Source organism: Lactuca sativa, chromosome 1 (assembly GCF_002870075.4).
Source record: "Lactuca sativa cultivar Salinas chromosome 1, Lsat_Salinas_v11, whole genome shotgun sequence".
In the NCBI taxonomy this organism is placed as follows: Eukaryota; Viridiplantae; Streptophyta; class Magnoliopsida; order Asterales; family Asteraceae; genus Lactuca; species Lactuca sativa.
The window spans coordinates 235,920,449-235,992,537 of record NC_056623.2 but is presented as its reverse complement, the minus strand read 5'-3'; the positions used below and the strand labels follow the sequence as shown (position 1 = coordinate 235,992,537).

General features: G+C 39.0%; 2 protein-coding genes across 2 annotated transcripts; one reads left to right on the top strand and one right to left on the bottom strand.

Moving 5' to 3' along the window:
- Nucleotides 1-34,076: 34,076 nt before the first annotated feature.
- Nucleotides 34,077-37,610, top strand: LOC111896256 (uncharacterized). The gene is made up of 8 exons (XM_052764841.1): nucleotides 34,077-34,116; nucleotides 34,754-34,830; nucleotides 35,127-35,169; nucleotides 35,276-35,303; nucleotides 35,539-35,606; nucleotides 35,690-35,745; nucleotides 36,888-36,968; nucleotides 37,278-37,610. Exons 2-8 carry the CDS (start codon nucleotides 34,768-34,770, stop codon nucleotides 37,473-37,475), a joined length of 537 nt encoding a protein of 178 aa, XP_052620801.1. The 5' UTR covers nucleotides 34,077-34,116; nucleotides 34,754-34,767; the 3' UTR covers nucleotides 37,476-37,610.
- Nucleotides 37,611-38,470: 860 nt separating this feature from the next.
- On the bottom strand, nucleotides 38,471-43,644 carry LOC111896257 (arogenate dehydratase/prephenate dehydratase 1, chloroplastic). Its single transcript, XM_052764839.1, has 11 exons — nucleotides 43,127-43,644; nucleotides 42,405-42,472; nucleotides 42,112-42,204; nucleotides 41,480-41,680; nucleotides 41,122-41,202; nucleotides 40,611-40,706; nucleotides 40,378-40,455; nucleotides 40,176-40,265; nucleotides 40,008-40,075; nucleotides 39,284-39,365; nucleotides 38,471-38,860 (listed from the first exon to the last, which is right to left on the bottom strand). The coding sequence occupies exons 1-11, from the start codon at nucleotides 43,422-43,424 to the stop codon at nucleotides 38,804-38,806; spliced, it is 1,212 nt and encodes a 403-aa protein (XP_052620799.1). The 5' UTR covers nucleotides 43,425-43,644; the 3' UTR covers nucleotides 38,471-38,803.
- Between the last annotated feature and the right edge of the window lie 28,445 nt (nucleotides 43,645-72,089).

Below are 72,089 nucleotides of genomic sequence, written 5' to 3'. Positions count from 1 at the left end.
ATGAAAAAGTGAAGTTTCAATGCAACATCAAAGCTCTAAGGATGATAAGGTTCGCGCTGCAATCGGATACGTTTCGTTTGGTAAGTTCCTGTGCTACAGCTAAGGAGATCTGGGATAGATTGAAGGAATTATATTCCACGGATGAAGATCTGGAACACTCTATTCAAACCCTCATGTTATCAAAGTTTGGCGATTTTAAGCAAAAGCCTGAAGAAAAACTTATCCAAACTTTCGATCGTTTCAATCATCTTTTGAGTAAGATGATAAAGCATGGGATTGAAAGAAAGGTGATTGAACAAAAGTTCACTTTCATGAATGGTCTCAGACCTGAATGGATGGCCGGTGTGTCAACTGTAAAAAACTTGTGGCAAAACTTGTGGTTATTTTAAAATCCCATGAGAATGCCTTATCAAAGGAAACGAATGTTTTTTCGGGTCTGGGTTCCTTAGCTCTTGTCTCCAAAGGAAAGAGATCGATTGAAGAAGAAGAGGAATTAGATCTTGCAGATTTTGATCTAATCGGCGAAGAATATGCAATGATGGTGTCAAACCCCAAAAAATTCATCAAGAAGAAATTCCCAGCCAACAAGAACCGAAACTGGCAGGGAAGTTATAGCGCCGAATGGATCAAGGAAGAACCGAAGATGGGATCAAAATCCGAAGAGTCAAAGAAGGAAGCTAAAATTGGAGGCGACTCAGGATTTGACTGTCATTACTGTGGAGGCAAAAATCATTTTGCTAAAGACTGCATGTTGAGAAAGAAAGAAGAGAAGACAAGCGAAGATGAGGAGGAAACGAGCCTCCTGAGAAGATTGGAGGAGATAAAGAAAAGAAAGTCTGCTGTTAATAACTCTACTATGAATGCTTTAGTTGTGCAGGGTTCAAAAAACAGTGATGAGTTTGGAGGTGTGGAGGTCTGGTCCACAGATTCGGAGGATGATGAAGTTAGGAAGCCTACTCACGGAAAAGCTATGATGGCAAAAGAAGAGCAGTCAATGGGAAGATGCTTTGCAGTGACCGAGGGTGTGTCCCAAATGAGAGGATACACAACTGATGGGGGGGGGGTTGAAGAAGAAAGAGAACGAGAAGACGGATGCTTTGCTGCCAAGCCTGTTAGTGCACAGATCAACGAATGTGATGAGTTGATTAAAAAGGTACAAGACATTCTTGATTCTCTAAAAATACCTGCTAATAATTATGAAAAGGAACTAAATAATTTAAAGTTAAAATTCTCTAGCATAAGTAGCAATCTCACCCAAACCCGTGTCACAAATTCTAACCTAACTGATCAAATCAGTAGGATTTCTTCAAAGAGTGAGGAACGAAGAATGTGGATCGAGCAGAAGGAAAAGGAGTTAATTAGATCTAAGGATGATACTATTTATTTGCAGAGAGACAATCTTAAACTTCTTAAACAGAGAAATGTTTTTTGTTTAATTGCTAAGAGACTTTACTTTAACATCACTCAGTTGCATCTTGATTGTGAAATAGGGAAGAAAATTCATCGTATGATTTTACCTTTCCTTGAATTAAAGGAGGATGAAATCAATGCAGAAGCATGCAACTGTGAAAACGTTGTATCTTCTGACGAAGTGTCTCCAGCATATAAGATAGTTCTGGACAAAATTGAATCATACATAAAGTCCAAGGACCACAAGGACATGCTCAAAAATCTACTAGATGAAAATGATAGATTGAAACTGAGAGCCGAAACTATACAAAAATTTGACTAATTGAATGCCAACTTAAGTTCAGAAAACAAAATTGATGTTGAAAATACATCTGAACTTAATGAGGATGATGATATAAGTGAAATTTTTGTAGAAGATTTGGTAGACTGTTCTGAGTTAGCAAAAAATGAACCTAAGTCCAATAAGAACCTTATCTCTGAAAACTCTATTGAGTTTGCTCGTTCCTCTACTAACAAGTCCAAAGCTCTCAAAGCTAAAGTTGTTGTGTACCAAAAGGTACAAACCACTCCAAACCAAGTCTACACAGTGCAGGGTATCACTCCACAATAAACTACAGAACTAACTGCTATGGTAAAAGAAGATAATGTTGGTGGATGTGATGAATTCTTCTGGTCGGCCCCAATAGACAACGCAGACGAGACGAAGGGTCTTTCTCAGAAAACCTCATGGAGAGTAAAAGGTAGATACATACCTGAACCGCTAAATGAGCCTACAAAGTATGATGTGCCGAGCACAAGTGGAACTAAAACTCCTTTAGATGAACCTATGCAAACCACTAGTGATACTTCTTCAGCAAAAAGTGCATAATGTGCCCATGCTTCAAAACGAAAGGCCAACATTCACAGAAATCCAAAACAGGTGGCTGATCGTAAGCATCAAAGAAATCTGAGATACAAGAAGAATCTCTCAGAGAGAAAACGGTTTTGGAATTCTCAAAATCCTGATTTTGTAAGGATTGAAAAGAAGCAAAAATCACAAGAAGACACAATGAACTGAAAGGGAGGTTTCGGTCCTTCGACCAACTGGAACCTAAAGGATGATTTCGGTCCTTCAACAAATAAGAACCGAAAGGGAGGTTTCGGTCCTTCGACCAACTGGAATCGAAAGGATGATTTCGGTCCTTCAATAAATAGGAACCGAAAGGGTGGTTTCGGTCCAACGACTGAACACAACCAAAAGGGTAGTTTCGGTCCCTCGACTGAAAACAACCGAAAGGCCAGTTTCGGTCCCACATCCTACAACAACCGAAAGGAGAGCTTCGGTCCCTCATCCAATGGCAAACGGAATAGCAATTTCCGTCCTCCTGCCTGCAAGTCTGATCAACAAAACCGGGAACCTAATGTCTCTTCTAATTCCAAATCTCTAAATTCCAATCCTTCTGTCAAAAACCCTAGTCCTCCTAAGTCAACAAAAATTAAAGTTTTCACCATTAAAAGAAAAGATGAAATAACTTTGATTAAACGCACCTATATGGTTGATATTTCTCTTACAATTACCTGTCCTGTAAAAGGCTCACAAGGACCCAAGAAACTTTGGGTTCCTAAATCTGCTTAATTTTTGCAGGTTATTCGTGACGAGCAGTTTGACGAAGAATGGTACATCGATAATGGCTGCTCGCGTCACATGACAGGAAGAAAGGAGGAACTAAGGGAGTTTCGCTCTCTCAAAGATGGCGGTATTGTAAAGTATGGCAACAACTCTTTTGGAACTATTAATGGCTACGGAATGATCACTAATGGCGAATTCTCTATAAGAAAGGTTGCATACGTTGAAGGGCTCCAACACAATCTCATCAGTGTATCACAGCTGGTGGTTGGTACCGGGTTAAAAGTATTATTCGACGATGAAGGCTCAGAAATTGCCGAGAAGAAGTCAAGCAACGTTCTATTAAAATCCAAGCGAAAAGGAGAAATGTATCCACTGAACCTCAATCCAATAAGAGGTAAACCAGCAGTCTGTTTACTCACAAAAGCTCCCTCTGGTGAAAGCTGGTTATGGCACAGAAGACTCTCTCACCTGAACTTCAAGGACATCAACAAATTAGTTTTAGGTGATCATGTTCGAGGGCTGCCAGTTCTGAAATTCGATAAAGAACATCTTTATGCAGCGTGTGAAATGGGAAAGCAGAATCGGCAGAGCCATCCTTCAATAATCAACACTAAGGTAATAGAACCATTGGAGTTACTGCATATTGATCTATGCGATCCACCGTCCATCAAAAGCATTGGAGGAAACAAATATATTCTGGTTATAGTAGACGATTTCTCAAGGTTCACATGGACCTTCTTTCTCAAGCAAAAGTCTGAAGATGCACCAAAGCTCAAGCTCTTCATTAAACAGATAGAAACGCAACTCAGAAAGGTTGTTCGTAATATAAGGAGCGATAATGGCCTGGAATTCAAAAACAAAGATTTTGAATGTTTTCTTGCTGAAAAGGGGACGACTCACAATTTCTCAGCTCCCTATACTCCACAACAAAACGACATTGTTGAAAGGAGAAATCGATCCCTGTGTGACGCTGCTCGCACCATGTTATGCTTCGCATCCTTGCCATTATACTTCTGGGCTGATGCAATTGCGGCTGCATGTTATACTCAAAATCGATCTTACTTGAATAAACGATTCTCCATTACTCCTTATGAGATCTTGGACAATCAAAAACCAAACATGAAATTCTTTCATGTGTTCGGTTCTAGATGCTTCATTTTCAACTCCAAAGAGAATCGAAACAAGTTCGATGCTAAGGCGGACGAAGGAATTTTCTTAGGCTACTCCCTGAACTCCAAGGCATATAGAGTTCTCAATAAACGCTCGAAGAAAATTGAAGAAACATACTATGTCACTTTTGACGATAGTTATATTAAGAAATTAAGAACAACCGGAGATGCATCACAAGACATATTTCCAAAGAATGGCCAGGTTACTATCTCCATCTCGAATCTTTTCGACCAATTCATGCTCTTGTTTGATGAGCCTCAGAAAGCAATTGACTCAGAATCAACTGCAAAATATAACAAAGTTGACAATATGAAACAAGTTACAGATGATGCTGCTAGAAAAATGGCTGATGATCAATCCAAAGGAACCGAAAGTGCAGACGGAAGCGAACCTTCTGGTGACCATCCTACTGTCAAGGGGGAGGGTTCTTCTCCTCATCATGATCGAGGTTCTTCTTTCCAGGGGGAAAACTCATCGCCAAATAAAACAGCCTCCACTGAAATTCCAACCAATGAAGGAGGTACAAATGTTGGTCCTGGACAGGAATCATTCTTCAAGGGGGAGAAAATAGTTAGTGAAGATGACAATTTGTTTGAACTCGAAGAAGAAATCAATGCTGAATTGGATCCCATCTATGATCCAAAGATTCCTCCACTTGTGAAATGGACCAAATATCATCCCCAGACTCAAATCATTGGGGAATCCTCTGAAAAGGTGTTGACTCGCTCTCAAATCAAAGCGAAACAGGCTGTTCTATTTTCAAAAGTCGAGTTTTGTATGTTCAATTCATTCGTGTTCAAAATTGAGCCAAAGACTGTTAATTCAGCTCTTGATCATTCATACTGGGTTCAAGCCATGCAGGATTAGCTAAATGAGTTTGAACGAAACAAGGTATGGCGTCTTATTCCAACACCAAAGGATGCTTCGGTTGTCGGTCTCAAATGGGTGTTTAGAAACAAGATGGATAAAGAAGGAAATGTCATTCGTAATAAAGCAAGTCTGGTGGTCAAAGGGTATTGTCAGGTAGAGGGAATTGATTATGAAGAAACCTTCGCTCCAGTGGCTAGATTGGAATCTGTTCGTATCTTTCTTGCATATGCTGCTCACAAAAACTTTGAAGTCTATCAGATGGACGCCAAATGTGCCTTCCTAAACGGTGAACTTGAAGAAACCGTATATGTTGAGCATCCACCAGGATTCGTAAACGAGAAGTATGCAGATCATTGCTATATCCTTGACAAAGCTGTCTATGGCCTGAAACAAGCTCCCAGAGCATGACAGGGACCCGAAGGCATTTTTATTAATCAGGAAGCATATACCAAGACTTTGCTAACCATGTTTGGAATGATGGGAGACTCCAAAGTGAAAGTGCCAATGGCTTTTGGAACGAAACTCACACCATCATTGGAGAAACCAGCCGCGAATACAACGCTTTATCGACAGATGATTGGGTCTTTGATGTATCTTACAGCCAGTAGACCTGATATCATGTTCTCTATCTGTTATTGTGCTCGATTTCAGGCCAACGCACGAGAACCTCATCTTCAAGCAGTGAAGAACATCTTTCGCTATCTAAAGCAAACTTCCTCTCTCGGCCTATGGTATCCAGCCAACTCAGGATTCTTCGTTCAAGCATTTTCAGATGCAGATCTGGGTGGTTGTGGATTGGATCGTAAAAGCACCACAGGAGGATGTCAATTTCTGGATGGAAAATTAGTCAGTTGGCAATCAAAGAAACAAACTTGTGTTTCGTTATCCACTGCAGAAGCTGAATACATTGCTGCAGCATCCTGTACATCTCAAGTCGTGTGGATACAGAGTCAACTCCGGGATTATGGCTTAAGTATGAAGAAAATTCCATTATATTGTGACTCTGAAAGCGCAATCAGAATTTGTCACAACCCAATGCAACACTCGAAGACTAAGCATATCGCACTGAGGTACCATTTCATCAAGGATCATGTCGAAGATGGCAACGTCGAAATTCACTTCGTCAGAACGACTGATCAACTGGCAGACATATTCACAAAGGCCTTACCTAAAGCAAGCTTCAATAAAATTTTACAAGGCCTAGGAATGATGCAAGCCGAGTCAGTACCGAAATCGCCTTCGCTCCCATAAAGGTAACAAGCGAAGTAGAGCGAACCTATATGAACCGAAATGAACCGAACGTTCAGTCTATTTCGGGTTCGGGCCATTTCGGGTTCAGTCTATTTCGGGTGAAGTTGGTCCATGAACCGGAATGAACCGAGCGTTCGGTCTATTTCGGGTTCGGTCCTTCTGAACTTGCTTATTTTTTTAAAGGCGTTTCAAATGTATTCTTTTGTATATATATATATATATATTTTTCCTTTACTTCTTTTTCCTTATAAAAATTCCAAAAATATTTTTTTAAAACTCTTAAGAAATCCAAAAATATTTTTCTCTTTCGTTAAATTGGTCAACTCTCACAAAAATTCAAAAATTTTATTTTTTTTATGTTTTTTATTTTTGGCTCTCAATGGCATTGCTAAGACAAGTAAATAGTTTTCCTAGTTAAGAGTCCCTAGAAGCATGTTGTTGTATGTTGACTAAAGCCTCGGCAGATTTTGAGTGAAGCCTTTATAACATGATATATACCAATCTTGTTTTCCCAATCCAGGCTATGTGATTCACTCTAATCATGAGCTACCTTACTCTACTCACATTGAGTTTAGAGTTTTCTGCTTGGTCCTTCTTTTCTTTAATGCAGAGGTACTTTCGCTTCTTATACAATCTCTATCATCTTTCTCCATTATAATTCGTTTCATCAATATAACCCCTGAGACTCTCAGTCTTAGCCACTGAAGTTTATGGTTATACAGCATCTGTGTTCATGATCTTAGTCTCATGCTACTATGTACTAAGTGAAACCCAAAGTTCAACACCACTAATGAATTGACGGTGAATCTAACGATTCAAGATCTTACTTGTTACCCTATGCAATCTCTTTTTCTTTTGAGTGATCTTTATAAGTTTGTCTTTCACCAAGGATTCTTTAACCCTAAAAGATCCAGTTTTTTTTTTTTGAGATTTCCTTTTTCCCTCACCACTATAAAGTTTATCATACCTACTTTTTCAACAGATCACAATGATCTCACAAGTACTTCATTCAGTTTCGGTCTTAAGTTAAGTATCGAAATTATGAATTGAAGCGATAGCCACCCTCTTTAACCTTTAAAAAGAAGCCTTTCAAAACTTCTCAACAAGTTATTGATCGTTATTTCATGGGAAACCAAGCAAGCACTTCAATGTCTCTCTTGACTTTGAAGGAAGTGATTTTTGCCCATAATCAATTGTTTTATGTCTAAATACGACATCACAGATAATCCCAAAATACTCGTTTTATTTCTTTATCTTTTACACACTTTGCACGAAAATTTTTATTTTTCCAAAATTCTGAGTTTCACACAGATTCATGTTTCACATGATCAAGGCACAAACACTCAAGCGTCATCAAGTGAAGCGATTGGGATAAAAAGGTCGCTGACTCAGCAGAAATCCAAACGGTTTGGCGATTTGAAAAAGGTGATTTTTATAAAAAGCCGTGAAAAAGGGGAAACGTTTTTCTCTCTCCTGCGTCATCTTCGGCACGCCAACTGTTCACACATCAACTCAGGCGCTATTTTTGAAATAATCCAAGATTTCAGCCGGATTCTTCTCTCTCTTCCTTGTACGTATAAAAGGAATTGGAACGGTACTCTCTCCCCTTTATCACTTCCAAAAATCTCTCAAAGAAACCCGACTATTTTCTGCAACTGTTCATCGTCATTCTCAAGCTCTTACAATGGCAGAATCTTCATCTATTCATGATACCTCAGTTCGTCAACCCCTACTCACTATAAAACCCCAACAAAACCTAATCATTGATCTTACTCCCTTTGTTTATGAGCCGTATATGATGTATGTGGTTGAGTGTCTTAAATACTCACCACTCGTCGATGCACTGACAAAGGTTGAAGTTGTTCCTATGTCGTTCTTGTCACTTGTCTACTCTATGGCGTTCTACGACAAGGCTAATGAACGTATCCACTTTGAGCTTCACGATGAGAAGGTCTCTATCACCAAGAGTCGATTTTGTGCCCTAATTGGTCTTTCTCAAGATCCGTCTCTGGTAAACCCTGATTCCATTACAACTGGCCAACTGTTTACAATGTTTTATCAGATGGGGTATTCTGAAACCCTAACAACCGTCACCAAGTTCAAGAAGTCCTGCCTTCCTCCTCAATGGAATGGCCTTTTCACACTCTTATTCAAGGGATTGTCTGAGCGGAGTGCTGGTTCTGACGGTGCTAGCAAGGCTTTCATGACGGTGTTGTATGGGTTGTATAGTGGGCTTAACCTTGACTATGGGTCCATTATTTGGCAGCAGTTGGTTCAAAGCCTAGTCTCTTCGTCTAGGCACTTGGAGATTTCATGTGGGCGTTTCTGGACTATCATCACCAAATGGGCAAATCGTAAACGTGTCCCAATTATGGCGGATTCCTTGCTTTCTTCCATCGCCACCTTTCATACGACGAAGATCATCGTCACCGATCCCACAAAATTCTCATACATCGGCTCTATTCCTGAAACCATGCTCGGTTGTATCTCAGCATCAAGCAATCTTCTTCAACACTACAGGAAACGTAAATTCGTTGGTCCGCGTGATCTTACTCCCACAATGCTTCGCTCCATTGAAGAGGCTGACAAACCAGCCAAAAGGGGCAAGAAGCCTGAATCGCAGAAGGAGGGACCGGTAACAAAACCATCCAAGGGGCAGACCCCCAAGAAGAGGAAAACTGATAAAGCTGCTCCTTCTCAACCTCAACCGAAAAAGCAGAAGAAGCCTGCTAAGAGACTTATTCTTCAATCCTCAAGCGATTTGGATTTAGAATATGTTCCTCCTAAGCAGAAGAATGCTCCATCTTTAGATTCTGAGAATGAAAGTTCTGATGAAGAGGCTTCGGGCCGAGGGGATACTCCACCTCGCTCCCCTACTCTAGAAATTCCGGTTCGTTCTTTGCCTCCTTCACCTCCACCTATTACAATTCCTACTTCTATCCCTTCTATCTCTCAAACAAACACCTCTCAACCTTTCACTTCAATACCTATTCCCACTCCTATTTTCACAAATACAACCTCTACCACCACTACAAAACCTACATTCACTATTCCCAAACCACCTGTAACCGAACCTCCTCTAACAACCGAACCTCCTCTAACAACCGAACCTCCAACTTCTTCAAAACCCTTATCTCCAACACCTTCTACAGAAACAACCCCGATTTTGGGCGGTGAGGACTTGGAGTTCGACTCCACATATTTCAGTCCTTATCAAGTACAAAGTGAGGATGATGATGATGAGCCTATCATCAAACGTCATCTCAAAGCAGTAAACGACAAGCTTGATCAACTGCTTTCATCCTCTTCCTCAGGAGCTTATTTAGATGCTGCATTAAAGGCCTTGTTCTATTCGGTTGTTGCTGAACATTCAGCCTCATTATCTGCTGCAGCCAAGGCTATTGAAGCCTCCACTTCCCAATGTCAACAGGCCTCTCGTGCTATTGATGCCTCTACTAAGGAGTGCAAGGAAGCGACCGCAAAAGTCGATAAACTAGTTTCCCAAGCTCACCTGTTTTTAGATTCTTTGCAGGCTGCTGCTGCCAAGAATGCTGACACTGTCAATTCTTCTGTACAGACTCTTCAGTCTGAGTGCTCGAAGGTTGAAGCGGCACGCCTTGCTATTAAACAAGCCAATGACACGTTCCATGCTAATGTCAACGAACGCTTGACTCAACTGCAAGCAGACTTAGCTATGGAAAATCGGATTATGGATGAGCTTGACAGACATACAGCTCAGCTTAAATTGCAAACACACAAGCTGCGAACTGCTAATGCTGAGATTGATGACCTCAAGTTAGAAAGGGAGGTTATACGGAGTTCTGCTACAGATGTTCACTCTATCCTTCTTCATTTTATTAAAGGTCATGATCCACTTATCACTATCACCATCCGAAGGCATTTGGCAGACAAGCTCAGACCGGCACTGGACTTTCTCAGCCGTATCGAGGGTGTTCTGGTGACTGGAGTCCAACCGCAACAAGCGGGAGAGAAAGAGTTGAAGCAAGAGTCGAAGCAACCTCCTCCATCTAGCTCCAAGCCAGCTGCTGAACTGAAGGGTAATGAAGCTTTGGTCAGTAATAAGGATAAGAAAAAGAAGAAGATTGGTGAAGACGATACAGACAACGAAGATGATGTCTATGCTGAAATTCCCAAGAAGCCTGTCCCAAAGGTTAACACTTCTGAAAAACAGACTGAAGAAATTTCCATGAAGCAGCGAGCTGAGCTAGAACAGAAGCGAAAGGAGGCGGAGCTCCTAGAGAAGAAAAATGCCATGTTCCCTAAGTGGACAAAACATTCGCTTCAGAGGTGTGCAATTGACAAGCCAACTGTTCTATGGCTCGAGCCAATAATGTCATTTAGCCTTGACAACTCCAAGGATGCGCAGTTCGATATGCCAATCACTCGAAAGGCATTTATCTTCCACTGTTTCAACTAGACTGCTGCCATTCCATCTCCAAACCCGAAGGTAGATAGGGATCTGTTAGAGTTTTACTTGGAGTTTGCTCAACCTCAATACCAGACTTAGAGCTCAAAGAAGATAACCACCGTCAAGGTGATGAAGCCCTATTCAGCAGGGAAATTTATCAATGTCAAATTCAGGGTGACTAGAGGAAACAAAGGCTCAGTTCACCATTTTTCCCTTGCTGATCTACCGAACCTCAACCCCCATGACTGGATACTCCTCAACAACATTCTTTTGTCAAATCCTCAGGAGTATCAGCCAATAATCGATCATGTCAAGCGTATGCTTGTTTGCTACATACATGAGGTATCGAAGATGGACCAGGAAATTGCCTCTGCCATACACAAGCGACCAATGATCAAACCCATGGGCAGAGCTGGCAATGTCAATTCCATGATCAAGAGGAAGATAGATTCCAAGTATCACACGGTAATGTTTCTCAGGGGCGAATGTCAAAAATGTATGTTCACTCTTGTTGACAAACACCTCTTCTCGACGTCTTGTCTTGAGCATATCTTGGAGATCATACAGAGGTGCGACCAGAACAGTGCTGCTGATAAAAAGTTGTTCGTCGACATGTTGAGGTGGTACATTCTATTCCAATAGACTCTTCTTGCCATTATTCCTAAACTGTTCAAGGTTATAAAGATGGTGAGGCCTTCTCAGAAGAAATAATCTCTCGCCTCATTTGACGCAAAGGGGGAGATTGTTGAGTCTAGTGGATTGCGTCATGGGCTCGGTCCATAGCCTAGTTTGAATGCCAGTATTGGACCTGTCTAGCCGTGCATTATTTTGTATTAGGGTTTAGTATATAAGCTGCATGCATGCAGACTTAGAAGATATTGCTTTTATTATTTTCGATTTCATTGCTTGTAAACCCTAGCTCGCCTCTACAGCGGAAGTTCTTCATCGAGCTCTGCTGAGGCGTGACTCAGTTTTGAATCATAAGCTCATATTTGATTTTGTTCTGTGTTCTTTCTTATTTTGTTCTTAAACTGTTAGATTTCTTTTTTCGTACTTGTGAAAGATCTAAACGATCAAAGAGTTTTGAACTCATCAATATGTTATGTGTATAGTAGAGATTAGTCTCCTTGACAGCGGTCCTTAGGACCGAAGGGTAGGTCAGTACCCGGATATGCCTGACTGTATGTTTATATCTTAATGTTGCATGATAATGGTAAGGGGTGGAATAGTCCCCAGTTACCGATTGAAAGATATCGATGATAGTTACTGGTTTAAAGATACCGGTGATGATTACAGGTTTAAAGATACCGATGATGATTATCGGTTGAAAGATACCGATGACGATTATCGGTTGAAAGATAACGATGGAAGTTACCAGTTGAAAGATACCGACGATATTTTATGGTTTGTGGTATGATGGGAGAACTCACTAAGTTTTGTGCTTACGATTTTTGTTTTGGTTTCAGGTACCTCTTCGTCTAAGGGGAAGGAGCCAGCGGTGTAGCATCGCATCACACACACACATGATTCCGCATCGGATTTTCTGGGATTGCACTCTGATTTTCATTATTTTGATGTCGTGGTTTGGAACACAATATTATGATTTTGTAATGTGTTGATTTATTGACAATGTTATGGTAAAATGTTTTAAAATTTATTAATTCAAAAATGAAATTTTCGGGCTCGAATTTTGGGATGTTACAATGTGTCGAAGAAGTCCGGTTGTCGATATATGCTTATTAATTCAAACCCTCATTCAGACCTCCATTAAATATTTACTTACCCTTCTCTGAAAAGTCAAAGACTTCCCCCTCCCCGACTATTTCCGTCCTGAAGAAGAATGTCTTCGAGCTCATCGAGGTCAAGGAATCAGCTACAAGTCACTCATGTTCAGTCGCAAGAAGGGGTAAAGCTTTGTGATTATGTCGTTCCAGCCAAAGAACGAACGTGTTGGAAGATAACAAACCCTGGGAGGCGATTCTGGAATTGTCAAAACAGTATGGTAGGTCCAAATTCTCCTAGTTTTGATAAGTTAGTATTTTATGGTTTGATGTGTTGTTTCTTTCTGTAAAGACGATAATGATGTATTTGTATTTTGTTTCATCTGTTAAAAACCCTAATTTTATTTGCTTCTTGGCGATCACTGTGAATAAAACCCATTTCGTTGGTACATTAAAGGTAGTTGGTTTGTGATTGTGAATCAAACCCTAATTTTATTGGCTTTTTATAGACTAGGTTGAGGAAATGTAGCTTCTTTGAATGGAAAGATGAAGAACAGGCAGACGGGTACTACAAAAACTTGCTATATTCTCTGAAGCAGAAACTGGATGCCAAAGAGGAACTGTCTGAGATGAACAATTTGAGGAGAATGATTGCTGAAGTGGAGTTTCTGCTGTCAAAGGAGTAGTATAAGGTGGTAAAGAGTGAGAAAGAAGTTCATGATGCAAGGAAGGCAATAGGCAGGTACAGGATGATCGTTGCCGTGTTGTTTGCTTGCTTGGCCATATGTGTTTTGAAGTTAGGGGTGATTGTAGTTAGTTAGGTTGGTTAGTGTAAGCTTTTGTTTTTTGGGATCCCTTATACTTTTTGTAAAGGCAGAATAGAAATCAATAATGATGGGCATTTTATATGTATTGAAGCTGCTTTTAGTTATAAGTTGGGGTTATCAACCTTGATGTGTTGATGTTGTAAGGTGGTAAGTCCCTAATGAAAGGGCATATGATAAGTAATGTAAAAAAATATTCAAAGTCTCAATTATATGGCATTTTGTATAATCAGATGTTGATGTTAATCAAACATATGCATGGTCTGTATTCCCAACAAATATATTTAATTAGATTAGTTGTTGTGCTTGTTTTAAATTTGGGAACAAATGAGGAAGTGGTCCACGTGAAAGTACACTATGTGTATGGGGACCATTTGTAGTTACTAGTCAGTGGGTGTTTTAATAATGAAAAAATGGGACCTGTGAAGCCATTATAAAACCATATCCGGGACCATATAAAACATTCCCATGCATGCACATTATTCAAATTTTTTCCATGAATATTCAAAGCTAAATGTCATGATTTTACTTAAAAGGCAACATACTTTCATACTTCATGTCATACATAAATAAATGACCAACATACCCTTTTCTGTCATATATAAATAAATGACCAACATACCCTTTTCTGTCAAACGTAAACAAATGACCAAAATACCCTTTTCTGTCATACATAAATAAATGATCAAATTACCCTTTTCTGTGATACATACTTAAATAACCAACATACCCTTTTCTGTCATACATAAATAATTGACCAACATACCCTTTTCTGTCATACATAAATAAATGACCAAAATACCCTTTTATGTCATACATATTTAAATGACCAAAATACCCTTTTCTTTCATACATACTTAAATGACCAAAATATCCATTACTGACCGAAATTCAAATTACCTTCATCCTATTACATAAACTTTAAATATAAATTACCATCATCCTATTACATAAAATTTAAATCCAAATTACCAGCATCCTATTACATAAACTTTAAATCCAAATTACAATAAACACTAATCAATTACAAGAGCTTTTCCCTTCGAATATCCTGGATCATCAACACCACCAATTGTTTTGCCTAATTTCAGCTTCAATATTCTCTCTAACTTTCTTCTACATATCCTCTTCAAAATCTCTGAAATTGGCCTAACCCTTACCTGCTGAACCTGGATAATAGGAGCAACCTCTTGAACATTAACATTATCGACTTGGGCATTAGGATTAACCTCATCAACCTCTTGAACATTAACATTATCAACTTGGATAACAGGATCAACCCCCTCAGCCTCCTCATCTTGAACAACTTCCTCAACCACAGCAGCTTCCTCAACCACATCAGCTTCCTCACCCACAACACCCTCATCACCTTCATAACTTCTAGGTGTAGTAAATTGCATAGAATGATTAAAACCCCTACACTATTGGATTCAACATCAGTAGGAGTAACTTGCATATCATTTTGAGTAGTATCCATCTCAATTGGAGTCATTTCAACCTCTTCATGTTGTTGTTGTTCACTTGTACTACCCTATATGGCATGATGTAATTATGTTAGTAACAAATCATATGTAAATAAATTTAAATTTTAAATGGTTTTACCTGTTCTACATTTTGCTTCACACAAACTTTTTGTTTCTTCTGTTTCTTCACATTTAACTTTTGGGGCCTTCTCTGTGGACAAGTGGCCTTGTTATGACATATCTCCTTGCAAATACTACATCTGATTTTCTTTCCAGCCTTAGAAACCCTGTGTGTTCCTGTATTCTCTGTAGTGGATTTCTTCCTCTTAGTAGCTGGCCTACCAGGCATCCTTCTACTAATAGGAGGCAATGGTGGAGTATAGTTTGTCTCTGGCCACATGTCACTGCTATTCATGGGAGCAATTATGTAATTGTATGCCTTCCTAAATGTGGTTATGCTAAACATGTTGTCTACATAGGCTTCTACATCCCTATTAAGAAAGGATATGCTAGCTACAGAATAAACACATCCATATCCATTCAATTGCCACAACCTACATGAACATGTTTTCCTTTCTAAGTCCACCTCATATGCATTTGTTTCTCCCCTTACCTCAAACTGGTTTGATCCACTTGGTAGTACCTGATAATGCCTTTGAGCTTTTTTAAGCAAATTCTGATGGGTTTTAGCCATAAGAACATCCTATGTGCTCATGCAACCCTAATGCTTGGATCTAGGTTTCTCTATTGTACATGCAATTCATCCAAGACTTTAAACCCTAAATCTAGCATACGATAATCCATATTAACATAATAATGGGTTTAAGATATTACCTTGATTGTTATGTAGCAATAACAATCACAAATCCTCCTTTTAGAAAGCTTAGAGTCACAAACGTCACTCCTCTAATGGCTCACAAACACCAAGAGAAAGAGGATGAAGAATACGGAGAGAGGAGGCTGCCCAAAACATGTGGAAACCCTAAGGAACCAGTCCACCACGTTTTTAGGGCTTAAGGGTCCTTTAAATAGTGAGGCTATTAGGGTTATCTGACAAGGAAACCCTAATTTGGATGCTTAGGCCCTAAGCAACCCATGGACTCCTTCCTTAGAGGCCTTGGACGATTTCTAATGGGTTTCCCCATAGAATTCGTCCACTCCATCCTCTATGGAGTCCATTAGCCTAATATTCAACTATCACACAATTGGCAGTTCTAGTACCTTAAGTTTAATTAATGTCTTTTAGCCACAAACTTAATTCTTATTAATTCTTGACTAATATTAATTAAACAATATGATTTCTCCTTTAATATATTATTCTCATAATATATTAATAAATCATATTTAATCCTTTCTCTCCATAATTCATCCTATCAAGTTGCTTTAGTGAAGGCAACCCAAAAGGACCATGCACCATCGGGTCAAATACATACCAAAATAGTTATGGACTTAGACAGTAATCCAACAGTCTCTCACTTGGATAAGTCTAATAACTATTCTGCGTATGACTTCAGATCCTGATCTGCAATCGTAGCTTTCCAAAGCCGCTGTCAACTCTGATCTTATCAGATACGTGTGTCCTTTAGATAAGGGATCATATATTCCTCAATTCTAGATATCGTATAGATATGAGACATGAACTTTATCATTCCCTCTATACTATTTCCCGACTTCCAATTTATGACGACTGACAACAGACTACAATTGAACACATCAATTTAGTCCCGGCTTGGCCAATCGCTTAGGTGCCATCACTAAATCATCGAGGGGCCCAAAGATATCGCTTTTATCCTACTTTGGATAAAAGGAACGGATAAACTTTGACTCAATGCTCGCTTGCACTCACTTACTGAATTACACACAATAATATGTTTTATAACACCAAGTTACTGGTGTGTTTACATATTATCAATGTGCAACCGACTCGCAAGATACAACTCACACATCTCGGTTTCAAGAATATAAGATGTTATCGTCTCACCAATCACTCGTCATGAAGTGATCCAAGTGAGCGTGGGTTTAATCCAATGCTCAAATCATAAGCACTCATGAACGTTGCAGCAAACAATTGCTTATGTCTAATACACTTTAGACAATCCACACACCAATTCACGATAGTCTTCATTCATACCTACTTCCAAGATATGAACGATTGTGGTCCGTTCGAATAATTTGACTGTTCTGAACCAATTAAATTATTCAGGAAGTCAAAACATGCAAAGTGAAACGCAATAATAATATTATTAATCCCATATGGCCTCAAACCTTTGAGTATAAATAAAACACCTTTTATTTATCACCATATCGATTACTCATTATTTGTTGTTTCGGGTAATCAACTTCTTACTTGAATTATAACTATACTTGTCCCATGCTCTTAGCATGCACACAATGTTTACTTGTGGTCCTTACTTTGTGAAATAGGTCAAATGAATACATTTCCAATCACACTCATTTCACAACTCCCAATTCCTATCACAAGTGTAAGAATATCAAATTCTTGCCACTTATAAAATATGTTAGATTCTAACATTTTATGCAATGATCCTTTTGTAGTGTCACTGCACTAATGTCACAATTGATGGGTTTTGAGCATTCTAACACTTCCTAAGTGTACATGCAACCCTAATAAACCTTCGATCTATGTTTGTCTAAGATACATGCAAATAATTATTTTTCCAAGGTTCATATCCTAACTAGCATGGCATGGGGAACATTAATCAAATAAAGCTAGTAGAAATACTTACCTTGGAGTAGTAGTTGATTGCTTGGAGTTTTAGAGCCTAGCACTAAAAGTGTGGATGCCTCAAATGGAAATCACAAATCACCACAAACTTGGAACTTTGAGAGAATAGTCACTACTATCTTGAAATCGGCCCTCTTGCTTTACTCACCTCAACTAGTGTGATTTCAAGAACCAAAGCCTCCTTTATATAGTGTGGTGGATTAGGGTTACATTCATGTAAACCCTAATCCCCATGTCTCTTCATTTCCATGAGATCCATGGGTTAAAGCTCCATGGAGTATCCATGGACTTTCTATGCAAACCTAGCCTATTCCAAATAAGCATTAGCCCACACTATATAAATATAGAAGTCCATATTTAATTAGTAATATCTTTGATCTCAAAATTAATCCTAGATTAATTATAGATCAATACTAATTAAATAATATGATCTTATATTAATATATTAAAACTTATAATATATTAATAAATCATAACTGTACTATTATCAAAAGATTATCCATAAATTGTTCGGGTGAAGTGCAACCCAAATGGACCATGTCGGGTCGGGTCAAGTACATACCAAATATAGTTATGGACTTAGACACTATATCCAACAGTCTCCCACTTGGATAAGTCTAATAACTATAGTTGCAAGTATGACTTCAGGAACCGATTAGCAATCGTAGCTCTTTAAACTCTGTTGAACTAGAACGCGCCATTTTAGATAAGTGATCATATAATCCTCTGTTCAAGATATCAGCCGGACAAATACATGGAACATGGTCTTACTTATTGTCCAGTATTTGTTTCCCGATTTTCGATTTGTTTGACATAGAACTTAACTGAACACATCAATTTAGTTCTGACCGGGCCCGGTACATAGGTCAAAACAAAATCATCGAGGGGTCCAGATATCAGCTTCTAATCCAAGAAGGAACAGATAAACTTTGACTCATATGCTTGTTCTACCACTCATTGAATTACACACAAAAGCACGTTATATAACATTGAGTTACCAATGCGTTTTTCGTACAATCAATGCATAACCAACTTGTAAGTAACAAATCATATCTCTAGGTTTGAAGACTTATATGATATTACCGTCTCACGATCACTTGAGATAAAATTCCATGAAGTGATTCCAGTGAGCGTGGTTTGATTCTAATAGTCAGAACTTATGAGCACTCATGATTGTTGTAGCCATGTCCAACACCTTAGACCTCTGCAACCAATCATGATAGTCTTGATTCATACCTACTTCCGACATATGACCGACTGTGGAGGTTCGAATAATATCATATACCAAACATAATTCTTCTGGAAGTCAAAACATGCAAAAGAAATATAGTAAACGATTGACAAAAGATAGTAACACTTTACTCATAAATAAACACAACTTTTATTCATCATCAAATGTCAATTACACTTTACAAATTTCATAATTTATCTAACTACTAAAACTTATATCATCCTTCAGCCCTATGCTCCGAGCATGCTGGAGATGCTTAACCATACTCAGTCCCTTCGTGAGGGGATCTGTTGGGTTCTCATTCGATGATACCCTCTTTGCCACGAGGATTCCTTCTTCTATGTGATGTCTGATAAAATGATATTTTTTTCGATGTGTCTGGATCTTCCGTGATCCCTTGGTTCCTTGGCTAAGGCAACAACACTTTCACTATCACAGAAAATTTCCATGGGCTCCTTTATAGCCGGTACAACTCCAAGGTCTCCAATGAAGTTCTTTAGCCATATTGCCTCCTTTTCTGCCTCGCTTGCTGCTATATACTCTGATTCATAAGTGGAATCAGCCACTGTCTCCTGCTTGGAACTCTTCCAAGTGATTGCTCCTCCGTTTAAGGTAAAGACCCAGCCCGACTGAGAGCGGAAATTATCCCTGTCAGTCTGGCAGCTAGCATCACTATACCCTACAACTCTCAAGCTATCACTCCCACCAAGGGTAAGGACCCAGTCCTTAGTCTTTCGTAGGTACTTGAGGATATTCTTTACCGCAGTCCAGTGTGCCTTGCCATGGTTCCCCTAATATCTGCTCACCATGCTCAAAGCAAAAGCTACATCAGGTCGAGTACACGGCATAGCATACATGATCGATCCTACAGCTGAAGCATAAGGTAGTCGACTCATTTCTGCTATCTCAACCTCAGTACTAGGGCTTTGTGTCTTACTCAATCTGGCGTTACTCTGAATGGGTAACTCACCTTTCTTGGAGTAATGCATGTTGAATCTTTTCAACACTTTGTCCACATAGGTGCTTTGACTAAGTCCAATTAGTCTTTTACTCCTGTTTCTCAAAATCCTTATCCCTAGGATATAGGCAGCTTCACCAAGGTCCTTCATAGTGAAACACTTCCCAAGCCAGGACTTTACTTCCTGCAGAGTTGGGATGTAATTTCCTATGAGTAGTATGTCATCCACATACAGTACGAAAAAAGCTGACGATGCTCCCACTAGCCTTGATATAGACACAAGATTCATCTTCACTCCTTGAAAAGCCAAATTCCTTGACTTTCTCATCAAAGCAAAGATTCCATCTGCGAGATGCCTGTTTCAATCCATAAATGGATTTCTCGAGTTTACACACTCTATTGGGGTACTCTATACTGACAAAACCCTCCGGCTGAACCATGTAAACATCTTCAGCCAACTTTCCATTAAGGAAAGCAGTTTTGACATCCATTTGCCATATTTCATAGTCATGAAATGCAGCAATGGCTAACAGAACCCTAATAGACTTTATCTTGGCCACTGGTGAAAAGGTTTCATCTAATCAACTCCCGGAGTTTGAGAATAACCCTTTGCAACCAGTCGTGCCTTATAAGTGTGTACATTACCATCCATGTCGGTCTTCTTCTTGAAGATCCATTTGCACCCAACTATCTTACGATCAGGTACATGGTCAACCAAGTTCCAAACTTGATTGTCATACATGGACTGTATCTCGCTATCCATAGCCTCTTTCCATTTAGCAGCCTCAGGGCCTGCCATGGCTTCCGTGTAGCTGTTAGGCTTATCCAGACCTACTAGTGTCTCATCACTAATAAGTGTCTCACCTTCTGCAGTAATATGTAAACCATAGTAATGCTCAGGTGCATTCTTAACTCTCGTGGAACGCCTCAGAGGTACAGATTCGTCAATTGGCTCAACAGGAGTTTCCTCCTCAAGTTGAGGGCTAGTGTTTGAAGTTCCTTCACCACTTGACTCTTGAATTTCTTCAAGATCAATTTGCCTCCCACTGTCTCCTTGGCTTATAAACTCTCTCTCAAAAGACTCCTCTTCTTGCTACAAAAACCACATTATCACTAGGTCTGTAGAAGAGGTAACCAAAGGATCTTTGTGGGTAGCCGATGAAAATACACCTCTCGCTTCGGGGTTCTAGCTTGTCATGAGTCTCGCACCTCACAAAAGCCTCGCAACCCCAAATCTCTGATGTGCTCTAGGTTGGGTACTTTACCAGTCCACATCTTGTGAGGAGTTTTGGCAACTTTCTTTGTAGGGACTAGATTAAGAATATGGGCGGCAGTCTCTAAGGCATACCCCCAAAATGAGATTGGTAGCGAAGCTCGACTCATCATGGAACGAACCATATCCAACAAGGTCCGATTACGCCTCTCAGCCACACCATTCAACTGCGGTGTCCTAGGAGGTGTCAATTGTGAGACAATCCCACATTCCTTAAGATAGTCGAGGAACTCTGAACTAAGATACTCACCACCTCGATCGGATCGAAGCATCTTAATGTTCCTGCCCAATTGATTCTCAACTTCCTGTTTAAATTCCTTAAACCTTTCGAAAGTCTCTGACTTATGCTTGATTAAGTAGACATATCCATATCTACTGTAAAAAGTCAAATAATAACGATTAGCATCCCTTGTGGCATATTTGAATGGTCCATACACATCCGTGTGTACAAGGTCCAACAAACCTTCACCCCTCTCACAAGAGCCTGTGAAGGGTGACTTTGTCATTTTTCCAAGTAAGCATGATTCGCAACTATCATCTGACTTTAGGTCAAACGACTCCAAGACTTCATCCTTTTGGAGTTGGCCTATGCGTTTCTTGCTTATATGTCCAAGACGACAATGCCATAATGATGCTTTATCCAAGTTATTATTATTAATAGAATCAATACACATCACATTATTTCCTAAGTTATCTACAACAGACATAACTTCATACACACCATCACAAGGTAATGCTTTAAAATAAAGAACATTATTAAAGAAAGCATCAATAGAACCAACTTCATAATTAAATGAAAAGGTAAACCCTTGTTTATACAATGCATGAAAGGAAATAATATTTCTTGCCATTTCTGGCGAGTAACAATATTTATTCAAATCTAAATTTAACCCACTACTTAGCGACAAAGTATAAACTCCAATCTTGGTGACAGGTGTAACTTTCCTATTCCCCATGATTAAGTTTATCCTTTCTTGCTCCACATTCTCACTTCTTCTTAGTCCCTGCAAGTCACAACAAATATGAATACCACAACCGGTATCAAGGACCCAAGAGTTAGAATTGGGTGAGTTATTAGAAATGATAGTGTAAATACCTGCATGGTTGGGTTTAACTTTCCCATCCTTCACATCTTGCTGGTACTTTGGGCAGTTCCGCTTCCAATGTGCCTTTTCATGGCAAAAGAAGCATTCAGCCTCTTTTGGGTCAGAAGAAGGAGTGATGAAACCTTTCTTGGTTCCACTTGAAGAAGAGCCATCAAGGGTCCTAACCTTGGTACCCTTCGAAGAACTCTTTCTCTTTTTCCCTCGTCCTTTCCCGATTGCCAAGACAGGGGCGGTGTTGGTAGGAGTAGGAGTAACAATCGCCTTACCCTTAAGACCATTTTTCGCGGTCTTTAAGAGTCCTTGAAGTTTGCTGAGTGTGACCTCTTCCTTGTTCATGTGGTATGTCATGCGGAATTGATCATAACATGAAGGTAAGGAGTGCAAAATGATATCTATTGCAAGCTCCTCGGGGAAGTTCACATTTAGCTTCAGCAAACGGTCCACAAATCTTTGCATTTTCTGCATGTGGCCCGTGATGGGTTCACCATCCTTCATGCAAGTTGTTATCATGGAGGAGATGATTTCATACCTCTCTTGACGAGCACTTTGATGGTATCTTTCCATCAAGTCTTGGTGAATCTCAGAGGGGTAGAAATCTTCATAGGATTTTTGGAGATCCACGGTCATAGTGGCCATCATGATGCATGCCACTTTGGTGGCATCCCTTTCATGTGCCCTAAACTCAGCGATCTCTTGAGGAGTAGCAACTGTCTCATCAATCTCTTTAAGCTCCTTATCGAGGACATATTCCTTGTCCTCGTAGCGAGTAATCATTCTGATGTTTTTGATCCATTCATTAAAGTTGGATCCATCAAAAGTGACTTTCCCACACAAGTTCATAAGAGAAAAGGAGCCACTAGGATTAGATCCAGAAGCAGCGTTGTTTGCAGACATCTGATAAGAGAAGATAGAAGGATTAGTTTAGATATAGAGATAGTCCTTAATAAAACACCCAAATGTAGTATTAAGGCTAAGACCCAATCACAATATATTATACTTAGAAGAGGTATGTCGTAATCTAAGTAATAACATATTTGAAAGGTAGGTGAAGGACGATTCACCAATTTCCACCAAAGCCGAAATATTAAAAAATATTTAATTTAGTTCTTAGAAACTCCTAGATTCTTTTGAGATTCAATGAACTTTTCAAAGGCATGTTTCAATCTTGAGTGTGCCCTCCAAGTTTTGTGACTGGGATGCCGAGGATCACAAAACGAGGTGTGAAGTAACCATGCAAATTACTTGGTACCCTTAATAAATTACCCCTCAATCGATGTGCCGGTTAACCACACACGCTCCATCGATACTATGATAAATATTAAGTCACCCTTTACCTACCTTGTTAAGTCCAAGTTAGTGTGCCAGTTAACCACACACGCTCCACTAACGACTTAGACAAAGTGTAAAGTGTAATTTCATGGATTAGCACCTTATTCACATTTTTCCTAAAGTAACTAAGCTTGGGAATTTAATAAAACATTTAGTTACTTTATAATATTCATCATACTTTTAATGAGAATTTATAAGTCCTTGTCTTACCCGTTCGGCTAACGACCCTCCACCAGTCAAGTAAGCGGTGGGTGAGAGTGGACACCCATTAAGTTGCCATTTTATAGGCAACAACCTTATACCCACCTTATAGACTAGCTTCGCGAATGAGGTGTACTAGCGGTAAGACGACTTTGATCTTATACATATATATTATTATTAAATTATAATATTATAAGTATAAGGGTTGAATTTTAACTTTTAAAATTCTAAGGGTTGGAACTAAAGTTGTTAATATGACTTTACTTGTTCCAAAACTTGAGGGCAAGTTTTGTAAACTTTCAAAACTTTTCATTTCTTGTAACTTATGAGTTAAATAGAGTAATGAAGACTCTTCATTTTTCTAACTCTTGTGTTCTTTTAATGGTTTTAATTCAAGTGTGACTCTTGGTTTTCCATAACTTGAGGACAAGTTATGGACTCCATTAAAACACATTATGATCAAGAATTAAACTACCAAGTAGGTTACAAGTAATTCCTATGATCATCTAACTTCATAAGATCAAGAACATGAATATCCATATCAAAGTTTCAAGACCATATGAACACATATAATCATGAAAATTTGATATTAGCCATTGTAAATGGATTAGAACAAACATTACATCATCTAAAACAAGTTTTATAACACCAAAACAGTTTAGGATAATGTTTCTAGTCCATTTCCAGCAGCAAAAGTCGAAAATCTGCACTTTGTGGCTCCTACTTGCCGAGTGCATGAACCTACTCGGCGAGTAGGTTGAAGATACACATGAACTCGGCGAGTCCCCCCATGGACTCGGTGAGTTCATCAGGCAGACAGCAAGTTTTCCGACTTTTTCCAATATTTTGCATCAAGTATCAAACAAACAAGCCTAGGCTCTGATACCACTGATGGGTTTTGAGCATTCTAAGACTTCCTAAGTGTACATGCAACCCTAATAAACCTTGGATCTATGTTTGTCTAAGATACATGCAAATAATTATTTTTCGAAGGTTCATATCCTAACTAGCATGGCATGGGGAACATGAATCAAATAAAGCTAGTAGAAATACTTACCTTGTAGTAGTAGTTGATTGCTTGGAGTTTTAGAGCCTAGCACCAATAGTGTGGATGCCTCAAATGGAAATCACAAATCACCACAAACTTGGAACTTTGAGAGAATAGTCACTACTATCTTGAAATCGACCCTCTTGCTTTACTCACCTCAACTAGTGTGATTTCAAGAACCAAAGTCTCCTTTATATAGTGTGGTGGATTAGGGTTACATTCATGTAAACCCTAATACCCATGTCTCTTCATTTCCATGAGATCCATGGGTTAAAGCTCCATGGAGTATCCATGGACTTTCCATGCAAACCTAGCCCATTCCAAATAAGCATTAGCCCACACTATATAAATATAGAAGTCCATATTTAATTAGTAATATCTTTGATCTCAAAATTAATCCTAGATTAATTATAGATCAATACTAATTAAATAATATGATCTTATATTAATATATTAGAACTTATAATATATTAATAAATCATAACTTGTACTATTCTAAAAAGATTATCCATAAATTGTTTGAGTGAAGTGCAACCCAAATGGACCATGCCGAGTCGGGTCAAGTACATACCAAATATAGTTATGGACTCAGACACTATATCCAACAACAATGACTATTGTCAATGAATTACAAAGCTCTCTATCGGAAATTGTTACAAGACAATTCCATAGATGTGATGTCTCTCACTCAAAGTACATTCCTTTGAACATCCTTTTGCATAAAAGTTTCTAATCTAGACATAGATTCTCAATATCCAACTCCCAATATGGAAATCTTTCCATACTTACCATATGACAACTCATTCTTAATAGAATCTTATCTATTCATAATAATGTCGATATGCTCCATCCAATATCATACTTCCAGCTACTCGCAAGCGACTAATCCTTAGCAAGCTTTGGATCGTCCTTTGATAGTTGTTTAATTATCTTAGTCAAAACCGATTCTAGTCCTTTTTCCCTCTAAATGCGCTAGACATTTGGAAAATTTTAGAATGGTCAAATATTATAGCATTTGCAATCGATCCTATACCCGAAGCGTATGGGATACGATGCATAATGTCTTACATAAAGATATGATACTTTGCCATAATATTTTATGTGTCTCGTTCTTACAATTCGAACTATGAAGAGGAATACCGTAATCATAATCGAAATTTAAGAACACACTATGTATCCTTTGACTAAATTTATTAACATTCCATAACCTAAGCCTTTATATTTGAAATGAAGCATAATATTCTCTCCCTTAATTATAGCAAAACAACTATTCAACCCTTACGACTTTGCAAAGTATAACTCTTGTTTTCTATAATTAATATTGCTAACTTGCAATACTTGTTTTAATAATCATACATGCACAACATTTATGCTCCCACTATCATGATGATTATTATCAAATAAGCACAACACTTATGCTCCCACTAGCTTTGACATGTATCTCGAAAACAGCTTAACTTACAGAAAAACAATACGTATTGAATTTCTTAAGTTCATATTTCTAATACTTGATGCTTTGATAATCTTTTATCTAAGCTTCTTAATCTCATACACCTTTGTCTGAGATAGCTCATATGTGTGTCTAAACAATTCAGACTAATTGTCAAATCTCATAATTCGAATTATGGAAAGGGATACCGTAACCATAATCAAATTTGAGAATATAATTTTTCAATTGTTATCTTATTAAAATCTCTCTTAGTGAAAGCATTTCCTCACAATCATTTTCATGAAGGAGGGAATCTTATGACACTTAGATTTTAATGGTGTATGTGTTCCTATCCATGCGAATTTGTCAAAACCAAAGTTTGCGACAAATCCAAACTCTTATGGAACGAACTTTCTTAATCTTGAACTTTTGCCTTATGGTAACACGGCTGCCCACCATGTCTTCCAAGTAGTCAAGCAGATCACCCTTTCTTATCAATGTACTTTTCATTGATCAAGGTCCTTGCCTTTTATGTATTCAAATGAGAATTCATAGAACTCCCATGCATAATTAACTCAATTGGAATTGCACAGAAAACAAGATAGTGTCAACATGATAGGTTGTAAACCTCAAGTCGTGTGCTAGTGATGATCGATAAGGTTTATTCTTGATTAGTTCTTGAAACTTTTCGAGATCATTAAGACTCCCATTGACTCCTTGACATATAAGATTCTCTTGTCAATAAACATTTCTTGACAAACAAATATTCAAGAGTTAGTGTAGCTTTTATCAAGACAAAACACTTCATAAAATTGGTCCTAGTTGGTCTTTGTCTTATCAAAGACATCACAACTTTCCATATTTGATGAATGTTATAAACCTTCTTAAGAATTGTCACTCAATGTCACAATCTTAACTCTAAGATTTGGTTTTGGAACGAAGTATGATTGACTTCTTGATTTAACCATTTCTTCAATTCTCGATTCCTCTTCTTAGACATACAATGGCACAAAGACTCACTTAGAGGATCAATTGAGATATGGTTCTTAATCATTAAGACCTATCATAAAACATAATAAAAGGAACTCTCCCTTCTTCTTAGAATAGATAAACTTTTATCCTTCTGCCTACTTGATTCTTCTTATTCGTTCTGCTATTGATTTAAACTTTTTCAATCAACTAAGAATTACACTTAATCTCATAAGTGTAATCATATTTACTTAACCTCAGTAAATCATGACGAATATCTTTGTTACTCTTGTGGTGGACTTGATCAACACATAACCTTGTGTACTCGATCTCCTAGTCCTTCACTTGACACTTTGTCAACGAATTAGTCTAATTTCCAAATACGAAACTTCTCATTCATCATGCAATAATTGTTGTATGATTCCATGTCTCTATCCAATTGAAACTTGGGCGATGAGAAACTTTCCCTATTTGGTAAATTTTTTACCTTTCCACAAATAACATAATTAAGAATCACATCCATTCATTGTAGAAATATGCAAACATCAATTTTTCATAACGATTTCATTGCAAGGAAATAAATAAATAAATAAATGAGTCAAACCAAAATTTATTTTATTCATAAAAGCAGCGGAAAAACATTTGTCCTTACAATGCAAAATCAACTGAACGACTATGTAATCAAATATTCCTAACAACTCTATCATAACTTTCTAAGCTCAAAATCTAATCTTCGAATCCATGCGATCGAGATCCATTTCTTCGTGATTAGACTCATTTTGCTCTTTCATCTAGCTTCCTCTCTTTCACTGATCCTGCAAAACATTCAAATGCAATCTTATCACATTATGTATTAAGAATCAATGAATAGGAACTTAATGGAGTTAGATAGTGGATTTTACCTGAAGCACATCCATACTCTTTGACTCTCCCATCTTCTGGATTCTTCAGGCTCTTAGGGTAGACTTGTATCCAACGCCCTTTCACTTGGCAGCAAATGCAAGTCGGTTCTCCTAGAACGTCCTCGGAAGCATGGTTGGTTGACTTTCCCAACAAATATGCTCCATTGCTTTGCCAAATCATTTCTGATTCAGCAGTAATGAGCATGTAAGTTAGGTCAATGAGGTTTGCGTCATGATCCATCATATAATACTTTCTTTTGAACTCATTATATGATTCAGGGAGTGACTGCAGAACCCAGTCCACAACCAACTTATCAGGGAATGACGCACCCAACATAATCAACCTATCGATGTGTGATTTCATTCCTAGAACGTGGGCACACACGGGCTTACCATCTTCATGTTTCATTGGCAATAGGGCTTTAGTGACATTGTACCTTTCAATTCTTCGATCTCGTGGGTTAGGGAGAACAACGAGAGGAGGAGGAGGAAGTGGAATCAACCTAATCCACTTTGATTCTTCACTTGAATAGCAGAACAACTTAATTTTAGTAGGAACACCTTTTCCTTGAAATTTGGGAAGACCATGATTGTCATATTTTGACATCTACAAAACGGGAGAAAACGAATTCAAGTTAGTTGATTTATTGAGTCCTTAGTAAATCACCCAAATGATATACTAAGGCTAGGACCCAACAGAATATTCCACAACTCGGGAGAGGGATGCCGTAACCCAAATTGCAGAACATTTGAAGGTAAGTGAATGACGATTCACTAATTTTCCACCATGAAAAACGAAAAACAGATTAAGTTTTAAATGTATTGAAAACTCCTAGATCCTTTGAGATTCATTGAACTTTTCAATGGCATGTTTAAATCTCGATATGCCCCTCTAGTTTGTGACTGGGATGCCGAGGATCACAAAGCGGGTGTGAATAACCATGCAAATCTACATGGTGCCCCCACATGTTACAGTCACCTATTCGATGTGTCGGTTAACCACACACGCTCCACCGAACTATGACAAACATTGAGTCACCTTTTGCTACCTTTGCTTAGAACCATTTAGTGTGCCGGTTAACCACACACGCTCCACTAAACGTCTTTGCAAGGGTACAAAGTGTAATTTCATGGAATTGCATCAATTCACTTTTGCTTAAAGTAACTAAGATTGGGAATTTTATGAAAGCATTTAGTTACTTTTGTACTTCATTATACTTATAATGGAAGGTTTCTGTCCTTTCCTACCCGTTCGGCTAACGACCCTCCATTAGTCAAGAGTGCGGTGGGTAAGAGTGGATACCCATTCAATCGCCATTTTATAGGCAATTTCCTTAAACACCCCTTATAGACCAGCTTCGTGAATGAGGCCTACTAACGGTAAGACTCACTTTTACTCATACATATATATAATGTTAGACTTTTGATGTTATATATAATATGGGGTGTATTTTACACTTTTAAAATACTAGGTTTTCTAATTTAACAAATTATACTTTTGATTTAATTAAATGTAAACCAAAACTTTATGGATTTATTAAATCTCCTTTAATTATACACCTTAATTAATTAATAAACCCATAAGGGTGTGATTTGAACTTTTCAAAACAATACTAGGGTTTTAGAATTTAACATTTCTAAATTAAACTTTTAATCAACTTTTAATTCCAAAACTTGAGGGCAAGTTTTAAAACATTTCAAATCATTAGGGTTTAGAATTTAAATATTTCAAAATCAAACCTTTTAATCAAAAAATTCAAATTCCAAAACTTGAGGGCAAGTTTGAAACTTTTCAAAACACAAAGGATCAAATAGCAAATTATTTAAATTAACAATTAATTTAATGATTATCTAAATTTGACCTAAAATCAATTTCTTGCAAGATAAGTTACCCAATTAATACAAATAATCAAATTTTAATCATATAAGGAAGTTATTATCTAATCAATTGGTAATTATCTATTATTTAATCAAGGATATACATAAAGATATGTTAAAAATCGGATTTTAATGACCCAAAACAGTTGATGCAAGTATCCATGAGCAAAAAAGCAAGAAATCCCGAAATCCCCTCTTTCTGACGCTTGAACTCGCCGAGTTCCTCTATGGACTCGCCGAGTTGAGGGCTACTCGCCGAGTCCACAATGGGACTCGCCGAGTTCATCAGGTAGGGGACCAAAAAACGATTTTTTAAGGCTTGAACAAATAACCAAGGCATTAATACAATAGAAACCAATCATGGCTCTGATACCACTGATGGGTTTTAGCCATAAGAACATCCTATGTGCTTATGCAACCCTAAGGTTTGGATCTAGGTTTCTCTATTGTACATGCAATTCATCCAAGACTTTAAACCCTAAATCTAGCATACGATAATCCATATTAACATAATAATGGGTTTAAGATATTACATTGATTGTTATGTAGCAATAACAATCACAAATCCTCCTTGTAATGACTTTAGAAAGCTTAGAGTCACAAATGTCACTCCTCTAATGGCTCACAAACACCAAGAGCAAGAGGATGAAGAATAAGGAGAGAGGAGGCTGCCCAAAACGTGTGGAAACCCTAAGGAACCAGTCCACCACGTTTTTGGGGCTTAAGGGTCCTTTAAATAGTGAGGCTATTAGGGTTATCTAACAAGGAAACCCCTAATTTGGATTCTTAGGCCCTAAGTAACCCATGGACTCCTTCCTTAGAGGCCTTGGACGATTTCTAATGGGTTTCCCCATAGAATTCGTCCACTCCATCCTCTATGGAGTCCATTAGCCTAATATTCAACTATCACATAATTGACAGTTCTAGTCCCTTAAGTTTAATTAATGTCTTTTAGCCACAAACTTAATTCTTATTAATTCTTGACTAATATTAATTAAACAATATGATTTCTCCTTTAATATATTATTCTCATAATATATTAATAAATCATATTTAATCCTTTCTCTCCATAATTCATCCTATCAAGTTGCTTTGGTGAAGGCAACCCAAAAGGACCATGCACCATCGGGCAAATACATACCAAAATAGTTATGGACTTAGACACTAATCCAACAAATTCACCTTATCCCTTATATCTGGACAAATATGATTTCCCCATTGTTGTCCCTTTAATTTCATGTTGTAGATTATGTCCATCATGTATAATCTTAACTCATCTAACATGGTTATTATGGGCTTCTTCCTAGCATCTACTATTAGAGCATTAAAAATTTCTGAGAACCCATTTTCAACTGCATCACAACACCTTCCAGTTTGAAAGAAAGCTCTTGACCATGTTTTAGGATCTTTCTCCATTAGATATTGATGGGCATCTGGGTTCAATGTCTCAATTTATTTCATCATAACTTTAAAAGCACACTCAGTTGTGGATTTAGATGCTCTCCAAAACAAGGTATGATATATGGCACCAGTGAATCTCTTCTGTAAATTCTGGAAAATATGTCTAGCACACTGCCTGTGCTCTACGTATGGCAGCAACTCTTTAACAGCCTCTATCAAACCCTGTAGTAGTATAAAGGTTTAATTCAAATAGTGTAAAATAAATATAAATGCATTATTATGTAAAATACTAACCTTATGTTGGTCTGACATTAAACTGAAACCATTGCCTAAATTCAAGTTTAGATCATCAATGAGAAGCTCTAAAAACCACTTCCAATTCTGCTTGTTCTCCACATTAACCACTTCCCAAGCAATAAGATATATCTTGTCATTTGCATCCCTCCTAATAGCACAAACCAATTCCCCCTTACAAACACCTTTAAGAAAACATCCATCAAGACCAATTATCCTTCTACACCCTTCAATCCAACCTTGTTTAACTCCTTGAAAACAACAATAGAACTTGCTAAAATATTTCTTTCCATCTGGACCATCCTCCATATCTAGTTTCACAGTTGACCCAGAATTTGTCCTTAAAATCTCATGACCATATGACCATAGCTTACCATAATGTTCAACAAGGCTACCTTCAACAAGTTTCAGTGCAGATTTCTTTGCTCTTCTACATTGCCCCATACTAACTTGGATACCAAACTTGGCTATTACCTTCAGCCTAAGCTTCTTTACACTTATTTTTTGACTTTGTACAATCTCTTTGGTATAGTGACTTCCAATCCATGCATATGTCACCAATGATCCAAAACTTGAAGTTGCTAGCACAATTATGATCAACTTTTAGTGGCTTGATTTGGAAACTCTCTTCATCACCCATCCAAGAAGCCCATAATCTAAATGTGCAAGCACCCTTGCTACACCTCACCAAAAGTCTTGTCCTATCATTTTTTTTCAAAACACGATTGATATCCATTAGTTACAACATAGTTACACAACATTGATATTACTTGCCCTGGACCCTTAAATCTCATCCCTAGAATTGGTTTTTGTTTTTTCCAGTGTAATAGCTCATTAAATATGGAATGAGTTTGAATGTTAAGTTCAAATTCTCTCCCATTGTCATTATTTACAATGTAGTTATCCTCCTCATCATCAACACATAACTTACTCAAGAAAGGATCATTTGATGTCCTATTCATATGCACTACATCCTCATTAATTTCAAAGGCAACCTTCCTAAGTTCATCTATGTTATCTTCATTTTCACCATCAATACAATGCTCATGTTCATCATCATCATTATCTTCATCATCAAGCCACCTATCAACACCAACCCCAATATGATCCACATAAACCGAAATTACACCATCTGTTCCATAAGCATCAAAAATAAAAGCAGCATATTCCACATCATTTGAAATGGGATTAAGCCCTTCCATCAGGGAATTTCCTGGTTCACAGTAGTAAAACTTTTTACACTCTTCATGCATGAAACGTTCGCAGAAGGTCACAAACTCATAATAAGTCATAGAAGAAAAGTCAACATCAGTGAACATGGTTTTCACACCACCAGTGTAAGAGAAAAGATTTCGATTAAACACCCCTTGGTAGTTGAGTTCCACCATCGCAAACAATCCATTAGGTTCCGATTGTGCCATTCCTACGACTTCTTTGTTTCTTCAGATCGATCACATGAATGCTTCACAAACCCTAACTCGATTTCTTTTACAGCTCAATAATGAAGACGACTGAAGTTCGATAGTTGAAGACGATAGGATTTAAGCTTCTTATATCATTAATTGACGTGACATTGGATTAGACAAAAAAATATATATTAATTCACATATATAAAAGTTCAACCGGGAAACCTTCTAAAACTTGATAAAATGGTGTAATTAAAAGGTCACTTACAAGTTTACTGGCCTAATGTACCAAAAAAACCTTTAAGGACTAGATTAGCCAATTGAAGAAAGTTCCATGTGCTACAGTGACATTATCCCTTAATCTTTTGTAATGGGTTGAGCCTGTCCACCCGATATTAATGTGCTAGGGTTAAATTATTTATAATGCATGCATGCACCGTGCTTTGAATTAATGATCTTGTAACTCTACACTGCCTTTACAGTAGAAGTTCTTCATCGAGCTCTTTTAAGGCAGTGCTTTTTAATCATTCAACACAACTTTGCTCTCCATTTTTTGTGTTTGATTCTTTTACCTGTTTTGAAGTTGTTATGACGATGAAAGCCGACATAAAAAAACATTATGTTAAGTAGGTTTAAGATTGTATTTTTTTTTTTTAAGTTTGTAGGTTTAAAGTTTCTAGTTTGTTTTGAGTGTTTAAGATTTTTTTTTAATGTCATTTTATGTTTTTTTTTTTAATTTAATGCAACGTTATGTTATTTTTTTTATTTTGAAGTAATGAAATTTTATACTTTTTTATTTATTTAAAATAGAGTTCAATTATTAAAAAAAAGTGTGGTACTCCTTCTATTTTATGGTAATGTGTGGCAATGTGGTAAAAATAGAGGAAATGCTGCAAGAATGACATTTATGTTTGGTAAAGAGGTAAAAATCTCTGAACCATTTATTACCCTCTGTCCGAATCAGCGATTTGAGCAACTCTGAACAGGCTATTTTTTTCTTCTAATTCTCACTTCTTCGACACCCAAGCAGATCAGCACCCACATTCGTCGGCTTCAACCATCGCAATCGATTGCAAGCAAATCGTCACCCGCCTTCCTTCTGCGACACCAAGCTAATCGGTACGCTATTTTTCTTTGCGTTTCTCCTCGCTAATCCTTTTTCTTTCTCGGTATTCCTTCTTCGACTACAAGCAAATCGGTATGTTTTTTTTTTTCTTTGCTGTTCAGATTAGACGAACATTCTTGATTTCTCTTTTTCTGTAGTCTTAATTTCTCTATTTTCGGTAGTTCACTGTGAATCGGATATCGAATCTAGGTCTTGATACATATTGTCCTAAAGATCATTCTAGGGTAACTATATTTTGTCAAAAAAAAAAAAAATCCTCATTTCGTATTTGTTGTTTCTACAGCTCCGTAGCTCTTTTTGATTGCATAAATCATACTAAAAAGTTCATTTGATCATCAATCGTAACTAATACCCGATTAGGATAATCTAGACTGCTGATGTTTCAAACCCCAAATCGGTACATTCAAAATACAAAATTGATCTGATATAATTGCTTCGTATTGTTTTAAAACACTTTTCTGAAAGATTTGTTATAAGTTTTAGTTTGATTTTCATCTTTTGTAACAAAAAGCTTGGAATCACCTAAGTTTTAAAGTCCAAAAACAAATCATTGATTGTTCCAAGTTGAATTCCTGTTTTTCTAGGCAGCCATAACTTCTATTTGGTTTTGATTCTCTTTTCTTCTGTTTGGGAGGGGAGTTAATTTTGAGAACTTATACCCACATAACATTTTGGCTTATATTGATGCTGCATGCTTCATATTATGTAGGGAAGATTATAAGGATGATGAGTGGAGCTATCAGGCGGAAGGCTTTGTCTCTGTGCTCATCTGCAGTTGCAAATAATGTATGTATACTTACATAATATTTTAGCTTACATATGCTTTATACCCTTTTTAGTCTTTGATTTGGTTAAAGGGAGACATGATTATTAAAAGTAATGATGAAGAACTATATATTTAAATCTAAGGGACTATACTATGTCACTAAATTTCACAAGAATGGAACAAAAGAGCATTGCTATTTCTTGTATTCATCCATCTTGTTAGAGCTAAATTTAGTTTTAGTTTTAGAGTTTGTATGCATTAAAATCTTTCCTATGAGATTACTTGTTGCTATATATATATTTTGCAATTGTGGTAGGCATTTGGAAGAGGATCAAAACTAGTACCTGAAATTCATCAAGGTATGCATGCGTTCTCCTACATAAGAGTGTCTTTGTTTTCCTACTGAAAAAATCACAAATTTTTTTAATTTAATCACTAAATGATGTATGTCTTACACTATTACAGGTGCTCCTGTTTATTCAAAAGCCTTAAGGTAAAATAAACACTCTTTTTTCTCTAGGCTGCTAAATGCAAGAAATAGCAATTGCACTTTTGAATTTTTTTTTTTTTACATCATTGGCTAAAAGCAAGAAATGTTAATGCCTTTTTCATTATGTTAAATATGCAAGTTCATTGCTATTTCTTGCATTTAGGTCTTCATTGTTCATTAATCTTGTTGAATTAACACTAAAACCTAACATTTCTTTACAACAATTTGTGTGGAACAGGGATGTATCATCGTTTAAAACCGAATTTTTAACCCCAAAATGGGTTAGATCTTTTTCTTCACACAGTGGTATGCTTCTTTGATTGTGTCAACAATTTTGATTATAATGCTCCATGCAATTCTTTATATATTTTCATTCATATTGCAAACAGGGCCCACAGTTTGTGGTGATATCAGCGAACCAATTGCCCAAACTCAAACAGATAAGGTATCTAACATTGCTATATGAAAAAGAATAGCAAATGTACTTCCATTTGATGTGTTTATTTTAGCATGTTACTTTCATTACTTCATATAATAGGCTAATAGTATTGTAGTTAGAAAATATACCTTGTTATAGCAATATTATTCTCTAAATACTAAAGCTTTTTTCACTGCTACAATTGAGTAGATTTTTTGTTAAGTATAAGGCTATAATGGGCTGATGTTTCAAAGCACAATGCCTTAATTAGGAAAAAAATGCTATAATAGGAAGAATTAGAAGTAGGATGCATAACCACACACCTAAATGAAATCAAACTGATCAATAAAGACAAAAATGTTATTTTCTCAAGAGTAAATTACACGAATGGTCCCTATGGTTTAGGGTAGTTTGTGCGTTTGGTCCCTAACTTATTTTTTTAACTTAGAAGGTCCCTACTGTTTCTTTTTGTTACGCGTTTGGTCCCTATCTTACCTAAAAAGACTACTTTGCCCTTGATTTTTTAATTTATTTAAATAAGCACACATCCCAACCCTACCCCCTTACCTTACCTTACCTTACCTAATCTACCATTTTTCCCATATTTAAATAATAGTTTTTTTTAGGTAAGATAGGGATCAAGCGCGTAACAAAAACAAACAGTAGGGACCTTCCGAGTTAAAAGAATAAGCTAGGGACCAAATGTGCAAATTACCCCAAACCATAGGGACCATTTATGTAATTTACTCTTTTCTCAAAATAAACTTTAATCAATGCAAGATATACCACTAAAAAAGTATATATATATATATATATATATATATATATATATATATATATATATATATATATATATATATATATATATATATATATATATATATATACTTTTTTCTTGAAATATATTGTATATATTCAAGAATTAGTAAAGAAATTATATTTTACTTGAAAAAATTGCTTACAAAAACAAAAAATAAAATTGATCAACGTACTATGAAATTTAACAATAGAAATCGTAAATAAAAAAAAATATATTTTTAGTTACGTTTTGAACTAATAATAAAACAATTAGTTTAATTAAAGTTGGAAATTAAAAGAAAAAAAAAGAACTTTATTGTTATTTAACACTATAAATAAAAAGTAAATTTATAATTGTAAATCCTACACAGGTAATGGCACACAAGGGCGCTGGTTATTTTACTGCATCTGGTGCTGTGGTTGGAAGTGCTTCCATTGTAAATGCTCCACAGGTAAACCACTTAAATCCTTTTGTTACCATTTAAAATATCATCTCATCAAATTACTGTAATTTGAAATTATATCAATAAAAGTAAATTTCTTACTCCTTCCATTGAATTCCAATGATTTGATGTGTACATGGTTTTAGGAAGCGTTTTATAGAGAAAAGGACAAACATACTTTCACCATTTTATTGATTTTACCCGTTTAACTATTTTCTGTAGTGGTTGATGTCAAGCCTAAAGTAAAATGACTATTTTGCCCCCCGTATCTTCATCTTTCATTTTATTTTAGAGTTTTTTGTTTTTTGTTTTTTTTAGGCGGCTAAACTAGGGTTGGGTTCAACAGCGACTTCAACTTTCCTACCAAATCTTGCTCTGTTTTGGCATATAAACAATGGAATTGAAGAGATTTTGGCAGATTATGTTCACCATGAGATGACTCGCAGCTTAGTCTTGGTCTTAATGAGGCTCTTCCTTATAGTTGCAGCCAAAGATGTTTTCGTCGCCACAAATTGATACATTTCATATGGCTGTCGCTTTGTTTTTGGAAAAAAAAAAACCCGAATAAAGATTGGTCCTAGAAGTTAGGGAATCTTGGGCTACTATCATCTATTTAGTTCATGGAATGTTTTTGATTGCTTTTGTTCTTCATTTCAAGCTTTGCTTTTAGTTTTTCTAATGCTTTCTTTCTCTTTGGCTGTGTTTGTTACATGAATAAGGACTAGGAGAGAGTATTTATGTCTTTTGCACAAATGGGTGAGAGATTGTGAGTATGTTTTTTTTGTCTCTTCTTTTTGGCTAGACAAAAGAAAAAGTTGCAATTTTGAACACGACACAGATTCTAGTTTCAGTTTCCTACACTTTTTGCATTGTGTCATTTGTCACGTGTGTTGTGCCGTGTCATTGATTCAGACCCCGAATACATTTGCTTTTGTTGTTTATAGGGCCTTAGGCGTTTTTAAGTAAAATACAAGAATTTTATTTTCAATCTTAAGCTAATCAAAGACCCCAACTTCTCGAATTGAGTCAACATTTTTTATTTATTTAATGGACATGATAGAGATTTGATATAATCACATAAGCTATATAGTATATACACATGAATTAGACTTAATATAGAGAAAACCAAGTCATGGAATTCAAATTGTTCTCATTAGCTCCAACACATATACGAAATTGTGTTCATTTATTATTTTCACTTTTAAATTGTACGTTCATTTCCTTGGATATTAATATCGAATCTATAAGTGTAAAAATATTAAAACCTTGAAATCTGAGGACCAAAATGGATGTAGTGTTCCTTGGCTTTTTAGGATTTTTTTTTGTGGGTAGATGTTTTACTCTGCATTAGACTAAGGTTAACATTATGATTAATAAGATAAAAATTGCAATTACTTGTTGCACTCAAGAGTGTTGGTTCCATGGGGAAAAAACTTAATCTTGATCTCTTCTGTCCACAAAAGACGTAAATGCCCTCCTCATCCATGTGCATCTAATACTGCAAATAATAATAATAATAATAATAAATCAAAGATGTGGAACCAAATTTATTGTTTTACAAAGAATCCAAAGTCACAAAACTTTGCATGAGATCTTTATCACAACCACTATCCAACCATTCCCTCCACAAAATACACGAAACAAAACAAAAAAAAATGGTTTCCAAATTTACTTTGCTGTGCAATGACCAACTAAAATGCATACAACACGAGAAAAAAAAAAAAAAAACGAATAAAAGAAAGGATTTATGTGATGGTCTTCTCTTCAAATATAGTTGATAACGTACAGCTGTCAAACTGATGTAGTACAAGGCGTACAAAAAGGTTTAGGGTTTAAGCCATGATCTATAGAGCTGTATCCATTGGGTAGCACCCAAGAACACGAATAAACCTTGCAAATTCCTGCAATAATCATCATTCAAAAAGATGTAAAACAAAATTCAATATTAAATGCAAAAAATAGCAAATATACTTTCATTTGTTTGTGTATTATAAGATCTTACTTTCGATTGTTTCTAGTACAACATTGTATTTTAGAAATCCAACCAACTATAGCATCGTGATTTAATTTTTTTCTTTCTAAGAACATCCTAGTACGAAAAATCAACCCAATTATAGCACTGAAAATTATTTTGCAATGGAGGACATTGCTAATAATTCGGTTGGTTTTTCAAGGGGATAATGATTAATTTTCACATATATGTTGTAACGATTACTAATCAGCACATATGCAAACTTGATTAGAATCTTTCCCAAAAAGGAAAGTCACAATTTTTAATGATAATCTAAAATAGAAAGCATATGTTATGAAATACAAGATTGTACCTGTAGATGTCCAAGAGCATATTGGGCACGAGGCTCAGCCATTGAAGCTTCAAAGTCAATATAAAATAGATAATCAAAGTACCTATAAAAATCAAATGTCACATTTAATATCATATCCATATATAATATAATATATCATATGGAACAATTTTGTATATTCTAATCTCTTGGGCCACTGATATTGCCATATTCGTGTGTCACTCAATTTGCTTAGAATTAATGTTTCTGGATAAATGATGTTTATAAAAAATAGTCAATAAAACAACGACCTACTTGTGGAAATGAGAGGACATAAATAAACGAGGGCATATTTGTAAAAAAGTTGGAAGTTAATGTGAAAACCTCTTTCCCTAACTTTCATTGTTAATTTGCTTTTTTCTGCATTAAGTAAATAAACATCCATATATAGTTGGAAATTATGGTTTTTTAGATGACATGGGTTTCTTATGATTAGAATATTAGATATTATGTTGAATTTAAGTTATTAGTTCTGGTATGATTAAAAAATATTGTATTTGTATCAGCATTGAGCCTTCACATCAAACACTTTTTATATAACTATTTCATATAACCACTCATTTTTTATTCAACATCATTTGCATAAAAAAAAAGGTGATATGGTCAATTCTTCCCCATGTCATATGTGAACTCTGATGAATTTGCAAAATTTAGGATGTTCATTTTCAATCCTAGTAAATATAAATATAAATATAATTGCACTCACGTTGCACTCCCTTTGTTGCTATCATCAACAATCCTAAGTGGACGCTTCCTTTGAGGCCTGCTTTCAATCTTGAAACAAATTTCGAGGCAAAAAAAATATTAATAAAATATGCTTTTTTATAATCAACAAAAATATTAAATAAAAGGATGAAGAAAATAAATAACTTACTTTTGATAAGTTGATCTCCCTTAGAGCAAACACAGCTAAAGCCTTGAACAAGACCCCTGGGCCTTCTTCTAATGTAAACACAATGCTCGTCTGCAAAATTGAAGAGATAAAATAAAATTTGAATAATGTTTCGGGTAGTTTATATATGATTTGATAATTTGATTTAAAATATAATAAAATAAATTATCTTTTTTTTTATTACCTTATGGGGCTTGTCAAATCCTGGGATTATAGGTTCTCTTGCTAGTATTAGAAAACGAGTTATGTTATCTAAATCATCCTGGACATTCAATATAACAATGAGTTATGAACTTTTTTTTTTTAATGTTATCAATACATAAATTAATTTAAAAACTTTTACGGGGGTATAATGACTGAAATGCCCTTGTATTTATCTATATGTTTACAAATATAACATTAATAACTAGGTGACACCTGGATTGTTTGTGCTAGAATATCAAGCCCATAAATTTCTGCAGCTCGAGAACTTGCAACTGCTCCAGTGTCTCGTATGCCTTCTGAGGCTACAATCTAAAAAAAAAAACAAAAAAACTTAACATAAATTTTAAACAAAGAAAAAAAACAAAATATTAAAAGTTTAAACACAAGAAAAAGCAACATAGTTTCATTTATTTGTTTATTATTGCACCCTACTTCATTCCTTTCTATTACAATATTGTATACTAACAATTCTTTTTTCTTTTTTTTTTTTTGTTACAAAGACATTGTAGTTTAAAAAATCCACTTAATTATAGCATTACACTTTCAACTTTTTTTTTTCTTATTAGGACATTACATTTACAAAAAATGTATCCAATAATAGCTGTAAAACTTGCCTTATATTTAGATGGCATATTGACATGGTATAAAAACAAATCAATGAAAGTACATTTGGTATTTCTTGCATATGATCATGTTTTATGTAACATAGAAATTAAAAGGTTACCTGAGCTGCAAGAGCAGTATCTTCTGCATTAACTCTCACAACGCCTAACTTGTTAAGTGCAATCTCACATTGATCAAGTGCCTGTATCATCATTCATCAACATACATAAGAAATGCCAACATTTTTTGTGGGTGTAGGAGGGTATTTTAGACCTTTGACTCATAGTTGACGAAATAAAATCTTTATTAGTTCTACCACAATGTATTAAGTAAAACATGTACTCTTCTCCTACACAAAGACTGTTTCTTCTTCGGACCGAATAAACCGTCCAAACGTGGCTAAATGACCAATTTACCCTTACACTACAACAAACAAATTTGATAAAGAGAAAAAGCACCAAAAGATTTCAAAAAAAAACCTGTGGGTGGCTTAAAACACGCTTTAATTCCTCCTTTCTTACTCCAGGCATACCCAAGAGGCAATGATTAACAATCAACTGCACTTCACCAACAATATGAAGCCGATGACGAAGGAGTAAATCGTAATTTCTATGAATACTTCCCCCTACAGAATTCTCAATTGGGAGCACTGCTTTATCCACCAACCATAACTCAACTGCCTGAAATTTAAAAAAAAAAAAAATACATTAAAACTTTTGTTAACAGAGGTTAAATGTGTATTTATCCAGCAAAGTTTCATCTTTTCCCAATTTAGCAACAAAGTGTTTTTATTTTTTAATACAAAGTATGTAATCGCATTTCATTTTTTGATGAAACATTGTTGTGTAAATATGATAAAAAAAAGTAAAATCCCGATCACAATGTTGCATATTTTTTCGGTCCACCTAGAAAAAAAAAAATCAAAGTACAATGTCTTAATAAGAAAAATTTAAGCTATATAATAAACAAATTAATGAAAATATGTAGCTGTTCAGAATATATATATATATATATATATATATATATATATATATATATATATATATATATATATATATATTGGCATTTATTATTAAATTTCAGAGAAAAGGAGAAAAAAAAAAGGTGAAACCTTGAATACGGATTCAAATTGGTCACATGGGACTGTTTCACATTTTGGGTAGGCTTTAAGAGCAGCAGCCTCACTGTATGCACCCGGCAAACCCTATTGTAACACAAAAGACATATATATATATATATATATATATATATATATATATATATATATATATATATATATATATATATATATATATATATATATATATATATATATATATATATATTACAACAAAAACACCATTTATTTAATATTGAATAATAATAATAATAATAATATACTATTATTATTATTATTCTTATTACCTGATAAGCAACTCGTACTTTTGACCCATCGTTACCAGAAGAGACAAGATCTGTGGCCGATAAAGGTTCTGCAATTTGTACATTCGTGACATAATTGGGTAGATGTTTCAGAATATAATGTTGCAATAAGAAAAAAAAAATTGGAATATAAGGCTATAATCAAGTAGATTTACATGATACAATTACTTAATAAGAGAAAAAAGAAAGTACAATTACATAAATAACTGAACAGTGTATTACTAATTCTTGCATTTAGTTTAAAAAAATTAAACACCATGTCTCGCTTTTTTATGCAAGAGAATAATAAGTTGTAATTGCTACATCACAACAGTCGATTAATACAATTCTATGCAACTTCACATCAAAAAGATAGTGTAGCCAACTTCACATCAATATTAATTCATTAAAAGTGAATTAACTTTCTGAACAAGCGTAATACGACCAGTAGTTTTCTTGAAAAGTTCAGATTCCATATCAATTTTATAAGATTAAATGTAACATTAAAGTAAAGATGGTAGCTTTTTGTCGATTTGATGAATGGATTATAAAATTAACAAGAAAAACCCAGCACAAATTACCAACAGTCTTTAGATAAATTTCTATATAAACCGAATTTGATTGAGCTAAATTGGGGATAACCAACTAAAAATCCAAAATTTCCTGAGCAAAAAACCTAAAGTTACAACCACAAAACGCAATCTTTGAAATGCAAATTAACTTACTTGGCAAAGAATTCAAATCTTTATGAAATCCTGAGGATTCCGTGATCTGGGTCTCTTCAATTCCCCCATCTGTTGAATTCGAACCTAAATCAGATGGACTCAAAGTCTTCTCACCTTCAACATGTGTTTGTGCCCTATCGGGTTCGGCCAGTTTCAAACCCAAACACTCCCATTTCCTCAATTTTGCAACATTAACCCTATAAGAACTAAAAAGGGGAATTCTTTTCTTGTTTTGAACGAAATCACAGAGACCCAATTCAGAAAACGAAACACAGATTGGTACAGCCTTTAAAGCCATTTCTTTTTGTACCAATCTTTAAGATTTTCGACAATGTTGTAAATTTGAAGTCTCATTTTCACAGAGGTTGCTTTGTGAAACCTGAGGCCTGTTTCAACGACATTATCAATAAGGGAAATCGTTTTCTGTTTTTGTGATGGTTTTGTCTGCAATACCCTCTTGCGCTGGAGCCTACAACTGGGGTTCTACCAGAAATTACAGTATATATATGTGAAAGAGAGAAAGGGGTGTCGGATAAACTTAAAACTTGGACCCCCGGGTGGGGTGGGGGAGTAGGTGAGCAGGAGACTGGAGAGAGAGAAATTGCGTGTATGCACGTATTATTGAATTTAGAGTAAATTATATAAATGGTCTCTTGTTTTTTCATAGATTTGCACTCTGAGTTCAGCTTTCAAAAATTTGGCATTGATACTCTTTAAGTTTCAGTTTCTTACTAGCACCGTTAGATAAAATCTGTTAAATGGTGTCAAATGACCAATTTACTCATGTTTTGTCTTTAGGACGTCTTCATTTTATAATATATTCCATTTTAAGAGCATTGGGTGTGGGCAACGGGATATAACATCAAATTGGTACCACCTCATCCATAACACCACCATAACACCAAGGGGGAAATGATGTTCCAGATGGTATATCATGTTAAGAGGTAGAGAGAGAAAATAGAGAAAATTATTTGATTGGTTGATGAATGAGATAACCAATCATTTTTCTTGTTTTATCTCGTCCTCGTTACCACAAGATCCACCATAACAAGATTCAACAAGTTGGGGGGGGGGGGGGGGGGGGGGTGTTCCCCCCGTCATGACACCGTTGAGGCATGCCACATCAGCATGTTGCTTCTCGTTTTTGGCCCATACCGCATGCTCTAAATATTGAGGTCACACCTCTAACCCTACACCATTCTCTTATCATTCCTCTTCAACTCTAGTATTGTACCATGACCATCCCTCCCCCTTACGATAGGGGTGTCAATTTATGACACGATACGACAAAAATACACGAAAAGAAACAAAATTGGGACGAAATCAGGATTTGAATTCGTGTTCGTGTCAAGTTTAAAAAACACGATGTCGTGTCGTGTCGTGTTCGTATTTACAAATCCACACGAAATTGACACGATTGAGCATGTTTTTGTCGTGTTTGTCGTTTTTATCGTGTTATATATGATTAAATATGAATTAAATAAACTAATAGTTATGTAGTATTATCTTTGTTGTGTCGTGTCGTGTTGTCGTTTTTTTATTTGATTTGTTTTCGTGTTAGTGAAAAAAAAACACGACATTGTGTCGTGTCGTGTTACACAAAACATTGTCGTGTCGTATCGTTTCAGACAAAAACACGACACGACTGCCCGATTTGACAACCCTACCTTACAATTTAGGTTGTCGATGAGCTTTTCCTCCTCTACACCATTCGTTCCACCAACGAAAGAAACCTAAAAACCTCAAAACAAAATTGCAAATACTCTCTATCAAAGACTTCTGATTACACTATGTATGTTTACCATCAGTGGTCCTCTTTATTGTTCCATATTTTGCCACCAAATGGAATTGTACTCCTTAAGATTAAAAATATTCAAAGAGAGTAAGGCCCCATTTGATAGACATTTCTCTAAGTCCAAACAGATCTTTCTGGCTGAATGAGTCGGAAAATTGTTTGATTTGCAAAAAAATGGTCTATCCCGGTAAGATATGTCTTTCCCATAAAGCCCTAAAATAATATCTCTTTGGTTGAATTCGCAGGAAAGACAATTATGCCCCAAACCTCACATCTTTCTTTCTTTTCTTAGAGCATAGGATTTAGGAGGACCATTTCGCATATAATGTTTCAATCATAGCAACAAAGTAATATTGTCATTTTTCATCATTCAACAAAGTTAGTCAGATGTACAATCAAACAACATGGTTTCCCAGTAAACCTTCCCAGACAGTACTTTCCCAAACAACACTTTCCCAGACAACAACTATCAAACGAGGCCTAATATAGTTACTCCATAATCAAAAGCAAGAATTGTAGAAAATCTATATAGTTGATGAATCTTTTTATTGAATAAGTGATATCCGACAATAGCTAGGAGTCATGTACACTGTTCCTTTCCATTTTTGAACCATTTTGTTAGACTAAGTTAATTAGTTTAGTTTAATACATTTTTTTATATTAGAGGGTACCTAATTGTATTTAGCTAATGGTATCTTTCAATATATATATATTAGGATCGTTGTAATCTTTAATGAATAATAAGAGATACACGGTTTAACTTGGTATCAGAGCCAAGTAAACCTAAAACGCTATTATCAGCCATCCCTCACGTCTGTAGTCTTTGACACGACCTAAATCCTAATCGCTGGTCAATCAAGAAGCTTCATGGCAACCATAGCGGCCTTCACTACACAAGAGAAAAACTCTCATAACTCTCACAAGTTTGCTTTTACCCTCTCACCCACGAATTATGGGTATTGGAAGGCTATGATCGAACCTTTTCTTATCTCCAACAATCCGTTTGGTTATGTTGACGATACAATACTATGCCCAGAGCCCAAAGTCGGCACAGGAGATACAATTACAAACAACCCTAGTTACCCTCGTTGGATCTCTAACGATGCTCATGTTCGTATGATCATTATCTCCACCATATCAGAATCTTCCTTCCAACACGTCCAAGGTACTACCTCACGAGATCTCTGGTTACATTTAGAACGTGTTTATGCTCCAAACAACTCCTCCAGGGAGTACACTCTGAAAAATCAGTTGCTAAAAATTTCCATGAAAGGTGATGAAACTCCTCTTACCTATCTTGCACGTGCACAAGAATATGCTACTGCACTTGCCAACATTGGTGAGCATGTTAAAGACAAGGATCTGGTCCTTCTTGTTATATCCGGGCTACGTGAAGAATACAATGGACTCAAGTCCATCCTTCTAGCCCGTCACCCACCTATTACCTTCATCGAGTTGCATGATTTTCTTAGTGATCATGACTACATGATCAATAAAAACCTTGCTGTTGTCCCTTCTTCACAGCCACATGTATGTTGGAATAATGTCTAAGGCTGTAACTATATTAGGCAAGTATTTGATCCGGTTGTGCATGGTCCTTTTGGGTTGCCTTCACCATAGCAACTTGATAGGATGATTTATTAAGAGAGAGTAAATATTATTAATATATTATGAGAATAATATAATGAATAATATATTTGCTATTTGATTAATATAAGTCATAGAATTAATTAGAATTAATTTGGTGACTTAAAGAGATTAATTAAATAAAGGGGTATAAACTGTCAACTGGTTGATAGTTAAACTTTAGACTGTAAATCCTTATTGATATAGGATTGGATGACTTCTAGGGCTATGATAAGCCAAAATCCTCCAAAGGGTTATCAAGGAAAGGATATGGATTAACTTAAAGTCTAAGTTATCCAATTAGGGTTTAAGTTGTAACCCTTAAGGAGTCTACAAGTATAAATAGACCCTATGGCTGATGGAATTCGACACTTGACCTAAAGTAAGGAACCTCTGGTCGAAATTCCTCCCCTCTCCTCTCTCCTAAATCATTCTTCTTGCTTTGGTGTTTGTAAGCCATTAGAGGAGTGACATTTGTGACTCTAGAAGCTCCAAGACCTCAAGATCAACAAGGAACTCAAAGGTATGATTCTAGATCTGTTTCAATGTTGTTATTTGACCTAATTAGTCATTAGAAGACTTGGATTCAATGCATTTATTAGAAAGCCTAGATCCAAGCATTAGGGTTTTGCATGCGCACATAGGAAAGTTCTTATGGCTAAAACCCATCAGTGGTATCAGAGCCTAACTTGGTTTTCTTTAAATTGTTGCTTGATTAACTGAAACAAACCTGCAAAATTCGATTTTTAGGTTTCTGAGTCACTGACTCGGCGAGTTCCAAGGTGGACTCGGCGAGTAGGCCTGACTCGGCGAGTCCCCTTGTGCACTCGACGAGTCCAGGCATCAGGAATGGCCAAATTCGAGATTTCTTTTTAATTATCTTATTTAAACTTTCCATAAACTAATTAGATCAATGTTAATTCGTTTTTCTGATAAATATAACTGCAATCTTGATCTAATCAAAGATATTTATCATATAATAAAATATTTAATTTCCTTATATGATAATTAATTAATTATTTTGATTTTTTTGGTAATTATCTTAAAAGAAATCTTGAATAAATCAAATATAGATAATTAGGATATTAATTGTTAATTGGAATTATTTGTTATTTGATCCTCCATGTTTTAAATGTTTAAAACTTGCCCTCAAGTTTTGAAATTTATATTTGTGATTAAAAGCTTTAATTTAGACAACTTAAATTTCAAACCCTAGATTTTAAAAGTTTTAAAATACAACCCTAATATGATATTACTAGAATAATATATATGTATAACTAAATGCTAGTCTTACTGTTAGTAGGCCTCATTCACGAAGCCAATCTATAAGGTGGGTATAAGGTTGCGGCCTATAAAATGGCGCTTAATGGGTGTACACTCACACCCACCGCTTGCTTGATTGGTGGAGGGTCGTTAGCCGAACGGGTAGGATAGGGTAACCTCATCCTCTCATTAAAAGTATAATAAGAAATATAAAGTAACTACACATATTTTTTAAATTTCCCAATCCTAGTTACTTTAGGAAAAGTGAATTGATGCAATCCCATGAAATTACACTTTGCACCTTGCTAAGATGTTAGTGGAGCGTGTGTGGTTTACCGGCACACTAATTGGTTCTAAGCGAAGGTGGCAAAGGGTGATTCATTGTTTATCATAGTTCGATGGAGCGTGTGTGGTTTACCGGCACATCGAATAGGTGATCGTTACAATGAAGGCACCATGTGAATTTGCATGGTAATTCACACCCGCTTTGTGATCCTCGGCATCCCAGTCACAAACGAGAGGGACATATCGAGATTTAAACATGCCAATGAATAGTTTCAATGAATCTCATCCGAACCTAGGAATTCTCAAAAACACTTAGGGCTAATAGTTTAGGTTTTGTGATGGAGAATTAGTGAATCGTCATTCATTTACCTTCAATTTATTTGCATGTTAGATTACGACATCCCTTTTCTAATATGTAAATGTTATTGTTGGATCCTAGCCCTAATTTTTCATATTGGGTGATAATTAGGGATTCTTATTCTAATCTATCTTTGTCCTTTTCTAATTGTAGATGTCAAACGCAAACAACGCTGCTGCTAGTTCTTTCACGTTGATGAGCCTTTGCCAAAAGGTCACCTTTGATGGAACGAACTTTAGCGAATGGATAAGATACATTCGCACCATTGCTCGCTATGAGGACAAGGAGTATGTCCTTGATGAGAAGCTCGAGAAAATCAACACCGAAATCGCTACTCCAGCCGAAATCACCGCCTTTGAAACTCATGAGCGAGATGCAACGAAGGTACATTGCATCATGATCGCCACCATGAACTCCGAATTTCAAAAGTCCTACGAGGACATGTACCCGTACGAGATGCACCAAGACTTATTGGAGAGGTACCACCAAAACGCGAGACAAGAGCGGTATGAGATTTTCACTAACATGATTTCCGCGAAGATGGGTCATGGAGAATCTCTTACCGTGCACCTGCAAAAGATGCAAAGGTATGTCGACCGCCTTCGCAAGTTGAATGTTGAATTCGGTGAGGACTTGGCGATCGACATGGTGCTTCACTCTTTGCCTCCGATGTACAACCAATTTAGGATGACCTACCACATGAACAAAGAAGAGGTCACCCTAAGCAAACTCCAAGGTCTCTTGAGAGTCGCTGAGAGCAACTTCAAGGACAAGTCTGTTGCACCTACTCCCAATCCGCCCGCTGCTCCTGTCTTGGCTATTGGTCAAGGAAAGGGAAAGAAGAGGAAAGCTTCATCGAAGAACTATCGCAAGGAGAAAGCCCGAGATGGTGCCTCTTCTAGTGGGACCAAAGTTGATCCCGCTAAGCCCTGTTCTAACCCGAAGGAGGCAGAGTGTCACCACTGCCACAAGATAGGACATTGGAAGAGAAGCTGCCCGGATTACCTGCAAGCAATCAAAGAGGGAAAGATCAAGCCATCTTTCGCAGGTATATACACAATCAAATATAACGATTCTAATCATGCTATTTCTTGGGTTCTTGATACCGGTTGTGGTTATCACATTTGTTCTAATGTGCAGGGACTAAGAAGAAGTAAGGATGTGGAGCACGGAAGGATCAATCTAATCATGGGGAACAGAAGATCGTCGCATGTGACCAAGATTGGAGTGTATTCTTTAGTGCTTAGGAATAGTTTGGTTTTAGATTTGAACAATTGTTGCTATTCGCCAGAAATGGCTAGAAACATCATTTCATTTCATGGTTTATATAGACAAGGATTTAGATTTTCTTTTAATAATGAGAATGGTTCTATTTTAGCTTATCTAAATGGTGTCTTTTACTTTGAAGCTATACCATGTAATGGAATATATGAAACTGTTATGATTGTTGATAACTTAGGAAATGATGTTTTGAATATTGATTCTTCCACTAGTATGGATAAAGCATCCTTGTGGCATTGTCATCTTGGACATGTCAACAAGAAACGCATAGCCCAACTCCAAAAGGATGGAGTGTTGGAGTCATTCAACCTTAGGGAAGATGACACATGCGAGTCTTGTTTACTTGGAAAGATGACTAAGTCACCCTTCACAAGTACATGTGAAAGGGGCGAGGGTCTATTGGACTTAATACATACCGATGTATGTGGACCATTTAGATCAACCACGAAGGATGGGAACCGCTTCTATGTGACTTTTACCGATGACTATAGTAGATATGGGTATATCTACTTAATCAAGCAAAAGTCAGAAACCTTTGAAAAGTTCAAAGAGTTCAAGAATGAAGTGGAGAATCAATTGGGCAGGAAAATCAAGATGCTTCGATCCGATCGAGGAGGAGAGTACCTAAGTCTTGAATTCCACGATTATCTTAAGGAGTGTGGAATAGTTTCACAATTGACGCCTCCTAGGACACCGCAGTTGAATGGTGTGGCAGAAAGGCGTAATCGAACTTTATTGGATATGGTTCGCTCTATGATGAGTCGTGCTTCACTACCTATCTCTTTTTGGGGGTATGCCTTAGAGACTGCCGCCCATATCCTTAACCGAGTCCCTACCAAGAAGGTTGCCAAAACACCTCACAAGATGTGGACAGGGAAAGCTCCCTCGTTGGCACATATCAAGGTTTGGGGTTGCGAGGCTTTTGTAAGATGAGATACTCACGACAAGCTTGAACCTCGAAGTGAGCGATGTATTTTCATCGGCTACCCGCAGACATCCTTTGGATATCTCTTCTACAGACCGAAGGACAATGTGGTCTTCGTTGCGAGGAGAGGAGTTTTCCGAGAGCGAGAACTCATAAGCCAAGGAGACAGTGGGAGGCAAATCGAGCTTGAAGAGATTCAAGAGTCGATAGATGAAGGAACCTCTACCGCTGGCACTCAACCCGAGGAGGAAACTCCGGTTGAACCAATTGACGAATCCTTACCTCTTAGACGTTCCGATAGAGTTAGAGTTCATCCCCAGTTTTATGGCTTTCATATTACTACCGAAGGGGACACGTATATTAGTGATGGTACACTAGTAAATTTTGATGAACCTAATAGCTATAAGGAAGCCATGGTAGGCCCGGAGTCTGTAAAGTGGAAAGAGGCAATGGATAGCGAGATCCATTCCATGTATGATAACCAAGTTTGGAATTTGGTTGATTACGTGCCCGGACGTAAGACCGTTGGGTGCAAATGGATCTTCAAGAAGAAGACCGACGTGGACGGGAACGTACACACATATAAAGCGCGATTGGTTGCGAAGGGCTTTACTCAAACTCCCGGAGTTGACTATGATGAGACTTTCTCACCAGTTGCGAAGATTAAATCTATTAGAGTGATGCTAGCAATTGCCGCATTTCATGATTATGAGATTTGGCAAATGGATGTCAAGACCGCTTTCCTTAACGGGAAGTTGGCTGAGGATGTTTACATGGCTCAGCCCGAGGGGTTTGTGGATCCGAAGCATCCGAATAGAGTGTGTAAGCTTGAGAAGTCCATTTATGGACTTAAGCAAGCGTCTCGCAGATGGAATCTTTGCTTCAATGAGAAAGTCAAAGAGTTTGGATTTGTACGAAGCGAAGACGAGTCTTGTGTATATGTCAAAGCCAGTGGGAGTATAGTAAGCTTCCTCGTTCTATATGTCGATGACATATTACTCATAGGAAACGACATCCCGACTCTGCAGGAGGTTAAGTCCTGGCTCGGGAAGTGCTTCGCTATGAAGGACCTCGGAGAGGCTTCTTACATTTTGGGAATAAGGATAGTGAGAGAAAGAAGTAAGAGACTAATTGGACTTAGCCAGAATACTTACTTAGAGAAGGTACTAAAACGTTTTAGTATGGAAAACTCAAAGAAGGGAGAACTACCGATACAAAGTAATGCCAAATTGAGTAAGACTCAAAGTCCGAGTACCGAAGCTGAGATAGCAGAAATGAGCTGAGTACCATACGCTTCTGCAGTTGGCTCAATCATGTACGCTATGACTTGTACTCACCCTGATGTAGCCTTCGCTTTGAGCATGGTTAGCAGATATCAAGGGAATCCTGGCAAAGCACATTGGATTGCGGTGAAGAATATCCTTAAGTACCTTCGGAGGACGAAGGAATGGTTCTTAGTCCTCGGAGGGAGTGATGACTTGAAGGTGCGAGGGTATAGTGACACCAGCTTTCAGACCGACAGGGACAACTACCGTTCGCAGTCGGGCTGGGTCTTTACCCTAAATGGAGGAGCAGTGACATGGAAGAGTTCCAAACAGGAAACCGTAGCTGATTCAACGTGCGAATCAGAGTACATTGCAGCGAGCGAAGCGTCGAAGGAGGCAGTATGGCTAAAGAACTTCATCGGTGATCTTGGAGTTGTACCTGCCATAAAGGAGCCCATGGAGATTTTCTGTGATAACGAAGGCGCGGTTGCCTTGACCAAGGAACCGAGGGATCATGGTAGATCAAGACATATCGACAGAAAATATCACTTCATCAGACATCGTGTAGAAGAAGGAAAACTCGTAGTGAAGAGGATATCATCAGAAGATAACCCAGCAGATCCGCTTACGAAGGGACTGAATAGGGTTAAGCACTTGCAGCATGCTAGGAGCATTGGGCTGAAGGATGATATTAGCATAGATTAGATAGTATTAGAAACGTGTAATAGATAAATGTAATTGACATTTGATGATTAAATAAAGGAGTTTTATTTATGAGTAATGTTACTATCTTATGTTAATTGTTTAGCTATTGTTTCACTTTGCATGTTTTGACTTCCAGAATAATTGAGTTTATTAGGAATAATCGAATTATTCAAATGGTCCACAATCGTTCACATGTTGGAAGTAGATATGAATGAAGATTGTCATGAATTGGTGTGTAGATTGTCTAAATGGTGTTAGACATAGCAAAGGGTTGCTGCAATGTTCATGAGTGCTTATGAACTAGTTTTGAGCATTGGAATAAACCCGCGCTTGCTGGAATCACCTTATGGAATACGATATAAAAGGTGATCGCAAGACGATAATATCATATAGTCTTAAAACCTAGATATATGGTTTGTTATTTGTTAATTGGTTGTACATTGATAATACGAAAACGCATTAGTAACTTGGTGTTATAAAACGTATTGTTGTGTATAGTTGGTTAATGAATAAGTAAATGCATATAAGTCGAAGTTTATCTGTAACTTTTATCTAAGAAGGTAAAAGCGATATCTCGGCCGCTCGATGATTTGATTTGACTTATGTGCCGGGCCCGGTCAGAACTGAATTGATGTGTTCGATTAAGTTCTATGTCAAATAAATTAGAGATCGAGAAACCTAAATGCTTGACTAACCATTCCATAGGATTGTCAGCATGATATCTAACAGAGGACTGTATGTTCCCTTATCTAAAGGACAAGATTGATTAGATTAGAGTTGACAGCGTCTTTGAGAGCTACGATTGCAAACCGAATTATACTTGTATAGTTACTAGACTTATCCAAGTGGGAGACTGTTGGAATAGTGTCTAAGGCTGTAACTATATTAGGCAAGTATTTGATCCGGTTGTGCATGGTCCTTTTGGGTTGCCTTCACCATAGCAACTTGATAGGATGATTTATTAAGAGAGAGTAAATATTATTAATATATTATGAGAATAATATAATGAATAATATATTTGTTATTTGATTAATATAAGTCATAGAATTAATTAGAATTAATTTGGTGACTTAAAGAGATTAATTAAATAAAGGGGTATAAACTGTCAACTGGTTGATAGTTAAACTTTAGACTGTAAATCCTTATTGATATAGGATTGGACGACTTCTAGGGCTATGATAAGCCAAAATCTTCCAAAGGGTTATCAAGGAAAGGATATGGATTAACTTAAAGTCTAAGTTATCCAATTAGGGTTTAAGTTGTAACCCTTAAGGAGTCTACAAGTATAAATAGACCCTATGGCTGATGGAATTCGACACTTGACCTAAAGTAAGGAACCTCTGCTCGAAATTCCTCCCCTCTCCTCTCTCCTAAATCATTCTTCTTGCTTTGGTGTTTGTAAGCCATTAGAGGAGTGACATTTGTGACTCTAGAAGCTCCAAGACCTCAAGATCAACAAGGAACTCAAAGGTATGATTCTAGATCTGTTTCAATGTTGTTATTTGACCTAATTAGTCATTAGAAGACTTGGATTCAATGCATGTTTATTAGAAAGCCTAGATCCAAGCATTAGGGTTTTGCATGCGCACATAGGAAAGTTCTTATGGCTAAAACCCATCAATGTATTTACTGCCTTAAAAGAAACACCATCACCCAACATTAGTAACCTTCAAAGCCAACTTCAATCTCTACATACTATGACGTCCCAACTTGGTTTCCAACTTAACCCGATTGCCCCACAGAGTGCAACTCCTCAAGCGTTTTATGCTTCACGACCCACAAACAACTATCAAGGCAATCGTTGAGGTAACTCACGTGGAAATTTCCAAAATCGATCCCGTGATAACAACAATTTGAGCTCTGCTAGGCAATTTGCTTGGGCCTCCACACAAAACACTGTGTTTGGTCATTGCAATCGATGTGGCATTGGCCATCTACCATCTCAGTGTCCAAATAATCAAGGTGCTAGCATCCCTACAAGATCGAGCTTACAAGCCAATTTCGCCACTTCAAACACTACCTGGTTCCCTGATATAGGTGCAAACTCTCATACCACACCAGACTTGTCCAATGTTGACACTTCTGAGTTTTATCATGGTTCAGACTCTCTTCATGTTGGTGATGGTAATTCTCTCCCTATTATTCATATTGGATCTTCAAAAATTTATTCTTCCAATCAAACCTTTGATCTTTCTAATATCCTTCATGTTCCTGAAGCTAAGAAAAATCTTTTATCTGTCCAACAATTTTGTATTGACAACAATGTTTTCTTTGAGTTTCACTCTTCTTTCTTTGTTGTGAAGGACGAACTTACTCGCACCACTCTTCTCACTGGACCAAGTAATAATGGTCTCTACTCTCTAGCTGTGTCTTCCTAGTCTGAAGCCAATACCAAAGACCGCTCACACATCAATTAATGCTTTTTCAAGTGTCTGGCATCACCGCCTTGGTCACCCATATGAACGAGTTTTTTAATACCGTTGTTTCTAGTTGTTCGCTTCCTGTTTCCACAAAACAATGTTTAGATTTATGTTCTTCTTGTGAATTAGGGAAATCTTCCAAACTTTCATTACCTAGTTCATCTTTTCGAAGTAATAACATTTTAGACTTAATTTATTATGATGTTTGGGGTCTTGCACCAACTTTATCTTTTGATGGTTGTCGTTTCTTTATGATTTGTGTTGATCATCACACTCGTTATATGTGGTTTTACCCGTTACCACATAAATCTGATGTTTTTCTAACCTTCATCAATTTTGTTAAAATGGTTGAATGATAATTCAATTCTAAAGTCAAAAGTGTTCAAACTGATTGGGGAGGGGAATTTCGCAATCTTTCTTCGTATTTCTCATCCCTTGGAATCATTCATCGTCGGTCACGCCCTCATACTAGCGAGCAAAATGGTTTTGTTGAGAGACGTCATCGTCATGTGGTTGAAACTGGTCTCACACTTCTTGCTCATGCCAATCTTCCCCAACTTTTTTGGCAATTTGCATTTGAGACAACAGTATACCTTATAAATCGCCTACCATCTCGAACCTCATCAAACATATCACCTTATCAACATATATTCAATCGAAAGCCAGACTACACTTTTCTTCGGATTTTTGGTTGTGAGTGTTTTCCTCACCTATGCCCCTATAACAGACATAAAATGGATTTCCGTTCCACTCCTTATACTTTTCTTGGTTATAGTCCACTTCACCATGGTTATCGGTGTCTTGACACCTCCACGGATCGAATCTACATTGCTCGCCATGTTCGATTCAATGAGCATGTCTTCCCGTTCAAAACACCAACTCCTACTACCTCTACACCTACCCCTACCTATGTTTTGTCTTTTCCATGCTATATGTCTAATACACCTGTTCCGATTTCTACCACTACTGTTGATGACACGATACCAACCACACCCGCTACCTCTCCTACCACCACTACTCCTGCAGCATCTCCGCCACAGACCCCAGACACTAGCTTTGCTGAGTCGCCTTCACCCCCAGCTGCCACTCCACCTCCTGCTCCACGCCCTCGCCCCCTAACCTACAGCCTAACCCCAAACCTACCTCCCCTTATAGCCCCTCGGCCTATCATGCTACTACCTCTATTATTGAACCCACGTCTTTTTTGGTTGCTAGCAAGTCTCCAGAGTGGTGCAATGCCATGGCAGAGGAATACACTGCTCTCACCACAAACGTCACTTGGACTCTTTTTCCTCCAGTTCCTCATGCAAACATTATAGATTGCAAATGAGTTTATAAACTTAAGCGAGATCCAGAGGGCAATATTTCTCGCTACAAAACCCGACTTGTAGCCAAAGGTTTCAAACAACAGGCAGGTGTTGATTACAATGAAACCTTCAGTCCCGTAATTAAAGCTACCACAATCCGGGTTGTCCTTTCTCTTGCTGTGACTAACAAATGGTCTCTTCGGCAATTAGATGTTCTGAACGCCTTTTGCATGGTGATTTACATGAAACGGTCTACATTCGACAACCACAAGGATTTGTTGATCCTTCTAAACTAGACCATGTGTGTCTCCTTCACAAATCTTTATATGGCCTCAAGCAAGCTCCACGGGCTTGGTTTCAATATTTGTCTGCTGCGTTGCATCGTTTTGGTTTTTTGGGTTCCTGCACAGATCTGTCCTTATTTATTTAGAGGACAGGTCAAATTCTAATCTATATTCTTGTATACGTCGATGATATTATTATTACAGGTAATGATGATGCAATGATTGCTCACATCATTCATCAGTTGGGCTCCACTTTTGCCATTAAGGACCTTGGTCGCTTACATTTCTTCTTGGGTATTGAAGTTGTTTCTCGTGATTCTGATCTCATTCTATCACAAAGGAAGTATATTTTGGACATCCTTCATCATTCGGGTTTCAAGGATTGCAAACCGGTGAGCTCTCCAATGACTACCTCTCAGGTCTTATCTCTTGACGACGGTCCTCTTCTGCCGGATCCGACTATCTACAGACAATTGGTTGGAGCTCTTCAGTACGCTACTATTTCTCGCCCTGATATTGCTTAAGCTGTCAATAAAGTGTGTCAATTCATGCATGCACCTACCAAAAACCATTGGTCTGCTGTCAAACGTATCTTGTTTTATTTATAGGGCACAACTAATTTCGGACTTCTTATTCGACACAATTCGGGCTCTGCTTTACAAGCTTTTACGGATGTTCATTGGCATCATTTTGCCCCTGATTCCCTTCATGCCTTCTCGGATTCGGATTGGGCTGGTTGTCCCGATGATCGGCGTTCCACGGGAGGATTTACTATATATTTGGGTTCAAACTTAATCTCAGGGACTGCACGAAAACAACGTACTGTATCAAGATCCTCAACTGAGTCGGAGTTCAAGGCCCTTGCGGATACAGTTGCTGAATTAATCTGGCTAAAAGCTCTTCTCAGTGAACTAGGTGTCTCAGTGAAACATCCACCTACTCTTTGGTGTGACAATCTTGGTGCTACTTATCTCTCTGCTAATCCGGTATTTCATGCACGCACTAAACATGTTGAAGTGGATTTTCGCTTTGTTCGTGAACGAGTTGCTTCCGATCAACTCCGTGTTCAGTTCATTTCCACTGCTGATCAGATCGCTGATGTTTTTACAAAGTCGTTGCCCTCTCAAAGATTTTTGTTCTTACGATCCAAGCTACAGGTCATTTCCCGCCCTTAGCTCGCGGGGGAATTTTAGACTAATTTAATTAGTTTAGTTTAATACATTGTTTTATATTAGAGGGTACCTAATTGTATTTAACTAATAGTATCTTTCAATATATATATATATATATATATATATATATATATATATATATATATATATATATATTAGGATCGTTGTAAACTTTAATGAATAATAAGAGATACACGGTTTAACTCATTTGAAAGGGCTTCAATATGTTTCTTTCTATTAAAATTTTATTCTATATGTTAGAATTTAATATATGATTACTTGGTATAAAAGAACCATGAAGAAAAATGGTTGGACATCTCTCTATAAATACATTGTTTTTGTATATTAACATTATCTCACCTAAGCATTTGTCTCTGTATCTTGTAGTTCCCCATAGAAACATATGTTTGTATACTTCTACTTTGGATGGGGGTATTAGTCTTTTTAAGAACCCCTAAGCTGAGGTGTATGGAGAACAAATCTATAATATCGTGGGAAGGAAGGGGTGGTGGTGTTGGAAACAAAGGATAAACAAATTACCCTAATTGGCTTCTCTAAAATGGGGTAAAAATTTTCTACATGAAGATAAAAGGAAAAAATTACTAGAAGAAAGGAGCTATGCTTTTTCGATGAAAATTAATAACTTTTCAGCATTACAAGACTTAGTTACAATAATTTGAAATAGAAAAAATCATACACAACTTAAGCTGTAAAATAATACGTGTAAAGTCTCAAATTTCAAACCAAAATTTTCAATTTTAAATAAGAATAAACATCTCAAACCATTTTCCAAAAGTATAATATAATATCAATTTGCTCAAGACATAACATACCGAGTACCAAAACCAAGTAATAATAACTCATAGTAAAATCATATCAATGGAAGTCTCCAAAACAACTCCCATGGGTATGCTACAGTTACGTCGCGCCTTTTCCCTTACTATAAAAAACAATTTAAAACATTTGAAATTCAAATCGCAAACACAAAGATTAGCGAGTTTCCTAAGATACCACACATACATGTGAATGTTATGGTCCCCCTATAGTCTTACACTCATTTCTGCTTGCTACAGTTCCCCTACAGTCTCTCCTGCTATGCCCCCACACCCATAGTCTTTCATGCAAATGTTATGGTCCCCCATAGTCTTTTATACTAGTGTTTTGGTCCCCCATAGTCTTTTCATGCAAGTGCTATGGTTCCCCCATAGTCTTTCATACATGTCACAAAGACAATCTATCATATCATGACACATAGTTTCCTACATAGTATAATGAGAAATCTCACCCGAGTTTAGCAACAAAATATCAACAGTAGCCTTTGCAATGAAATTGCTAGCGCAACCATGTAACATCCCAAAACTCATAGAAAATTTTTCAATTTAAAATAATAAAATATCCAATGTATTTTTCATAAAAGATCATCATTATCAACAATGTTTCCAAAAGAACATCAGAGTATTAACAAATAATAAATGTAAGTCTCTAGTGGATGCGATGTAATCACGTCGGACCCTTCCCTTTCAAACTGGAAGTACCTGAAAATGTTAAACCACAAAACCGTAAGCACAAAGCTTAGTGAGTTTTCCCCAAAATACCACATATCATATAAATGGGCCCAACCTAGCATACATAAATGGGTCCATCCCAACATAATCATGGGCCTAGCCCAACCTACATGATAATGGGCCCAACCCAACATGTAGAATAATATGCCCAACCCAACATATATAATAATGGGCCCAACCCCATATAAATAATAATGGGCCCAACCTAACATACAAATAGGCACATCCCAATATGAATAATAATGGGACCAACCCAACATAAACATGTAAGAGTCACAAAGACAACTAGCACAATCCAATGGGCCGACATTGGTGCCTTCAACCCATTAGTACAATGAGAAGACTCACCTCAATCTGATGTTAGACAAATGAATCACACACCCGAGCTGCCTAAATTGAAACTCCCCATACTGAATAACACATCATAAACCCTAATAACAATTAGGTAACAACTCCAAACACACGTATTGGTTCTGATTGACTTACTTGGGTCTTTGTTTTTCTGTCGAGAATCACAATCGGTCTCTTTACGTAGTTTAGACGTTCATCAACCTAAATGTCATCCAAGGGAACCACTATCGAATCATCTGCTAAACACTTCCTCAACTGAGAGACGTGGAAAGTGTTGTGGATCTAATTGAGCTCATCCGGTAGGTCCAACCGATATACAACCTTACTCACCTGAGCAATAATCCTAAAGGATCCAATAAACTGGGGGACTAACTTGCCCCGTTTCCAGAATCGAATGACACCTTTCCAAGGTGACACCTTCAAAAGCACCAGATCTCCTACCTAGAACTCGAGGTCCGATCGTCGCCGATCACCATAACTCTTCTGGCGATTTAGTGTGGTTCGCAGCCGATCGCGCACCTGCTGAATCAAATCGGTAGTCTTGAGTACTACCTCAATACTCCCCATAACTCGATGCCCGAACTCGCCCTAGTAAATCGATATCGGTGTGGTAGCTATTATTGTTGGAAAACTCAGCCATTTGAGATAAGTATCCCAACTCCTGCCAAAATCTATCACACACGCCCTGAGCATATCTTTGAGTGTCTAAATCATCCTCTTACTCTGCCCATCGGTCTGGGGGTAGTATGTTGTACTGAAATTCCACTGAGTACCCAACTCCTCATGAAGTTTCCTCCAAAACCTGGAGGTGAAGAGAACATCTCGATCTGAAACCACAGACACTGGCACCCCATGCCGAACCACCACCTCCCTGATGTAGATGTCAGCCAATTTCTCAGTGGAAGTGCTCTTGACAATAAGTATGAAATGAACACTCTTGGTCAATCTATCCAAGATAACCGAAATAGAATCAAACCCACGTTCCATCCTCAAAAACTTTGTGATAAAATCCATGTTTATCTCTTCTCATTTCCACATAGGAATAAGGTAACAGATACATCTTGCCATAGGGTCTCTGATGTTCGGCCTTGATTTTCCGGAAAGTCAAACACCGTTCCACAAACCAAGCTACCTCCTTCTTCATACAGGGCTACTAATAATCCAACCTCAAGTCTCTGTACATCTTCGGGGCTCTCGGATGTATCGAAAACTTCGACTTATGTGCCTCTTCTAGTAATGTGTAGCACCTGGTTTCCGGTATGTGAATTTTATTTGAGCATTGCCCTAATTTAGCCTTAGACTCGGCGAGTCATAGGGTCCGACTCGCCGAGTAGGGACGAGACTCAGGACGCGTTTTAAGTAGGCGACTCGACGAGTCCATATCCTGGACTCGGCGAGTCACCGCTGCGGGATGAAACCCTAAGTTTCAAGGGTTTGCACCCTATTTAAACTCTCTTTCCGCCCCAACTCGTCCCCATTCACCCCCAGAACTCCCCCTTCATCGTTTTCCCTTGTTTTCTTGAGAGTTTGAGGTGTTCTTGGTGTGTTCTTGAAGGTTTTGAAGAGTAAGAGGAGTAGATCAAGAAGAGGAGAAGGAGATCAGCCATCCTTGTGTCATTTCAACATTTCCTTTGAGGTATAACCCGTTTTCCCCTTGATTCTATGCTTAAAACTTCATTTGGGTCCTTCTTGGTCAATTCCCCAAGTTTGCATGTTCATTATATGTTGTAATAAGGCGTTTGGCCTTTGGATCTATGTAAGATTGAGCTCCAGGAGCTCAGATCTGTTAGCTTTTTGGCCTCATGAGGCTTGTTAGCCCTAGATCTACCATTTTGAGACATTTTGAGCCTTATAATCCATATTGGTGAATATCCACACGTAAAGTTGGAAACTTTACGTGTGATTCGTGTCCTAGAAGTCCAGATCTATGAATGGCATGGTCTGGAACCGAGCAAATCGGTATATTTAAGGAGTGCATGGCGACGACTCGGCGAGTCGCATAGGTGACTCGGCGAGTCTGGTCGCGAGTCACCGAATTGGTCCCTTTTTCATGTGTCGAGTTGAGCCTTGAGTCACAGGGGGTGACTCGGTGAGTTGGGAGCTGAACTCACCCATGTTAGGACTCGGCGAGTCAATGCCCTGACTCGGCGAGTCCAAGGCAATCTTCATAGCTCAAGAACAGACTCGGCGAGTCGTTCATACAACTCGGCGAGTCTTAGCATAAAGTGTTCATCGGATGAAGATAAACTCGACGAGTTGTTCATACAACTCGGCGAGTAGGATGAAGGTGTTGAATGACAGATAGAAGGTGAACTCGTCGAGTCATAGCCCGACTCGACGAGTAGAACCAGGGACCCAGGACATTGGTTTGCTAGGGACTCGGCGAGTGGTGATCCACTCGGCGAGTCGAGTCAACTGAAAGTTGACTCCAGCTTTGGCTTAGAGTTAATCCAGGGGTAAAATGGTCATTTTACCTAAAGGACAGTTAGCAGGGTTTGATTGAGTATGTCGTGGAAATTGCAGCCGGAGGACTCCCGGAGCAGCAGCAGTCAGTTAGTTCCCGATCAGTTCAGCAGCTACTTTGAGGTGAGTTACCTTCCAGTAGCGGTGGGTCTAAGGCCACAATGCCGACCCACCAGTAGGAGTTGTATGATAGATGATTGTCTTTGTGATATCATCTAAGTTCGCTAGTACCTGACATGTTATATGCTAGCATGATATGCTGTATGTGATAGTAGTAGAGTTTGGTTGTTCGGACCGAAGGGTAGTCAGACACCCCAGACACGTCTGACAGTATGTGACGATATGTATGCATGCTGGCTTGTTATGTTATATGTGATCGTAGTAGTAGGGGTGAAATAGTCCCCGAGGATCGGTTGTTAGGACCGATGGGTAGTCAGCACCCCAGAATGGCTTGACACGGGTAGGTCGGCACCCCAGAATGGCTTGACACGGGTAGGTCGGCACCCCAGAATGGCCGTACCGGGTAGTCAGGCACCCCAGAATAGCCTGGCAGTATATATGTTATGTGTTTGTATGGTATGCGGTACGTTGGGGGAACTCACTAAGCTTTGTGCTTACGTTTACAGTTTTGTTTTCAGGTACCTCTGCATCGAAGGGGAAGGAGCCGGCGCGGTAGCGGCACGTCATACACACACTCTTCGGTTTCCGCATTTATGAGATTTACTGGGATTGTACTCTGATATTTGATGGGATGTACGGTTTGGCTTTTGAGAACATGGTTGCAATGTGTTATGGTGTGAACAAACAATGTTTCTTTTTATTTAGACAATGATTTTATTTATTAATGTTTTCTAAAGTAATATCAAACAAAAATTTTTTTTTTGGGTCGTTACAAGTTGGTATCAGAGCCCTGGTTTGAGGGATTCGGACACGCCTTCGGGAATGTTTGGACTCAAACCGAGGGATTGAAAGATTTTTCGAAAAGAAATTATTCTTTAAAACCCGGAAAAGAGTCACGAGAAAGAGTAAAGTGTGTGACGTGCGCGATCGGCCGAGCTCAAGTAAGTATTCCCCATAGTACCCATACAAGTTTATGTTATGTTTATCAGCTTTATGAATATTGCATGCTAGAATAGGCTAAGGATCTAGGAGTGATGCCTTATGTGCCTGCTTATTTGTTCCAGCTTATTGAATATTGCATGTTAGAATTGAGTAGACAGCAGTAGGGTAGCCTGTTTAGGTTATGCCTGATAGTATGAGCTTAGCATCCTATGTTAAGTGTCGTTTCTTGTTCTAAGAACAGTTTTGGCTTGAGTCTGTTTTTCCTTATCCGAATGCTGCTTGCTTCGTGCTTGGTGGGATTCTGAGTAATGGGAGTGAGCCACTAGGTAAACACGTCACACCACATGTAATCAGGGTTGAATAATCCCAAAGTGTTGGAACTGGCCCTATTGCGCAGCTCTTGTTTGAGTCCAACCGTTGTAGGGACGGATCTTTTACTTGAAGGATTATCTAATCCTCATTACATGTGATGGTGTTTAGGTGGTGGCTAACTGGCATTATGAGGAGACCTACAGCAGCTGAGGACCAGTTGTGTTGAACTTGAGTTCTCCCTAGGGCAAGCCTAGGGTGAGAATATCGGAGAGTAGCAGTAGTAGAGGGGGTTGGTGGAGTCGAGGAATTCCTCGGAGAAGGTACGGATAGATGTGGAAGGTAGTATGGGCCCGTACTACTGAAAGCAGAGGATCCGTACCCGAGCTGAGGAAGGCCAAGACGAGACCAAGGAACCTGTAAGTAGTTGAGATCCCTCAGAAAGTAGCAGTACCACTAATGATTATTATTGATGTTTTGCAGAATGGTGGTACTTCGATCGAGACCGACAGATGGCGGGTCAAGAGAGGGGTCAGGTTCGGGATCTGGCACCGAGCCGATTGAGGAGAGGCTACGTGAGTTCATCACGTCGGAGATCACTAGGGGCATCCTTGAGTCGACCCCCATCATCTTTGGGTCGATCAAGGAAGGGATCGTGGAGATGATGGAGGATCGCCTACGGGCATTCAGGAGCGACTTGGCCTCTAGCCAGTCAGGATCTCGCACACTGTCCTTCAAGGACTTCAGGAGCAGTGGTGCGCCGGATTTCCATGGGGTGAAGGACCCCATTGTCGCCAGGCGGTGGATTGCGGATATCGAGTCCGCCCAGTTGATCAGCTTCTGCCCCGAGGGGTCGAAGGTGAGGTACGCAGCAGGGTGTTTACGGGACCGGGCCCGAGATTGGTGGGAGTCAGTGGGTGACTCGATGGGAGCCTCGGCTATCGAGGCAATGACCTGGTCGGACTTTGTGGCTAGGTTCAGGGCAGAGTTTGCGCCAGCGGTCGAGCTTCAGCAGCTGGCCAGGGAGTTTCTAGACATGAGGCAGACGACAGAGACCGTGGCGGAGATCACCGCCAAGTTTCGGGAGAGGGCTTTGTTGGTGCCCCAGTATGCAGGCGACGAGGATATGAGGAGGACTCGTTACCATGATATGCTACGAGCTGACATTCGGGAGCATGTTAGCTTTTCGGCTTGCCCTACCCTGGACTCCATGATTGCCAGGGCTAGGGAGAGAGAGATAGATTTGGAGCACATCCGGAAACGGAAACTTGAGGATGGTCAGGCATCAGGGGCTTCGGGGAAGAAGCCCAAGGGATCAGATGGGAGGCCGAAAGGCCAGTCGGGACCGAGCCGCTGCAGGAGGTGCGGCAGGCCGCACGAGGGGGCGTGCAGGATGGGATCGTCAGGCTGCTACAAGTGCGGCAAGGTTGGGCATATCAGCAGGGATTGCACTGCTCCTGCGACCGTTATTCAGACATCGGAGTTGCTGTGTTTCCACTGCAACCAGAGGGGCCACAAGAAGGCCAATTGCCCCATGTTGACAGCTTCAGCGCCAGTGAAGGCGCCAGCTCCAGCGACCCTGCGGATCACGGATGGCCGTCAGGGCAAGGCAGAGGCTCCAGTGGTGAGGAGTCGGGCATTTCAGTTGACTGCCGAGGAGGCACGCGCCGCGCCCGATGTGGTGACGGGTATGATTCCTTCCTTCTATCTTTTATTTTACGTTGTTATGATATTGATATGTGCTCCGTGTGTATACATGTGTATTAGGATCGTTCCATGTGAACGGCATCCCGGTTCAGGTATTGTTCGACTCGGGTGCATCCCGATCGTTCGTTTCTCTTGCTCTTAGCAAGAGATTTCATGAGACTTCAGGCGAGTTAGATTGCCCGTTAGAGGTAGAGATTGCCGATGATCGATCGGTGCGAGCATCGATGGTGTTTCGAGATTGTGTCCTGCGACTGTTTGAGGAGTGTTACCTGGTAGACTTGGTTCCCATTCCATTGCGTGGGAACAAGGTGATTATTGGTATGGATTGGTTGAGCCCTAATGGGGCAGTGATAGATTGCGCACAGCAGCTAGTGCGAGTCAAGACCCCAAGCGGGGGAGAGTTAGTGATTCATGGAGAGCGGCCGCAGTGTGGACCCACTGTATGTTCAGCAGCGAGGGCTAGGCGCTACCTTCAGCAGGGATGCGCGGGTTATGTCGCGTACGTGATGGACACCCGGGAGGCGGGTAAGGCGACCGTGAGCGAGGTCCCGGTGGTTCGAGATTTTGCTGATGTTTTTCCGGAGGAACTACCTGGGATACCTCCGGAGCGACAGGTGGAGTTCAGGATTGACCTCGTTCCCGGTGCGGCTCCGATAGCCAAAGCACCGTATCGGTTGGCTCCTCCCGAGATGCAGGAGTTGTCTACGCAGCTGCAGGAGCTGCTGGACAAGGGATTTATTCGGCCGAGCAGCTCTCCCTGGGGAGCCCCGATTCTGTTTGTGAAGAAGAAGGATGGGTCGCATCGGATGTGTATAGATTATCGGGAGCTGAACAAGGTAACGGTGAAGAACCGTTACCCGCTTCCGAGGATTGATGACCTCTTTGACCAGCTTCAGGGCGCATCTTGGTTTTCCAAGATTGATTTGCGTTCGGGTTATCATCAGATGAGGGTCAGGGAGGAGGATATGCAGAAGACCGCGTTTCGGACGCGCTATGGCCATTACGAGTTTGTGGTGATGCCGTTTGGGCTCACCAATGCTCCTGCCGCGTTCATGGACCTCATGAACCGTGTATGCAGACCGATGCTGGACCGGTCTGTGATAGTCTTTATCGATGATATCTTGGTTTATTCCAAGACCCGGGAGGAACATGAGGAGCATTTGAGAGAGGTGTTAGAGACCCTGAGGAGGGAGAGCTTGTATGCCAAGTTATCCAAGTGTGAGTTTTGGTTGCGCGAGGTGCAATTTCTGGGGCACCTCGTCAACCAGAACGGGATTCTGGTCGATCCGGCCAAGGTCGAGGCCGTGATGAGATGGGAGGTTCCGAAGTCCCCATCTGAGATTCGGAGCTTCCTAGGATTGGCAGGCTACTATCGGAGATTTATCCAGGATTTCTCCAAGATAGCCGTGCCCCTGACGCGGCTGACGAAGAAAGCCGTGGTCTTTCGGTGGGGACCCGAGCAGCAGGCTGCATTTGAGACGCTGAGACAGAGATTGTGTGAGGCGCCGATCTTAGCCCTGCCAGAGGGCGTAGAGGATTTCGTGGTTTATTGCGATGCGTCCATTTCTGGGTTGGGCGCGGTGCTGATGCAAAGGGGGCATGTCATTGCTTACGCTTCGAGGCAGCTCAAGCCTCACGAGGCGAACTACCCGACGCACGATTTGGAGTTGGGGGCGGTGGTATTTGCCCTCAAGATTTGGCGACATTACCTCTATGGGGTTCGGTGTACCATCTACACGGACCACAAGAGCTTGAGGTACCTCATGGATCAGCCGAATCTGAACATGAGGCAGCGTCGGTGGTTGGATGTGGTGAAGGATTATGATTGCGAGATCCTTTACCACCCGGGAAAGGCCAATGTGGTGGCCGATGCGCTTAGCCGCAAGACGGCGCCGATCAGGGGCGCCTGTTTGAGGATGACTGTGGTGACTCCCCTGTTGGAGCAGATTCGGGAAGCTCAACAGGAGGCTATCAAGGAGGAGCATCGGAAGAACGAGCGCGTAGTAGGTCAGGTTTCCTCCTTCGATTATGATAGCCGAGGGTTATTGACACTACACCATAGGGTGTGGGTGCCGTATCACGGAGGCGTGCGCCAGATTTTGATGGAGGAGGCGCACAAGTCCCGATTCTCTATTCATCCCGGGGCGACGAAGATGTATAGGGATCTTCGTCTAGACTATTGGTGGCCCTGCATGAAGCGGGATGTGGCATGGTACGTCGAGCGGTGCTTGACCTGCAGGAAGGTCAAGGCCGAACATCAGAGGCCGCATGGCAAGATGCAGCCGTTGGACATTCCACTGTGGAAGTGGGAAGATATCACGATGGATTTTATCGCGAAGCTTCCCAGGACCGCGCGTGGAGTGGATTCGATTTGGGTCATCGTGGATAGATTGACCAAGAGTGCTCACTTTATTCCGATTCCGGAGAGCATATCGGCCGAGAAATTGGCCGACATCTATATCAGGGAGATTGTGGCACGGCATGGGGTGCCAGTATCGGTGATCTCGGACAGGGATGTGCGTTTTACTTCCAGGTTTTGGAAGAGATTCCATGACGAGTTGGGCACTCGTCTGCATTTCAGCACCGCCTTTCACCCGCAGACAGATAGACAGAGTGAGCGGACCATCCAGACTTTGGAGGACATGTTGCGGGCGTGTGTTCTGGATTTCGGTGGTAGCTGGGATACCTATCTTCCTTTGGCTGAGTTCTCCTACAACAACAGCTATCATGCGAGTATCGACCGCCCTCCCTTCGAGATGTTGTACGGACGGAGGTGTAGGACCCCGATATGCTGGGGTGAGGTTGGCCAGAGAGTTATGGGAAGCACCGAAGTGGTGCTCAAGACGACTGAGAGGATACAGCAGGTCCGGAGCAGGCTTCAGACTGCTCATAGTCGACAGAAAAGTTATGCCGACAAGCGTCGATCCGATTTAGAGTTCCAGGTCGGGGATATGGTCCTCCTGAAGGTGTCGCCGTGGAAAGGCGTCATCCGATTCAGGAAGCGGGGCAAGTTGGGCCCGCGATTCATCGGACCGTTCAGGGTCTTAGCCCGGGTGGGCAAGGTAGCATATAGGCTGGATCTGCCAGCCGAGCTTAGCCAGATCCACAACACTTTCCATGTTTCGCAGTTGCGGAAGTGCCTAGTGGACGATTCTGCAGTAGTACCTTTGGAGGATATTCAGGTTGATGACAGCCTGAACTACATTGAGCGCCCAGTCGCAATCCTCGACAGGAAGTCGAAGGATTTAAGGAACAAGAGGGTGGAGCTAGTGAAGGTGCAATGGCAGCACCGCAAGGGTTCGGAGTGGACTTGGGAGCCGGTAGACGAGATGATGGAGCACTACCCCGAGCTGTTTCAGGATCAGGCAGCAGACTTCGAGGACGAAGTCTAAAATAAGTGGGGGAGATTTGTAGCACCTGGTTTCCGGTATGTGAATTTTATTTGAGCATTGCCCTAATTTAGCCTTAGACTCGGCGAGTCATAGGGTCCGACTCGCCGAGTAGGGACGAGACTCAGGACGCGTTTTAAGTAGGCGACTCGACGAGTCCATATCCTGGACTCGGCGAGTCACCGCTGCGGGATGAAACCCTAAGTTTCAAGGGTTTGCACCCTATTTAAACTCTCTTTCCGCCCCAACTCGTCCCCATTCACCCCCAGAACTCCCCCTTCATCGTTTTCCCTTGTTTTCTTGAGAGTTTGAGGTGTTCTTGGTGTGTTCTTGAAGGTTTTGAAGAGTAAGAGGAGTAGATCAAGAAGAGGAGAAGGAGATCAGCCATCCTTGTGTCATTTCAACATTTCCTTTGAGGTATAACCCGTTTTCCCCTTGATTCTATGCTTAAAACTTCATTTGGGTCCTTCTTGGTCAATTCCCCAAGTTTGCATGTTCATTATATGTTGTAATAAGGCGTTTGGCCTTTGGATCTATGTAAGATTGAGCTCCAGGAGCTCAGATCTGTTAGCTTTTTGGCCTCATGAGGCTTGTTAGCCCTAGATCTACCATTTTGAGACATTTTGAGCCTTATAATCCATATTGGTGAATATCCACACGTAAAGTTGGAAACTTTACGTGTGATTCGTGTCCTAGAAGTCCAGATCTATGAATGGCATGGTCTGGAACCGAGCAAATCGGTATATTTAAGGAGTGCATGGCGACGACTTGGCGAGTCGCATAGGTGACTCGGCGAGTCTGGTCGCGAGTCACCGAATTGGTCCCTTTTTCATGTGTCGAGTTGAGCCTTGAGTCACAGGGGGTGACTCGGTGAGTTGGGAGCTGAACTCACCCATGTTAGGACTCGACGAGTCAATGCCCTGACTCGGCGAGTCCAAGGCAATCTTCATAGCTCAAGAACAGACTCGGCGAGTCGTTCATACAACTCGGCGAGTCTTAGCATAAAGTGTTCATCGGATGAAGATAAACTCGACGAGTTGTTCATACAACTCGGCGAGTAGGATGAAGGTGTTGAATGGCAGATAGAAGGTGAACTCGTCGAGTCATAGCCCGACTCGACGAGTAGAACCAGGGACCCAGGACATTGGTTTGCTAGGGACTCGGCGAGTGGTGATCCACTCGGCGAGTCGAGTCAACTGAAAGTTGACTCCAGCTTTGGCTTAGAGTTAATCCAGGGGTAAAATGGTCATTTTACCTAAAGGACAGTTAGCAGGGTTTGATTGAGTATGTCGTGGAAATTGCAGCCGGAGGACTCCCGGAGCAGCAGCAGTCAGTTAGTTCCCGATCAGTTCAGCAGCTACTTTGAGGTGAGTTACCTTCCAGTAGCGGTGGGTCTAAGGCCACAATGCCGACCCACAAGTAGGAGTTGTATGATAGATGATTGTCTTTGTGATATCATCTAAGTTCGCTAGTACCTGACATGTTATATGCTAGCATGATATGCTGTATGTGATAGTAGTAGAGTTTGGTTGTTCGGACCGAAGGGTAGTCAGACACCCCAGACACGTCTGACAGTATGTGACGATATGTATGCATGCTGGCTTGTTATGTTATATGTGATCGTAGTAGTAGGGGTGAAATAGTCCCCGAGGATCGGTTGTTAGGACCGATGGGTAGTCAGCACCCCAGAATGGCTTGACACGGGTAGGTCGGCACCCCAGAATGGCTTGACACGGGTAGGTCGGCACCCCAGAATGGCCGTACCGGGTAGTCAGGCACCCCAGAATAGCCTGGCAGTATATATGTTATGTGTTTGTATGGTATGCGGTACGTTGGGGGAACTCACTAAGCTTTGTGCTTACGTTTACAGTTTTGTTTTCAGGTACCTCTGCATCGAAGGGGAAGGAGCCGGCGCGGTAGCGGCACGTCATACACACACTCTTCGGTTTCCGCATTTATGAGATTTACTGGGATTGTACTCTGATATTTGATGGGATGTACGGTTTGGCTTTTGAGAACATGGTTGCAATGTGTTATGGTGTGAACAAACAATGTTTCTTTTTATTTAGACAATGATTTTATTTATTAATGTTTTCTAAAGTAATATCAAACAAAAAAAAAATTTTGGGTCGTTACATAGTGTCTACATAACCCTACCAATAACTGGAACCTAAACCCTGCACACTAAGTCAATAACCCACGACTATCCCTAATAAACAATAGAATCAGACCCCTAATCCTGTTTCCTTCCAAATTCCCTCTTCAGTCCCTTCATTTGGGCCTTCTTGATCAATTCCAATAATGGGGAGACAATAACCATCCTCATACATATGTCTCTAATAGGTGCACTCATTGCCTTGTGGCCTAAGGCATCGGCCACAACATTGGCCTTTCTAGGATGATACAAAATCTCACAGTCATAATCCTTCACCACTTCCAACCAACTCCGCTGCCTCATATTCACATTCGGATGGTCCATCAGATATCTCAGGCTCTTATGGTCAGTGTAAATAGTGCACCTAACCCCATACAATTAATGTCTCCATATTTTGAGGGCGAAAATCAAAGCTCCCAACTTCAAATTGTGTGTAGGGTACTTGACCCCATGAGGCTTTAGCTGCCTCAAAGCATAAGCAATCACATGACCTCTCTACATGAGTATAACTCCCAACCCCGAGATAGATGCATCATAATAAACCAAAAAACCATACATACCCTAGGGTAGAGTGAGAATAAGGGCCTCGCATCATCTCTGCCTCAGTGTCTCAAAGGTTGTCTGCTGATCATGCTCCCATCGGAAAGTGACATTCTTCTCCATCGAATGGGTCAATGGTATAATGATCTTTGAGAAATACTGGATAAACCTCTGATAATAACTCACCAGACCAAGAAAACTCCGGATCTCAGATGGTGTCCTTGGAACCTCTCAGCTCATCACCACCTCAATCTTGGTCGGATCAACCGATATACCCTTCTAGTTGACGATGTGCCCTAAGAACTGCACCTCATGTAACCAGAACTTGCATTTGGAGAATTTGGCATACAACCTCTTCCTTTTCAGGGTCTCTAAAACCTCTTGCAAGTGCTCCTTATGTTGCTCCTTGGTCTTGGATTAGACCAAAATATCATCAATAAAAACAATTAGCGACGTGTTGGGTTAGGTGTCTAAGCCCATAACTATAATTGTTATACTTGATTTGATTGTAGCATGGTCCTTATGGGTTGCCTTCACCATAGCAATTGGACATGATGAGTTTTGGAGAAAGAGGTTAATAAATGGTTTATTAATATATTATAAGAATAATATATTAATTAGTAATCATATTATTTAATTAGTGTTTAATCATAAATTAATTTGGAATTAATTTAGTGGTTAAAGGAACTGATTAAAAGAATGAGGACTGATTATGTAAATCAATGAGAGTTGCAGT

Bases quoted from the DNA above. Each gene is read 5' to 3' on its own strand.
- LOC111896257 (XM_052764839.1), bottom strand. From the start codon at position 43,424: ATGGCTTTAAAGGCTGTACCAATCTGTGTTTCGTTTTCTGAATTGGGT. The intron at 41,681-42,111 runs GTTTCACCTTTT...TTTAAATTTCAG, and splicing joins AATTTGAATCCGTATTCAAG to GCAGTTGAGTTATGGTTGGT. The intron at 38,861-39,283 runs GTACAATCTTGT...TGATTATTGCAG, and splicing joins ATGCTCTTGGACATCTACAG to GAATTTGCAAGGTTTATTCG.
- LOC111896256 (XM_052764841.1), top strand. From the start codon at position 34,768: ATGATGAGTGGAGCTATCAGGCGGAAGGCTTTGTCTCTGTGCTCATCT. The intron at 35,607-35,689 runs GTATGCTTCTTT...TATTGCAAACAG, and splicing joins ATCTTTTTCTTCACACAGTG to GGCCCACAGTTTGTGGTGAT. The intron at 35,746-36,887 runs GTATCTAACATT...AATCCTACACAG, and splicing joins CCCAAACTCAAACAGATAAG to GTAATGGCACACAAGGGCGC.